The 64571-nt window shown below is 42.7% G+C and overlaps 2 protein-coding genes across 4 annotated transcripts; both read right to left on the bottom strand.

Annotated features, from left to right (window-relative positions):
* Window positions 1–8438: 8438 nt before the first annotated feature.
* LOC311133739 (6-phosphofructo-2-kinase/fructose-2,6-bisphosphatase 4-like) lies at window positions 8439–29735 on the bottom strand. Of its 3 annotated transcripts, none has more exons than XM_084167290.1 (14): window positions 29600–29717; window positions 24733–24849; window positions 24495–24591; window positions 24210–24273; window positions 23924–23998; window positions 14552–14608; window positions 14344–14465; window positions 12417–12624; window positions 12140–12286; window positions 11904–12008; window positions 10968–11097; window positions 10806–10868; window positions 10604–10668; window positions 8439–8506 (listed from the first exon to the last, which is right to left on the bottom strand). In XM_084167290.1, exons 1-14 carry the CDS (start codon window positions 29649–29651, stop codon window positions 8447–8449), a joined length of 1362 nt encoding a protein of 453 aa, XP_084023416.1. In that variant the 5' UTR covers window positions 29652–29717; the 3' UTR covers window positions 8439–8446. The 3 variants fall into 3 exon arrangements, with proteins under 3 accessions (XP_084023416.1, XP_084023415.1, XP_084023414.1); XM_084167289.1 differs by lacking the exon at window positions 8439–8506 and adding an exon at window positions 9132–10025 and having other exon boundaries at window positions 29600–29735; XM_084167288.1 differs by lacking the exons at window positions 8439–8506; window positions 29600–29717 and adding exons at window positions 9132–10025; window positions 25726–25968.
* Window positions 29736–37480: 7745 nt separating this feature from the next.
* On the bottom strand, window positions 37481–54851 carry LOC311133742 (MAP kinase-activated protein kinase 2-like). Its single transcript, XM_084167293.1, has 10 exons — window positions 54114–54851; window positions 44666–44805; window positions 43449–43513; window positions 43231–43310; window positions 42815–42941; window positions 42210–42285; window positions 41745–41869; window positions 39248–39333; window positions 39012–39092; window positions 37481–38543 (listed from the first exon to the last, which is right to left on the bottom strand). The coding sequence occupies exons 1-10, from the start codon at window positions 54405–54407 to the stop codon at window positions 38388–38390; spliced, it is 1230 nt and encodes a 409-aa protein (XP_084023419.1). The 5' UTR covers window positions 54408–54851; the 3' UTR covers window positions 37481–38387.
* Window positions 54852–64571: the final 9720 nt, after the last annotated feature.

Below are 64571 nucleotides of genomic sequence, written 5' to 3'. Positions count from 1 at the left end.
TGTGTTTTCTGGCTCTAGTATGAGTCAGATCTTGCATGCTTCCTGGTAGAGTGTGGGCCTCTAGCTCTGAACTAAAACTGAGACTGTGGTTGGAGTATTTTTGTTGAAAGTGATTTCCCTTCTTTCGTAAGCCTAAAACTGCAAACGCGTGTTGCATTATAGCCAATTCTTGTATTTCAAAGTTTATTTTCATGACACTTTTTATGTTTCATGTTCCAGCATATTCATTCAACACTAGTGATCTTTGGTAATTTGTATGCAATTATGTGCTTGGCTGATTTGGAGAAAATCCACATTTCCAGAAAAAGATACATGTTAATTGTGAGGTCATCTGTAATAGAGGACCTCTGTTATGAATCTGAGGCATCTGTATAAAAATACCACAAAAAATCTTTATTGAAGCTGTAGGAGGAGAATTCTTGGCATTTTGAAAACAATGATCAAACATTTTGATCCTATAGCAGCCTACATAAGCACCAACAATTGGATTTGCCCACATATCCGCACATGCTGATGGTGTAGCCAAACAATAAAAATATACTGAACAAAAATATAAACGCAAGGTGTTGGTCCCATGTTTCATGAGCTGAAATAAAAGATCCCAGAAATGTGTAACCACGCCAGCCCAGGACCTCCACATTCGGCATCTTCACCTGTGGGATCGTATGAGACCAGCCACCTGGACAGCTGATGAAACTGAGGAGTATTTCTGTCTGTAATAAAGCCCTTTTGTGGGGAATTGCCTGGGCCTGGCTCCCCAGTGGGTGGGCCTATGCCCTCCCAGGCTCCTGCCCAGTCATGTTCCATAGATAAGGGCCTAATGAATTTATTACAATTGACTGATTTCCTTATATGAACTGTAACTCAGTAAAATCTTTGAAATTGTTGCATGTTGCATTTATATTTTTCTTCAGTATATGTATAATAATATGATAAATACAGGTAACTTGCCAAAATAAAGGAAACACCAACATAAAGTGTCTTAATAGGGCTTTGGGCCACCATGAGCCAGAACAGCTTCAATGCACCTTAGTATAGATTTTACAAGTGTCTAGAACTCTATTGGAGGGATGTGACACCATTCTCCCACAAGAAATTCCATCATTAGTTTTGTTGTTGATGGTGGTGGTGGAAAACTCTGTCTCAGGCGCCGCTCCAGAATTTCCCATAAGTGTTAAATTGGGTTGAGATCTGGTGACTGAGACGGCAATGGCATATTGTTTACATCGTTTTCATGCTCATCAAACCATTTACTGACCAGTCGTGCTCTGTGGATGGGGGCATTGTCATCCTATGGGGGCATAGCCATGGTAGCCAAAATAATGGCCTGCCCAGTATTTTTAAACATGACCCCAGAGAGGAAGAGGCGAAGCAAGTGGTTTTACTACGCCCAGAATCTGTCCACGAAAAATAAACCAACGAATTTAGGATTTTGGTCAACAAAAAATGTAATCGCTAATTTGCTACGTGAGGCTTATTTGATCGAATACAATTTTTGTAATGGTTAGGTTGTTACAAATGCACTGGCATTTCGGCAACTTAGAAAAAAATGACTTCATATCAGAGTGGTGCCTGCTGTCATAGAGACAGATATAGGACTAATCATGGATATTACCAGTTTTAAGATGGACGTTTCCATTGAGGGCTACCACCATTTTAAAGTAGTCAACTGGGTGGGGATTCCTATGAGTTGGGAGCAATGAGCCAATGGAGAAGAAGAAAATGGAATACTTTAAAATGAAGATAGCCTCATGGCGCTGCCCATGCTGTCACAGACGATGTGATGGCAAAGATACAAAGATTAGTCCTCTATCTAGCTCTATGGCTGTTGTGCACAAGCAATATGCCCTCTCATTGGCTAGAATGGTCTCCCAACTGATCTCGTCTCCTCTCGCATGACTTCCTTCCATCTTTGAGGACATGTATTCCCATTGTTAAAGCGATCAATCGACTATCTTGTCAATATAATAGACAATCTTTGATTACCCTAAGCACGATGGAATGTTAATTGCTTAATTAACTCAGGAACCACACCTGTGTGGAAGCACCTGCTTTCAATATACAGTGGGGAAAACAAGTATTTAGTCAGCCACCAATTGTGCAAGTTCTCCCACTTAAAAAGATGAGAGAGGCCTGTAATTTTCATCATAGGTACACGTCAACTATGACAGACAAATTGAGGAAAAAAAATCCAGAAAATCACATTGTGGGATTTTTAATGAATTTATTTGCAAATGATGGTGGAAAATAAGTATTTGGTCACCTACAAACAAGCAAGATTTCTGGCTCTCACAGACCTGTAACTTCTTCTTTAAGAGGCTCCTCTGTCCTCCACTCGTTACCTGTATTAATGGCACCTGTTTGAACTTGTTATCAGTATAAAAGACACCTGTCCACAACCTCAAACAGTCACACTCCAAACTCCACTATGGCCAAGACCAAAGAGCTGTCAAAGGACACCAGAAACAAAATTGTAGACCTGCACCAGGCTGGGAAGATTGAATCTGCAATAGGTAAGCAGCTTGGTTTGAAGCAATCAACTGTGGGAGCAATTATTAGGAAATGGAAAACATACAAGACCACTGATAATCTCCCTCAATCTGGGGCTACACGCAAGATCTCACCCCGTGGGGTCAAAATGATCACAAGAACGGTGAGCAAAAATCCCTGAACCACACGGGGGGACCTTTTTTATTTTTTTATTTTTTTTAATTTTTATTATTATTTTTATTTTATTTTATTTTTTGGGGGGGGATGGATCAGCTTAATATTGCAGATAGATTGTATCTTCTATCAATGTAATTGTCTGCATCACTTCCAATCCCCCATGTTTTATTTTTATTTTTTATATATATATATATTCCCCTTTATTACTTTTCAACCCCACCATCCTTTCCCTACTTGGAGTAAATTAGTGAACAACAACGCCCAGGCCTCTACTTCCGGTCTATAATTACTATCTACACCTTATGGACAGAGTTAATTTTACAATAATTCTATATCTATATATATATATATATATATATTTATTTATTTTTTTGCTCCTGAACTTCTTCTACTCTAAACCTCTCCAATCATTTTCATGATGTCCATCCGGTTTGCTTCTAAATGCCATATCTTTCTAACTGTGCTCTTTCCCAAAAGCTCCCAACATACAACCTATATACTTATTATGGACACAGTATGCTTACATTATTAGCTATCTTTTTTATTATTTGTTGTTATTTGTTATTAGTCCCATCCTTCAACTCTATTCAATACCTCCCATCTATCTCTTAACACCATCCATATAGGATTTCTATTTGCCATATATATTTCAACCATACTGTGATGTTTTACAAAAGTTCTGAACCTTTCTATTCTCATTGCTTCTACAGATTGTGAATTAAAAATAAACATTTTTGCTAAAAGTATTATTATATTATTGATTGATTGACTATGACTTTTCAGATCACCCAGTAATGCTATCTGTAAGGTTAGTTCCAGGTAAATATTGCAATCCTTTAGCCATTCCTGGACCTGTGTCCAAAAACAAGCTACAAATGGACAGAACCAAAACAAATGATCTAATGATTCTATCTCTTCACAGCAAAATCTGCAGAGCTGGGAAGATTGTATCCCCCATATAAATAACATTCTATTGGTAGCAATAATTTTATATAATAATTTAAATTGAAAGATTCTAATTTTTGAATCCGGTGTCGTTTTGCGTGTCAGTTCATAAACACTATGCCATGGGATCGGTACGTCAAAGATCTCTTCCCAACTATTTTGCAATCTATATGGGACGGCTGTCAATCCTTTGGTCCTTAAGTGAAACTGATATACTTTTTTATTTATCACAGTTTTCCTTAACCAATTATGTTCTTTAATGCAAGGCCGACAGACAAGTTCCTTACTTTCTCCCCCTTCAACTTTCCTCTTCCACTTTTGCGGTAAGGCTGCAATTATTTGGTTGTAATTTTGGGTAGAGCAGACATTTCCATATGTTTTTGTTAGCTGCATGTGCGACATAACTCCACCAGTCCTACCGATGATATCATTTACGAAGATTATACCTTTTTTAAACATTCTGTCAAAAAATAAAGTTTTTTTGTCAATTAGTATATTTGAATTTAACCACAATATTTGTTGCATTATTTGTTCTGTCGTTTCTGGAGGATTAAATTGAAATTGCAACCAACTTTCTATGGCTTGTTTTAGAAATAGTGACATTTGGGAGATTATTTCCTTTTCAAATAACTGAAAGTGAGAGGTTGTAATCTGAATAAAGGGAAAAAGGCCTTTCTTGAACAGTGGGTGAGACAATCTTACTAATTTGCTTGAGAACCAGTTCGGATTTAAGTATAACTTTTGGATGACTGAAGATTTTAGTGATAGGTCTAATGCTTTAATATTTAATAATTTCTGTCCTCCGAATTCATATTCATTATATAAATATGCTCTTTTAATTTTGTCTGGCTTGCCGTTCCAAATAAAATTGAATATTTTTTTCTCATATAATTTAAAAAACTGTTTACTAGGCGTAGGCAAGACCATAAGCAAATAGGTAAACTGGGATAATACTAAAGAGTTAATCAGGGTGATTTTTCCACAAATTGACAGGTATTTTCCTTTCCATGGTAGTAAGATCTTATCTATTTTTGCTAACTTTCTATTAAAATGTATTGAAGTGAGATCATTTATTTCCTTTGGGATATGTATTCCGAGTATATCCACATCACCATCAGACCATTTTATTGGTAAACTACATGGTAATGTAAAAATTGTATTTTTTAGTGATCCAATACGTAATATAGTACATTTGTCACGGGGGGACCTAGTGAATGACCTGCAGAGAGCTGGGACCAAAATATCAAAGCCTACCATCAGTAACACACTACGCCGCCAGGGACTCAAATCCTGCAGTGCCAGACGTGTCCCCCTGCTTAAGCCAGTACATGTCCAGGCCCGTCTGAAGTTTGCTAGAGTGCATTTGGATGATCCAGAAGAGGATTGGGAGAATGTCATATGGTCAGATGAAACCAAAATATAACTTTTTGGTAAAAACTCAACTCGTCGTGTTTGGAGGACAAAGAATGCTGAGTTGCATCCAAAGAACATGATGCCTACATTGAAGCATGGGGGTGGAAACATCATGCTTTGGGGCTGTTTTTCTGCAAAGGGACCAGGACGACTGATCCGTGTAAAGGAAAGAATGAATGGGGCCATGTATCGTGAGATTTTGAGTGAAAACCTCCTTCCATCAGCAAGGGCATTGAAGATGAAACGTGGCTGGGTCTTTCAGCATGACAATGATCCCAAACACACCGCCCGGGCAACGAAGGAGTGGCTTCGTAAGAAGCATTTCAAGGTCCTGGAGTGGCCTAGCCATTCTCCAGATCTCAACCCCATAGAAAATCTTTGGAGGGAGTTGAAAGTCCGTGTTGCCCAGCGACAGCCCCAAAACATCACTGCTCTAGAGGAGATCTGCATGGAGGAATGGGCCAAAATACCAGCAACAGTGTATGAAAACCTTGTGAAGACTTACAGAAAACGTCTGACCTGTGTCATTGCCAACAAAGGGTATATAACAAAGTATTGAGAAACTTTTGTTATTGACCAAATACTTATTTTCCACCATAATTTGCAAATAAATTCATAAATCCTACAATGTGATTTTTCTGGAGAAAAAAAATCTATTTTTGTCTGTCATAGTTGACGTGTACCTATGATGAAAATTACAGGCCTCTCTCATCTTTTTAAGTGGGAGAACTTGCACAATTGGTGGCTGACTAAATACTTTTTTCCCCCACTGTACTTTGTATCCCTCATTTATTAAAGTGTTTACATTATTTTGACAGTTACCTGTAGATTACATTTTTATATAACACATTGACATGAAAAGACAACACAGTGACACTTCTAAGGTTCAAATTAGACAAGTGGTTTCCATTGACCCAGGTTTATTCGACGAAAGCAATGTCACAAAAACAATCTTTGCGACATGTGTAATGGAAACGGCAGATAAAGGAGACATTTTTGAAAGATTAAAAAAAGACTAACTTTCTATATTGCGACAAATGATGGTGGAAAGTGTTTTTCGAATGAATTATGATTGCCGAATAATTTAAAGTACGCAGGGCACTCGATGTCAACACAACTATGAAGCTCCACTCCACATTTAATTCTAAATACCTACTGCCTGCTAAATCCATTTTTCAACTACACTACTGGTCAAAAGTTTTAGAACACCTACTCATTCAAGGGTCTTTCTTTATTTTTACTACTTTCTACATTGTAGAATAATAGTGAAGACATCAAAACTATGTAGTAACCAAAAAAGTGTTAAACAAATCAAAATATATTTTATATTTCAGATTCTTCAAATAGCCACCCTTTGCCTTGATGACAGCTTTGCACACTCTTGCATTCTCTCAACCAGCTTCATGAGGTAGTCACCTAGAATGCATTTCAATTAACAGGTGTGCCTTCTTAAAAGTTAATTTGTGGAATTTCTTTCCTTCTTAATGTGTTTGAGCCAATCAGTTGTGTTGTGACAAGGTGGGTGGGTATACAGAAGATAGCCCTATTTGGTAAAAGACCAAGTCTATATTATGGCAAGAACAGCTCAAATAAGCAAAGAGAAACGACCGTCCAACATTACTTTAAGCAAAAACCATCAAGTGCTATGATGAAACTGATTCTCATGAGGACCGCCACAGGAGTGGAAGACCCAGAGTTACCTCTGCTGCAGAGGATAAGTTCATTAGAGTTACCAGCCTCAGAAATTGCAGCCCAAATAAATGCTTCACAGAGTTCAAGTAATAGACACATCTCAACATCAACTGTTCAGAGGATACTGTGTGAATCAGGCCTTCATGGCCGAATTGCTGCAAAGAAACCACTAATAAAAGGACACCAATAAGAAGAGACTTGCTTGGGTCAAGAAACACGAGCAATGGACATTAGACCGGTGGAAATTTGTAATTTGGTCTGGAGTCCAAATTTGAGATTTTTGGTTACAACCGCCGTGTCTTTGTGAGACGTGGTGTGGGTGAACGGAGGATCTCTGCATGTGTATTTCCCACCGTAAAGCATGGAGGAGGTGGTGTTATGGTGCTTTGCTGGTGACACTGTGATATATTTAGAATTCAAGGCACACTTAACAAGCATGGCTACAACAGAATTCTGCAGCTATACGCCATGCCATATGGTTTGGCCTTAGTGGGACTATCATTTGTTTTTCAACAGGACAATGACCCAACACACCTCCAGGCTGTATAAGGGCTATTTTACCAAGAAGGAGAGTGAAGGGGTGCTGCATCAGATGACCTGGCCTCCACAATCCCCCGACCTCAACCCAATTGAGATGGTTTGGGATGAGTTGGACCGCAGAGTGAAGGAAAAGCAGCCAACAAGTGCTCAGCATATGTGGGAACTCCTTCAAGACTGTTGGAAAAGCATTCCAGGTGAAGCTGTTTGAGAGAATGCCAAGAGTGTGCATAGTTTTTTTTACGGCACAGACCAAGGCGATATGTTGGCACGTGATAATTATTAGAATATGGCAAATATAGGTAAATTCTTGCATTCTATCCATGCTGACTTTTGCGAGCTACCTGAGACATGTAACAGATAGGTGGGAGGGCATACAGGCAGTCGCCAATTTATGATTGTGCAATTTGCCTAATGGGTAATGGAAACACTTCAACCACTGTATTTCTATTCAACACACATGTTTTGTTTTGTTGGTGTGACGTCATTACGTCCGGCTGTTTTTATCGACAAGAATGTTCAACGGAAACACACTATGTAGAAGGCAATTGTCAAATCTATTTTCTATGCACATTTTCTAAATGTTGACAAAATAAATCTCTGGACAAGTTAATGGAAACATAGATACTGAGGGAGTTCATACTTTACAAAAATAAGTTTCAGTCCCTTTCTCTCCTAGACAAGACTGTCAGCTGTACATAAAGCCTTAACACACATAAACCAAACTAGTACCAAGGGACATATGGCTCTTCCTACCATGAGATTAGAGCAGCAATAGGTAATGGGTCCGAGTAATTCCCTGAACGCATACCCCAAAACCCTACTATACAAGCAGAACTGTTAATTGTATTCACATTTCTATTCGGACCTCTAACAATTGGACTGAATGTGCTGTAGACTGAGAATTATACCTATGAAAGACAGCAGTACAGGAAAATGTAAGATGCTTAATGAAAGGCCAAAAGGCTCTGGATCCTTCAGGTCACATTGCTCTGAACACAGACACCAAAAGAAGATGAGGGTGTGCTCAGAGAGGAAGGAGGAGTGGAAAACATCACATCATCCAACAAAGAAGCATCGGTTGAGTGGGTTGTTGAACAGATCATGTCCAGACTAGGGCCACAAGTAACGACACGTAGTGACAAATCTGGGAGACAGAAGGGGCCCAACTTCAACCCGATTGGCTTTGATTTCAGAGGAGAGCTGGGACTGTCTGCAAGGCATCTTCTGTGGTGCGATGAATGTTGACGTTCTGAAAGAGGAACATATACATTTTACATCCCTTCGAAGACAACACCAGGCTGACTAATCAAATCTGTCCATGGTATTTCAAAACAAAGGAGATGTGCATCAAGGCATAGAAGTGCTAGCATTTAATTTTAGTGAGAGGCACCATGTGCTGCTATACACAGTGACGTATACTGGTGTTTATGTTTGTCGCAGAGATATGGTTTAGTTTCATGCAATTTTACTCATTTTGCCATAGGGCGGAAAGAAAAATATGCAGTTTTACAGCAAATGATCCTGCAATTCTACATTTTGATCTGCAGGTCTACAAAATGTCCCATCCCTAATCTAAGAAAAGTAAATTAGTGGAAGGGGGGGGCAAGAAGCATGTTTTGCAGTAGGCTTTGTGGATGAGGATAGTTACTGCTATGGTAATGGTTACGGTCCCGGGCAGAAGGACAAGCACCGAGTCTGATGAATAGGCGTTCGTACTCTACAGGGGAAATTATTTCCAATACAGCCTTTGCATACGAATAAGGTCGAGGAACAAATGCTACTTATTTGCATAGCACAGTATATGAGAGGGTTATCAAGACATTTGTAGAACAAAAACATGACATTTGATGTTTTGATACATAAAATACAGCAGGGCTGGTCAAGTAGATTTTATTAGCAGTCAAACAGTGATGTGGAAATTACTCCCAGTCATATTCCATACTGAGCAGAGACCTTCACATTTTAATAAAACAATGTTGTTTTCCTCTGGGCCTTCTTCATACATGATCATGAATAAACATTTAATTTTAAAAAACACTAAACTGAATTAAAAAATAAATAATTAAAGAAGTACTAAAGAGTTTAAGTCTCAGAGTCCAGGTGCAAAACACAACCTCAAATCAAGTAGACATTTGTGCAACGCAATGAATACTGACAGACACACACTCAACTTTTAAACTAATTAAGACATTGATTCACATTCATATCAACAGCCACACGACTGACAAATAATCTAAATACTGAGCTTCCTGAATAGGCATTGTGGTATTTTATTAGGATCCCCACTCTTCCATGAGACTAAATTAAAAAGATTATCCAAAAATTAAAAGAAACATTTGAAATTAAATGTGCTCTGGTTCATCGCTTCACATTTGGAAGTACAACATTGATTTGCAAAACCATTATGCGCATGTCAATTTGGAGAGAAAAATATAATTTCAATAAACAGACCAAAAAAAAGGACACCAGACCCTTATAGTAAGGATATTCACAAATCAACTGGATTCCAGTTAATTATCATTACTTTAATTGAATACTTCAACTCAATCTGAGTAGAACAATTAGAGTGACTTTGATGTCAGGAAGTAAAGAGGGTATGAGTAATTGAGGACTAACTGCTTGATTGGAGGAGGAAATAAGGAGGCAGGGCCAGAGGGAGGAGTGGAAAGAAGGGAGTGTGTGGGAGAGAGTGAGTGAGGGACACTATTTCACTGATGAGCTGGTACTGTTAGCAAAGCTTCCTCTGCCATCCGTGACACCTCTACGTTCTGTTCAGCAATGAAACAAAAGGTTGGGGTCAAACATCAGGGGAACAAAATAGATGGAATGGGTTGATGGGTGGGAAAGACAGGATGTGATAAAGATATACAGTACATTATTTAATTACCCAAGTTGATTCTCAAAGTTACACTCCCAAAATTCTTCTCTACGTCTACGATAAAGAAATGGCATGAGCATGATTCCTAATGACAGATCTCACCTGATGACATCATAAATCATGGCGTTCTATCCCACAATCCTCTAACAGGTATATTCAGGTAGAGGGTGTGAAAAGGCGATGGACAAAGGTCACAACATGAGTCACTATCACCATCTTTAGTACTGATATCAGTGAACAGAACACGTATCTACAATAGAAAATCCACTCTAAGCCCTACTATTAAACACTTCTGATTGTGAAGCCACGGCAACCGGGACTGTTGAAAAGCACTACAGCTGCATTCAAATGCTCCTCAACAACAGGTTACAGAGTTGAGTGTCATCTGTCAAGCATAACACATACTCCAACTTATCCACCAAATTAGTGTGTGTGTGTGTGTGAGAGAGTGTATGTAGATATACCAACCTCTGGTTTGTCTCTGTGAGTGTTCACTGCATCCACATTTAGGTAGATTGACTCCACCTTACAGCCTGAAGACAGAGCCCAGAAAGGTGAATTTTTTGCATTATAAACCACTAAATCCAATAGTAAAATATTTATGTTATTTCACAATTTACATTGACGCAGGTGCAGACAGGACTGGGTAGCAGTGGAAGGCCAGTCTTACCATAAGCAACTGGTGTGAGCTTCAGCACAGTGTGCAGTGGGCACTTCAGGTAGGGCAGCTCCTCTGAGAAACAACACACACAACCAATAAATCTATTACAAAAGATCTACAAACAACACATTCCGTCCATCACTCTTATCCAGGAGAGACAATCAGACTGACCTGCTGTCTTATCAAGGAAGTAGGCCAGCAGGCAGCGCATGACAGCCTGATGACAGATGACCAGGACATTCTCCTGCCTCTCCAGCTCCATGATGACCGGCTCTAACCTCTGCACCAGGTCCTCATAGGACTGAGGGGACAGGGCAACTGTCAGATATACTCACAGACACACAGATAGACAGGCAGACAAACAAAAGACACTCGCCCAAAAGGGCAGGGTCACAATAGGGTCTCACACAAAAACTTCAAGTAAGGGCAATAACAGGGCACAGACAAATCCTACAACATGAGAAATTATCTTCAGTAATGGGGTCTACAGTAGAAAGAACAAGGTAGAACACCTAATCCTAATGTAGGGCCACATGACGTTAAGCCATTAGTACTGCAGTAAAGTGTCTTAGACAACAATGCCCTCTCCCACCACTGTGAGTGGGATAGACCGCCTCGCTAATCACCACCATCTCGCTAAGTGGCAGTAATGGGCATTAATGGGATGGACTAAATGTGAGGACACACCACTGCATGTTCATGCCCACTGAAAAACAGCCTGGACCCAGAGTCTGGAGCAGACAGACAGACAGGGAGAGGAAGGGGGCTTTATTTACTACAGCCTGGGGCTTAGCTGAAGCTGTCTGAGAGGCAGCTTTTCCAGGCTGGGCTCATTAGCAAGGTGTACGTGGCTATTAGCCACCTGGATGTGGTTTAATGTCCCAGTGCCAAAAGAAACAACATTTTGACCCCATGAGCAAAACATTCACTTAGTTTCTCACCTATTTTGATGCAAATTCCCATTGTGAAGAACTACAGCGGAGTAGAAGCAAGTTCTCACACACATTTCTTGGCACACATAAAACCAGTATCCAGGTTGGCAGAGCCCTTTCATAATACATACATGTGATTAAATGAGGCATTAGAGAATGCTCTCCTCTCACTCACCTCTCCCTTCGGGTAACGGTAGCGGTATTTGTCCTGGTCCCTCATTGCAAACTCCAGAGGGTAGTGCTGCTGGATCTCCTCATACATCATCTCCTCACACACACCCTGAGAATAGCACAGAACACACCACTTCAGATATACAAAATGCATGGTGTATTTGAGTATCACAGACATACACACTTTTTAGAGTCACACAGGTCGCATTTTTGAGTCGAGTAGGCGAGTCGAGTCCTCACCGCGTCTATCTCGTTGAGAGCCTTCCACTGCTCGTAGGGCACAGCCAAAGCCTCAGCTGTCTGGATGGTCCTCTTCATCTGGCTGGTCCACACCTTCAGATCACTGATCTCCTGAGACTGGATGAACTGGCTCAGATACTTGGCAAACTGCACAAGGAACAATCAACACAAAAGAGAGAAGAAAAAAAAAGAACTTATGAAACTTATTCAATATTGAAGAAATGAAAAGTTGAACATGTAAGGTAGAGATAGTCTAAGGATAGAGAGTTAGCCGTACCTCCTTGCCCCTGGGTGAGAGCCCAGAGTCTCCTCCAATGGAGCCCTTGACGTTGAGGTCACTCTCGCCATGGCGACACAGGTAGATGGAGCGTGGCGTGATGTGGATGTTCATGAGGTAGTAGACGATGCGGCTCTGGATGTGGTCCTGGACGTGGTTCACCAGGTACCTCCGGCCCACATCCATGATCTTAATGTAGGACAGATGCCTGGGAGAGTGTGGGAGGGACATGTCAGAGCTTTAGGAATTCCTTACTATATAAGAGAGAGAACACCTCATAGAAACAACATGCACTGAAACCAGCTTTAAAATTATTCACAGATTAAAGGAAAAGCAACATGTCATTGACTGTTGTAATGGGACATTATTTGATTCATTATTTTCCTGCATTTGATTTACTGTGGATATGGATTGATATGTCTGCTAAATGACAAATGTAAATGTAATAAACATGATTGTATATGCAGGAAGACACAGGCAGATGATTTACCTTGTGGGAAGGGAAACAGGAGTTAACCATGTTTAAGTACCATATTTACTTAAAGTTACAATATGTAACTTCTTGGGCGACCTGACCAAATTCACATAGAAATATAGTTATAGATCTGTCATTCAGATTAAGACCAAGTCTAAGAAGCAGTAGAAGCGGTTCTATGTGTACCAATCCTATGCTTCCTGTTCTTACGTTTCTTTTTTGCGTCTTTTACTTTCTGTTTTGTACACCAGCTTCAAACAGCTGAAAATGCAATTTTTTGGTTATGCAAAATATATTTCACAGCAGTTTAGATGGTACAATGATTCTCTACACTATACTTGCTTATTTTGTCACAAACTGAAATTAGACGAACTATTCGAATTTTAGTAACCGGGAAATGCCAGAGTGATTTCTGCATAGTGCATCTAAGTATACTGAACAAAAATATAAAAACGCAACATGTAAAGTCTTGGTCCCATTTTTCATGAGCTGAAATAAAAGATCCCAGAACACTGCTATACGCACAAAACAACATGATCATTAGACAGGTTGACCTGTGTTGGGGACAATAAAAGGCCACTCTAAAATGTGCAGATTTGTCACACAACGCTAAAGATTTCTCAAGTTTTGAGAGAGCGTGCAATTGGCATGCTGACTGCAGGAATGCCCAACAGAGCTGTTGCCAGAGAATTGAATGTTGATTTCTCTACCATATTAGAGAATTTGGCAGTACGTCCAACCGGCCTCACAACTGCAGAACACTTGTAACCACGCCAGCCCAGGACTTCCACATCAGACTTCTTCACCTGCAGGATTGTCTGGGGGGGGGAGGACTATTTCTGTCTGTAATAAAGCCCTTTTTTCGGGAACAACTCATTCTGATTAGCTGGGCCTGACTCCCCAGTGGGTGGGCCTTTGCCCTTCCAGGCCCACTAATGGCTGCCCCCCTGCCCAGTCATGTGAAATCCATAGGTTAGGGTCTAATGTATTTATTTCCTTCTATGAACTGTAACTAAGTAAAATCTTTGAAATTGTTGCATGTTGCGTTTATATTTTAGTTCAGTATAGTTGTCACTTGTTAGTCTATTGTTAACAAAGTACTGATGTTCTTACTTTTGACCCGTTAACTGCCAGTATAAAATATCTGCCAGTCTTAAAGACTGAATTCGAGGACACAGTCATAATGCATCTGTGACACTGTGATTCTGTCGCAGCTTATGTTGTGACTTCCTTCGGTGCTGTGTGATTAATATGCAAGGGTCTTCTCATAGAATTCTTGTAATAAACCAGATTAATTTTGATTGGACTTAACAACTGCTCTCCTTTTTCTTCACCTGGAAATTCCCATTACAACTGTAAAAGCTACCACTGGAATAGAACAGGTCTACAAAATGCTAATCAAATAGTAGGAGACAACTCTTTGTTCCTCAGTGAGTGAGATAAGCTGCTCACCTGTCCAGAACCTCATCCAAGGTCTCATAGGAGTTCTCATAACACTTGATTCTCTTCTTGAAGTCCTCCATAGCCTCCTCTGTGTTGCAGTTGGTGTAGTCAGGGCTGCTCAGCTTCACTTGCTGAGCAGAGAAAGAGACAGGGGAGATATAAGACTAATTGGCTCTCTCCAAAGAGTTAGCGACAGGAACTGTGGAAGAGCACTCACCACAATGTTCTCTGCAATGACTTCAGGGTCTTCACAAACAGACTCTACAAAGAACACCTAGGAGAAAAGGGAAGACTGTAAACCCCCAGGATAGACAAGACATCCAAGTCCCAGTTTTCATCTATATTTTTCGTGGCTGCCTCCACAAACCAATGCTGGCACTAAGACCGCACTCAACGAGCTGTATAGAGCCAAAGAAAGAAAACTCACATCCAGAGGTGGTGCGCCTAGTTGCCGGTGATTTTAATGCAGGGAAACTGAAATCGTCACCTTTGCAACTAGAGGCAAAAAAACCCTTTAGATCACCTTTACTCCACACATTCAAAGCTCTCCCTCGCCCTCCATTTGGCAAATCTGACCATAACTCTATCCTCCTGATTCCTGCTTACAAGCAAAAACTCAAAACAGGAAGTACCAGTGACGCACTCAATACAGAATTGGTCCGATGAAGCGGATCCTAAGCTACAGGACTGTTTCACTAGCACAGACTGGAATATGTTCCAGGATTAATCAGATAACATTGAGGAGTTTACCACATCAGTCACCGGCTTCATTAATAAGTTAATCGACGACGTCATCCCCCCCAGTGACCGTACATACATACATATCCCAACCAGAAGCTATGGATTACAGGCAACATCCGCACGGAGCTAAAGAGCTGCCGCTTTCAAGGAGTGGGACAATCCGGACGCTTGTAAGAAATCCCGCCATGACGAGCCACTTAACAGTCAAAATGTCAACACAGGACTAAGATCGAATTCTACTACGCTGGCTCTGAGGCTCGTCGAAACCCAGCCGCGAGCTGCCCAGTGACACAAGCCTACCAGACGAGCTAAATTCCTTCTATGCTTGCATCGAGGCAAGCAACATTGAAACATGCATGAGAGCACCAGCTGTTTCAGACGACTGTGTGATCTCGCGCTCCATAGTCAATGAGAGTAAGAGCTTTAAGCAGGTTAACATTCAAAAGGCTGCGGGCCAGACGGATTACCAGGACGCTTACTCAGAGCATGCACTGACCAGCTGGCAAGTGTCTTCACTGACATTATTTAACCTCTCCATGACCTAGTCTGTAATACCTACATTTCATGTAGACCAACATACTCGCTGTGCCCAAGAACACCAAGGTAACCTGTCTAAATGACTATCACCCCGTAGCACTCACATCTGTAGCCATTAAATGCTTTGAAAGGCTGGTCATAGCTCACATCAACACCATCATCCCAGACACCCCGGACCAACTCCAATTTGCATACCGCCCCAACAGATCCACAGATGATGCAATCTCTATTGCACTCCACACTGCCCTCTCCCACCTGGACAAAAGGAACACCTACGCGTTAATGCTATTCATTGACTATAGCTCAGCGTTCAAAACCATAGTGCCCTCCAAGCTCATCACTAAGCTTAGGACCAGGACCCTGGGACTGAACACCTCCCTCTGCAACTGGATCCTGGACTTACATTTACATCATTGGTGCATTCAACTTATGATAGCCAGTGGGACAACCACCTTTTTTTTTTTTACTGGCGTCGTGGGGGAGCTTGTTCCACCATTGGGGTGGCAGAGCAGCAAATAGCTTTGACTGGGCTGAGCGGGAACTGTACTTCCGTAGAGGTAGGGGGGCTAGCAGGCCAGAGGTGGATGAACGTAGTGCCCTCGTTTGGGTGTAGGGTCTGATCAAAGCCTGAAGGTAAGGAGGTGCCGTTCCCCTCACAGCTCCGTAGGCAAGCACCATGGTCTTGTAGTAGATGCAAGCCTCAACTGGAAGCCAGTGGAATGTGCGGAGGAGCGGGGTGACATGAGAGAACTTGGGAAGGTTGAACACCAGACGGGCTGCGGCGTTCTGGATAAGTGTAGGGGTTTAATGGCACAGGCAGGGAGCCCAGCCAACAGCGAGTTGCAGTAATCCAGACGGGAGATGACAAGTGCCTGGATTAGGACCTGTGCGGCTTTCTGTGTAAGGTAGGGTCGTACTCTGCGAATGTTGTAGACCATGAACCTGCAGGATCGGGTCATCACTTTGATGTTAGTGGAGAACGACAGGGTGTTGTCTAGGGTTCTTCGCACTCTGGGAGGAGGACACGATGGAGTTGTCAACCGTGATGGCGAGATCATGGAGCGGGCAGTCCTTCCCCGGGAGGAAGAGCAGCTCCGTCTTGCCGAGGTTCAGCTTGAGGTGGTGATCCGACATCCACACTGATATGTCTGCCAGACATGCAGAGATGCGATTCGCCACCTGGTTATCAGAAGGGGGAAAGGAGAAAATTAATTGTGTGTCGTCTGCGTAGCAATGATAGGAGAGACCATGTGAGGATATGACAGAGCCAAGTGACTTGGTGTATAGAGAGAATAGGAGAGGGCCTAGAACTGAGCCCTGGTGGACACCAGTGGTGAGAGCATGTGGTGCGGAGACAGATTCTCGCCACACCACCTGGTAGGAGCGACCTGTCAGGTAGGTCGCAATCCAAGAGTGAGCCGCGCCGGAGATGCCCAACTCAGAGAGGGTGGAGAGGAGGATCTGATGGTTCACAGTATCCAAGGCAGCAGACAGGTCTAGAAGGACAAGAGCAGAGGAGAGAGAGTTAGCTTTAGCAGTGCGGAGAGCCTCCGTGACATCGAGAAGAGCAGTCTCAGTTGAATGACCAGTCTTGAAACCTGACTGGTTTGGATCAAGAAGGTAATTCTGAGAGAGATAGCAGGAGAGTTGGCTAGAGACGGCACGCTCAAGAGTTGGAGAGAAAAGAAAGAAGGGATATTGGTCTGTAGTTGTTGTCATCGGAGGGATCGAGTGTAGGTTTTTTGAGGAGGGGTGCAACTCTCGCTCTCTTGAAGACGGAAGGGACATAGCCAGCGGTCAAGGATGAGTTGATGAGCAAGGTGAGGTAAGGGAGAAGGTCTCCGGAAATGGTCTGGAGAAGAGAGGAGGGGATAGGGTCAAGCGGGCAGGTTGTTGGGCGGCCGGCCGTCTCAAGTCGTAAGAGTCCATCTGGAGAGAGAGGGGAGAAAGAAGTCAAAGCATAGGGTAGGGCAGTGTGAGCAGGACCAGTGGTGTCATTTGACTTAATAAATGAGGATCGGATGTCGTCAACCTTCTTTTCAAAATGGTTGACGAAGTCATCCACAGAGAGGGAGGAGGAGGAGGATTCAGCAGGGAGGAGAAGGTGGCAAAGAGCTTCCTAGGGTTAGAGGCAGAGGCTTGACATTTAGAGTGGTGGAAAGTGGCTTTAGCAGCAGGAAGAGAATGTAGAGAGGAGGGAGTGAAAAGATGACAGGTCCGCAGGGAGTCTAGTTTTCCTCCATTTCCGCTCGGCTGCCCGGAGCCCTGTTCTGTGACCTCGCAATGAGTCGTCAAGCCACGGAGCAGGAGGGGAGGACCGAGCCGGCCGGGAGGATAGGGGACAGAGAGTCAAAAGATGCAGAAAGGGAGGAGAGGAGGCAGAATCAGGAGATCGGAGGGAGAAGGATTTAGCAGAGGGAACAGATGATAGGATGGAAGAGAGAGAGAGCGAAGGTTGCGACGGCACATTACCATCTGAGTAGGGGCAGAGTGAGTAGTGTTGGATGAGAGCGAGAGAGAAAAGGATACAAAGTAGTGGTCGGACACTTGGAGGGAAGTTAGTGAGATTAGTAGAAGAACAGCATCTAGTAAAGATGAGGTCAAGCGTATTGCCTGCCTTGTGAGTAGGGGGACGGGACGGTGAGAGGGTGAGGTCAAAAGAGGAAAGGAGTGGAAAGAAGGAGGCAGAGAGAGATGAGTCAAAGGTAGACGTAGGGAGGTTGAAGTCACCCAGAACTGTGAGGGGTGAGCCATCCTCAGGAAAGGAATTTATCAAGGCGTCAAGCTCATTGATGAACTCTCCAAGGGAACCTGGAGGGCGTTAAATGATAAGGATGTTAAGCTTGAATGGGCTAGTGACTGTGACAGCATGGAACTCAAATGAGGAGATAGACAGATGGGTCAGGGGGAAAAGAGAGAATGTCCACTTGGGAGAGATGAGGATTCCTGTGCCACCGCCGCGCTGACCAGATGCTCTCGGGGTATGCGAGAACACATGATCAGACGAGGAAAGAGCAGTGTTTTCTGTGGCTTCCTGATGGGCTGCGCCCAGGTGGTGAGGGTTGGAAACACAACATCCACCACGCTGACCCTCAACACGGGGGCCCCTCAGGTGTGCGTGCTCCTGTACTCCCTGTTCACCCACAACTGCATGGCCGTGCACGACTCCAACACCATCATTAAGTTTCCTGACAACACAGTGGTTTGCCTGACCACAGACGACGATGAGACAGCCTATAGGGAGGAGGTCAGTGACCTGGAAGTGTGGTGCCAAGACAACCACCTCTCCCTCAACGTCAGCAAGACAAAGGAGCTGATCAGGAACTACAGGCAACGGAGGGCCGGGCACGCCCCCATTGACGGGGCTGTAGTGGAGCGGGTTGAGAGCTTCAAGATCCTGTGTCCACATCACTATGGAATTGTCATGGTCCACACACACCAACAATGTCGAAGAAGGCACAACAATGCCTCTTCCCTCTCAGGGGGTTGAAAATATTTGGCATGGGCACCCAGATCCTCAAAAAGGTTCTACAGCTGCACCATTGAGAGCATCTTGACTGTCTGCATCACTGCTTGGTATGGCAACTGCTTGTCACACGACCGCAAGGCGATACAAAGGATAGTGCATACGGCCCAGTACATCACTGGGGCCGAACTCCCTGCCATCCAGGACTTCTATACCAGGCGGTGTCAGAAGAAGGCCCTAAAAATTGTCAAAGACTCCAGCCATCCAAGTCATAGACTGTTCGCTCTGCTACTGCACGGCAAGCGGTACTGATGCAGCACGTCTGGAACCAACAGGACCCTGAACAGCTTTTATCCCGAAGCCATGACACTGCTAAATAGTGAGTTAAATAGTTAACCAATACCTATCTCTTGACTCATCACATACGCTGCTGCTACCGTTTATTATCTATCCTTTTGCCTAGTCACTTTATCCCTACCTATATGTACAGTGGGAAGAACAAGTATTTGATACACTGTCGATTTTGCAGGTTTTCCTACTTACAAAGCATGTAGAGGTCTATAATTTGTATCATAGGTACACTTCAACTGTGAGAGACGGAATCTAAAACAAAAATCCAGAAAATCACATTGTATGATTTTTAAGTAATTAATTTGCATTTTATTGCATGACATAAGTGTTTGATCACCTACCAACCAGTAAGAATTCCAGCTCTCACAGACCTGTTAGTTTTTCTTTAAGAAGCTCTCCTGTTCTCCACTCATTACCTGTATTAACTGCACCTGTTTGAACTCGTTACCTGTATAAAAGACACCTGTCCACACACTCAATCAAACAGACTCCAACCTCTCCACAATGGCCAAGACCAGAGAGCTGTGTAAGGACATCAGGGATAAAATTGTAGACCTGCACAAGGCTGGGATGGGCTACAGGACAATAGGCAAGCAGCTTGGTGAGAAGGCAACAACTGTTTGTGCAATTATTAGAAATGGAAGAAGTTCAAGATGACGGTCAATCACCCTCGGTCTGGGGCCCCATGCAAGATCTCACCTCGTGGGGCATCAGTGATCATGAGGAAGGTGAGGGATCAGCCCAGAACTACACGACAGGACCTGGTCAATGACCTGAAGAGAGCTGGGACCACAGTCTCAAAGAAAACCATTAGTAACTCACTACGCCGTCATGGATTAAAATCCTGCAGTGCACGCATGGTCCCCCTGCTCAAGCCAGCACATGTCCAGGCCCATCTGAAGTTTGCCAATGACCATATGGATGATCCAGAGGAGGAATGGGAGAAGGTCATGTGGTCTGATGAGACAAAAATTGAGCTTTTTGGTCTAAACTCCACTCGCCGTGTTTGGAGGAAGAAGAAGGATGAGTACAACCCCAAGAACACTATCCCAACCGTGAAGCATGGAGGTGGAAACATCATTCTTTGGGGATGCTTTTCTGCAAAGGGGACAGGACGACTGCACCGTATTGAGGGGAGGATGGATGGGGCCATGTATTGCGAGATCTTGGCCAACAACCTCCTTCCCTCAGTAAGAGCATTGAAGATGGGTCGTGGCTGGGTCTTCCAGCATGACAACGACCCGAAACACACAGCCAGGGCAACTAAGGAGTGGCTCCGTAAGAAGCATCTCAAGGTCCTGGAGTGGCCTAGCCAGTCTCCAGACCTGAACCCAATAGAAAATCTTTGGAGGGAGCTGAAAGTCTATTGCCCAGCGACAGCCCCGAAACCTGAAGGATCTGGAGAAGGTCTGTATGGAGGAGTGGGCCAAAATCCCTGCTGCAGTGTGTGCAAACCTGGTCAAGACCTACAGGAAACATATGATCTCTGTAATTGCAAACAAAGGTTTCTGTACCAAATATGAAGTTCTGCTTTTCTGATGTATCAAATACTTATGTCATGCAATAAAATGCAAATTCATTACTTAAAAATCATACAATGTGATTTTCTGGAGTTTTGTTTTAGATTCCATCTCTCACAGTTTAAGTGTACCTATGATAAAATTACAGACCTCTACATGCTTTGTAAGTAGGAAAACCTGCAAAATCAGCAGTGTATCAAATACTTGTTCTCCCCACTGTACATATCTACCTCGTACCCCTGCACATCGACTCAGTACTGGTACCCTGTGTATATAGCCAAGCTTTCCTTACTCATTGTGTATATATTATTCTATTCTTTCTCTCTGCATTGTTGGGAAGCGCCCGTAAGTCAGCATTTCACTGTTAGTCTACACCTGTTGTTTACAAAGCATGTGACAAATAAAATGGTTATTTGATGTCGATGGGTGGGGTGTTCACCAACAAAACCTATGCATGCGCAACCACGAGGCTAAAAACAAACGGGGTTTGCTTACAATCAAAGGACTATTGCCAACAGTGACCGACCGGCTCGATCTTATGTAGCAAACTTTGAAAGTGTTTTCTTTTTACGTTGGATAAAAGTAGAGACTCAAGAGCTAGAAAATGGTATATCATACACTACAGTTGAGGAACAAATGGAAAATAATTCTTCTTTGAAAGTTGATCAACTTGTAACCCCACTTTTGAGAAAATGGCCCTTGAATGTTTTGGCACACCTACTGGAGAGCTCTTCTTTGTCTACACCAATTCAGCATCGTTCTCACCCTCTTAAGCCCCCACCCATCTCTTTAAGGATTCACATGTAAGGCCATGTGCTACAAAGAGTGAGTACAGTAGTGTACTAAACAACCAAAGATTAAGACTAAAGGCTGGTTTATACTACGTCTATCGACATGTCTGTAGATAGCTGTCGCAGTGACATCATGAACATTCTATTGTCGTTATGAAAAAGTAAAAACACAAAAAAACGATAGGCTGCATGACATCAGCAGCCTGGTGGTCCGAAATAGCATAACTGGTGTATTTTAACAACAATAAACCCATCTGTTTAAAAATGAATTTAGTATATGTCAATCTAGCAAACCAGGCAACTAAAAATCAACTTTCTAAACAACGTTTTGGTTAGTTTCTAGCTTGTTAGCTAGCTAACATTATACATAAAAATAAAAAAATAAAATTGGCATTAGAAACGATTACAAACACATACTGAGCAGCTCATGTTATAGACAGAAGCGGACTATATGGCAGACCAATCCGAACTCATCTCTCGGCATGTCCAGCCCATCCATTATCTCAGCCAATCATGGCTAGCGGGAAGGTTCCTGTCTTTTTCCATGGCTAAACCAACTATGTTCGTAAATTGCATTTTAGTCATTTAGCAGACGCTCTTATCCAGAGCGACTTACAGTTATTTTACATTTACATTTTAGTCATTTAGCAGACGCTCTTATCCAGAGCGACTTACAGGAGCAATTAGGGTTAAGTGCCTTGCTTAAGGGCACATCGACAGATTTTTCACCTAGTCGGCTCGGGGATTAGAACCAGCGACCTTTCGGTTACTGGCACAACGCTCTTACCCACTAAGCTACCTGCCGCCCTGTTATAGTGAGGACATTTTCATACTGGCCCCCCGTGGGAATCAAACCCACAACCCTGGCGTTGCAAGCGCCATGCTCTACCAACTGAGCTACACGGGACCAAATTAAAATGTTATTCGTATTTACAGATGGCATACAAGTTTGTTATTAAGGTAAATGAAAGTTCACGTTCTCCAAAAAATGCATTTTGATATAAAAAAAAATTTATGTTTACGTTCAAATGCCTATCCTGTGAAGTAGTGATGCGCGACATACGCCTAGTTTCCTGAAACGAGCTACAGTGCCTTCAGAAAGTAGTCACACACCTTGACTTTTTCCACATTTTGTTGTGTTACAAAGCGGGATTAAAGTGGATTTAAAAAGATGCAATACACAGGAATCACTGCAATTTCCTGGTTGCTAAAAATTATAATAGTTCGCCTAATTTCAGTTTGTGACAAAACAAGCAAGTATAGTGTAGAGAATCATTGTACCATCTAAGCCGCTGTGAAATATATTTTCAATAACCCAAAATATTGTATTTTGAGCTGTTTGAAGCTGGTGTACAAAACCGAAAGTAAAAGACGTAAAAAACGAAACTTAAGAACAGGAAGCATAGGATTGTGCAGATAGCACAGATCTACCGCTTCTTAGACTTGCTTTCAATGAGAATGACAGATCTATAACTCACATTTCTATTTGGTCAGTTAGCCCAAAGTTACACATTGTAGCTTTGTCATTTTTGTCAACGATCTAGACAAAATACTCTACCAAAAATAAAAAGCAATTTTTTTACATGAAAAATAAAACACTAATATATCTTGATTAGATAAGTATTCAACCCACTGAGTCAATACATGTTAGAATAACCTTTGGCAGTGATTACAGCTGTGAGTCTTTTGGGGTAAAGTCTAAGAGCTTTCCACACCTGGATTGTGCAATATTTGCCCATTATTCTTTTCAAAATTCTTCAAGCTCTGTCAAATTGGTTGTTGATCATTGCTAGACAACCCTTTTCAAGTCTTGCCATATATTTTCAAGCAGATTTAAGACAAAACTTTAACTTGGCCACTCAAGAACATTCACCGTCTTATTGGTAAGCAACTCCAGTGTAGATTTGGCCTTCTGTTTTAGGTTATCGTCCCGCTGAAAGGTGAATTCATCTCCCAGTCAAAACAAGAGATGGTATCAAGAACAAAATACAACTAGCTGAAATAAGCCATCTACGATTCACCACACAGCAGCTTCTAGTCATTGTTGCTAACCATCTGACCGATCAGAATGAAAACACAGCCTTTTACCTCTGAGTTACGCCCACATTTTTGTTGTGACATTGTCAACCCACCCGTCTATACACAAGCATGGTCATCGCCACCACTGAAGATGCCAACATTACCTTGAAGCCATTCTGCTCAGCAAACGCAGTGATTGTCTCTCTCCTCTCTCTAGTGGTGTTAGTGGCATCAAACACCTGGAGAAAGAACAGAACACACACACACCATCACTCACAGTTCACACAGACTGAGAATGCCAGAACCTGCACTGTAACCCATATTCAAATACGCAGTGCGATATCAAAGCACTTCATGATGGGATAATCTCATTCCAATGTTAATGTGCACAAAATCTGGCCACATTGGAGCTTTTCAAATTTGATATTTTTCTTCAAAAAGTGTACGCACAGCAACTTGGCCTCCATCAGCGAGGTACTGTCTAACATCATTCAGTGCTGCTGACGCACACTGCCTGCAAAGGACAGTGGGGAAACTGAGTCAGAGGCAGCAGTGACAAGAGCCACTAATGGGTTAGCAGAGACAAAGAAATGTAGTTTGCTTACTCACAACTGGTTAAAAACAGGCACATAACAATATAATATTATGATATTGTTAGGCAATTTGGGGGATTCAAGGATGAGGATCTGATCAGTGTTTTCATAGCAGAGGATCAAAGCACTAAATGTTTCTTACCGTCTGATCTTCAGGCCCTCCTCATTGTCTGGACGGAAAAACTCAAAGGACTTGTAGATCTTCACACACTCACGCCGGTACTGCCCAACATTGAATTCTAAATGGGGGAAAGAGAGAGTTGCATGCTTTACTTATCTAGATAATATTATTGACTGTTCAGGGGCATTCTTACAATGAGTGTGTGAGTGGATTGGATTACGGAAATGTCATTTCAGGTATAAGGGCTGAAAGTTGGTACCTCTGGTGGGCACACCGATCCAGTTGAGATAGCGGGTGAGCTTCTTGGAGATATAGGTCTTCCCTCTGGCTGGGAGGCCCACAGTCACTATCAGGGTGGGGCAGTTGGTCATACATACTGCACATGGAAGAGAGGAGAGGGGATGGGAGAGACTAGTTAAATTATTCTACGGTTATTACAATTATTCTACTTGGACAGAGACTGGCATTGAAACATAAGCATGAACAAACAGTGCAGGCTAATGTTTCAGGCTGTATATAACAATTAATTGTGTATTACAGCCTGATTAATCCGACTACAAGTGACCTAGTTTGCCACTAATGACAGAAATCTCCTACTTCGATGAGTTTAAAACGACTGGAAACTTGGCCATCTTTCTAGAACTTCGACTTTCCGACCAGAAGATAGAAGATCACTTATCTTTCTAGAACCCCTCCCTCCCTCCCTCCCTCCCTCCCTCCCTCCCTCCCTCCCTCCCTCCCTCCCTCCCTCCCTCCCTCCCTCCCTCCCTCCCTCCCTCCCTCCCTCCCTCCCTCCCTCCCTCCTCTTTTATAGCTCTATGGTCCATGGGGCTGTCAGAACAGAGTCAGTAGGGTCAAGGACCTTAACCTAATTCACCTAACCTGTTACGTCAATGATCCTAACTTGCTGTGTAAATTATTCTAACCTGCTACGAAAAGTAAAATGACGTTAATTTTACAAAAACTGAATCCCTTCTAGCCATGACCAGCCAGTAGGCTAGTTAATCAGATGCAGGCATCAAAGATCATCAATAATTGATTGCCAAGACTGACGGTCACGCCATAAATAAATTCTCCACATCTTTCAGAAAGCACGGAAGTTGATTATGACACAATTACATAAGAAGATTTAACTAGCAATTAATAAAATGCAATTTCACAACATACACTGTCCATCAAATATTATAACGCTCTTGCGTAGCGCGAGTCAACCGGCTTGCTGTCTAACCGCGTCGGAAATCGTTATACGCACCCTTTCTCTGACAAATGTGTTTATCAGGAAGGCCATTTTTACAAGGCAACGGCATCCATATTTTCTTGAGCGGGTTTTGAGTTAGTTCCCGCGGCGTTGCAGAGTTTGATTGTCGTGTTTCCATTCCCACTTCCATTGAGGACATGGTGGCCTCCTCTTCTGATGGAGCGTTTCAGGAGATCTGTCTCGCATTAGTGCTGTATGGTGGTGGTTGTCATAATTGACCGAGGAACCATCAGAAGTATGTGCCTACCATAATCTCTCGAAAATACGCGCATATATTTTCTCGGAAATAATGAAGTGACGCTGTTGCAGTAAGCATCTGAGTTGCCATTTACAAATACTGCAATTACAATTTCCTACTTCCAAGTTTATACTGGGATTAATGGCGCACTACTCGACGTCATTATTCTCCTATGCATTGATGGTATTATTGTATCAAGCTACAAGCAAGGACAATGAATAAATCATTGAGCATGTAAAAACAACGTATCCGTGTAGGCCTATGTGATATATATATATATATATATATATATATATATATATATATATATATAGATATATATACACACACACACATTTTTTAAAATACATTCTGAGAAACTGATATTCTGTTTACCGTAATAACTACATAATGCGACCTCAAATACCCCAACCCTCTCCTCCGGGACCACCAGACGTTTCACATTGACTACGTTTACATGCACACCAATATCCCGTTATCATTCAGACTACTCAAGTCTTCCGTTTTTGAGTTGACGCATAAACATCATATCCCGTTTAGAATTACCCCTTAATTGTCATCAACCCCTTGACTAATTGAATCAGGTGTGCCAGTTTAGCACTAAAACAAAAATGTGAAACGAGGAGAGAGGTTGAATCAGGTGTGTAGTGCTAAGGCAAAAACAAAATTGTGCACCCCTTTGGGTTCCCAAGACCAGGATTAAGAAACCAAATCCACAGATCCATGGATTCTATTTCTGTGGTCTATTTCTATGAGATAGACTGTAGGCTGCTACAGACATGTAATGAAAGGTGGAGGTGCAACCAAGATATACAAGGACATCTTAGCACTCAAAAATACATAGATATTAGGGTGTAAAACAAATATGGGGGCACTATGTTGCTCAGAATAGATATAAAAACACTTATAGATTTTTTCCACAACACTTAAAATCACAAATGGTGAGACAATTAATTAGCTGATGGGTAAATGCCAAATTCATTGTAATGCTTGCATGACCTCAGGATACCAACAGGTTCAGTGTTTGTGAAGAACTTTGATCTGAGTCCCAAACAAAAGGGTGCACCCAAAGATTAGTATACCCTTTCATCTGTGGCACACCTCTCCAATACCAGTAGTGTTTTCCATGTTCATAAGATGGCAGCATTGGGCTAGTTAGGCTTAAGGCTTTGAAGTTTTAATAGTACATTAAACTGGACGGTGGATCAGAAGACTTGGTGATAATAATACACAATAACAAATGCATGCACAATGTTCAGAAGTGGACACATAGTGGATAAACCTCATAGTGATTATAATTGGCACCTGAGGGTCATAACAGTAACAGGAATATGATAGAGGTAGGCAGTGCCACAACAACAAACCGCAAGATCAAGCAACTTCTCTAAAAGTTCATACTTCTTCAATTTCATGTTGCTTTTCCATTTAAACCTGCTAATTTGTTGCATTTTCTGACTGTCTCATTCTCTGGTATTGCAATGACCTTGTCTTGAGCTATGGTAACCATGTTTACAAATGCCATTGCAACCCCTTGGAAGAACACCTGTGTTGGTAAAAAAAATGCGTAACTGACCACTGAGTTAATAGTGTTGGAGCGATGGCTGCTGTAAACATATGAGTTACTGTGATACAAGCCACATCGAATTTGGCTATAAATAACAATTTACATTAGCTAATTATATATTGACAATGTATTAACCATTTCTAAGTCTTTATGTAGAGAAATCTGTATTGCGAGCAAAGCAAGTTGTTGCTCCTTTTAGGTGAACACATTCACTCAAATGTTTTCACTGGAATAAGAGATGGAGAGAGTGTTTATTTAAGCATTACAGGCCTCTTCTCTCAAATGCCCTGCCTGACTGGCTGTGATAGGTACAGTGTAAGTTTATAATACATGCCTTCTGATTATGCAATAGACCAAGGTTTGTGGGAAGGAAGAGGAAGCGTCATATTTCCAAAGAATGTCTTTGAGTCATAATAAACAAACTTGCCATGTCAAAGCATGAGACAGGGAACTACTCAGACTGTCCACTATGACAACAAATAAATGCACATTAAATGCTGTAGAAGTTTTTCATGGCCTTCCTATGGATACTGCATGTGCCTTACACACACTAAATGGAGCTCTGCTAACCTTGCTGAGCATATGACTTTCAGACCTGCCCCTGACAGACTTTTGCCATTTTTGAATGATTGTGTGTGAATGCTGTAGTTGTATTTCAATTCTCTAACCCGTCCAACCTGATATAAATCTTATTTGTCAGCATCAATCTGCTTTAGAGCAGGTTTTGACTTCCAACAGTAAGCTTTAGCCACTATGTAAATTCCCTGGTTTCTCAACCTGCCAGGTAGGCTTCCTGGCAAGCCCACCTGTCATTCAGTCATAGTCAAAACATTGGCATAGCAGTGCCCTATGAGAAATTGAGGCAGTGAAAACACAATTCATACAAAGTTGACAGTCTTGTATTTGGTGCAGTTGTAACACCACAGTGAGGCAGTTTTCCAGGATATCTGTGAGGATATATTGCAAGGATGTTCTACACTACATTAGATCATGAACAGAAAGTTGGTCTAGCACAGCCCTTCCCATGTCGCAGCTGTGATACACACTGAGTATACCAAACATTAGGAACACCTTCCTAATATTGAGTTGCACCCCATGAAAAACCCAGTAGCGTTGCAGTTCTTGACACAAACCGGTGCGCCTGGCACCTACCCCGTTTAAAGGCACTTACATATTTTGTCTTGCCCATTCAGCCTCTGAATAACACACATACACAATTCATGTCTTAATTGCCTCAAGGCTTAAAAATCCTTCTTTAACCTGTCTCCTCTCCTTCATCTACACAGATTGAAGTGGAATTAACAGGTGACATCAATAAGGGATCATAGCTTTCACCTACTCAGTCAATGTCATGGAAAGAGCAGGTGTCCTTAATGTTTTGTACACTCAGTGTAGAAGCCACATGACGTAATAACATGTGGAAACTCACTTGCCTACAAATGCCAATGGTTATCAGTATCCTAGCATGTCTACCGTTGCCATATAATATATTGATCATAGCCGTTCCTCAAAATTCAGTTTACATGAGTTTTCATGAAACAGAGTCCATAGAGTCTGTGGTGAAAATGTATAAATTATTTTGCATAAATTCAGCAGTCATTTCAAATCGGCCACAAGAACCTAATGCATGATATTACATTATACCCTTCCTCAGGGAACCACCAGTAGCCTAATCCTGTTAGCCCCAGATAGGCTATAGAAATGAATTGTCAAGCTTTGACCACATATTGCAAGCTACATTTACACTGTATCCTATGAACCTACTGCTTTTTGTGTTGAATGAATGGACTTGTAGGCTACGACTCTGTTGTAGGTCAGCTTCGAATTAAATAGCTGTTTATGGGCAATAAATAACATGTTTGTCAGTGTGGTAATCTCTCATGGATGTCAGTCTTCAAAACAGATACATTGTATCGTCAAAGCAACAGACCGCCTGTGACATTAGCACTTGTTTACGTCTTCCGCAGAGCCGATACTTGTTATCGGTTGGCTATTCACAGCCCGGCTTTAGTCGAATGGATGCATTCGTATTTTTAACCTTAATATCTAAAGTCCAAATTCCTTACCCGTCCGATCCAGATTATGCGTGCTTTTAAAACGACTGCAGCCTCTCATCATCCGTGTTTAGTTCTGATGTAGCCAACGTTGAAGCTCAGAGGTTGGTTGTGGTGTGTGTGCGTCTGATGAGAGCGGGGCAATCACACTGAATGAAACGTGCTACAGCCAGTTAAGGTCTTGAGCTGTGTGTTGAAATTGCTGAGATCCGTGTTGACAATGCATGCACACACCCACTTCGGTAAATTGCTCCAGAGTGATTGCGATTCCTTTGTAAGAGGCTCAGGCTGACTATTCCGTTTCTCAAGAAAGATAACATTTACATTACATTTACGTCATTTAGCAGACGCTCTTATCCAGAGCGACTTACAAATATAACCTTATAACCCCCCCCCCCTTATTTTTCTCTTTGTTTTCATAATTTTAAAAAAAATCTTTTTTAAATTTATTATTATTAAAAAATTTTAGGGGGGGGGGGTTGGGGTAAGGGGGGGGGTAGAAGGATTACTTTATCCTATCCCAGGTATTCCTTAAAGAGGTGGGGTTTCAAATGTCTCCGGAAGGTGGTGAGTGACTCCGCTGTCCTGGCGTCGTGAGGGAGCTTGTTCCACCATTGGGGTGCCAGAGCAGCGAACAGTTTTGACTGGGCTGAGATAACTAACATGTTGTGATATTTAACTTATTTTCACTATTGTGTTTCAGTTTAGGCCAAGATTTCAAATGACATCACAGACAGTCAGGTATGAGTCTAGGACAGGTCACTGATGCTGTGTAGCCTATTCAACATACACTATATGACCAAAAGTATGTAGACACCTACTCGTCGAACATCTCATTCCAAAATCATGGGCATTAATATGGAGTTTGTCCCCCCTTTGCTGCTATAACAGCCTCCACTCTTCTGGGAAGGCTTTCCACTAGATGTTGGAACAGTGTTGTGGGGACTTGCTTCCATTCAGCCACAAGAGCATTAGTGAGGTTGGGCACTGATGTTGGGTGATTAGGCTTTCCAATTCATCCCAAAGGTGTTCGATGGGGTTGAGGTCAGGGATCCGTGCAAGCCAGTCAAGTTCTTCCACACTTATCTCATCAAAACATTTCTGTATGGACCTAGCTTTGTGCACGGGGGTATTGTCATGCTGAAACAGGAAAGGGCCATCCCCAAACTGTTGCCACATAGTTGGAAGCACAGAATTGTCTAGTATGCTGTAGCGTTAAGATTTCCATTCACTGGAACTAAGGGGCCTACCCCGATCCAGTAGGCACTATGCATTGGGGCAGGTAGCGTTCTCCTGGCAACCGCCAAACCCAGATTCATCCTCCGGACTGCCAGATGGTGAAGCGTGATTCATAACTCCAGAGAACGCGTTTCCACAACTCCAGAGTCCAAAGGCGGCGAGCTTTACACCATTCCAGCCGACGCTTGGCATTGCACATGGTGATCTTAGGCTTGTGTGCAGCTGCTCGGCCATGGAAACCCATTTCATGAAGTGCCCAATGAACAGTTATTGTGCTGACATTGCTTTCAGGGGCAGTTTGTAACTCGGTAGTGAGTGTAGCAACCGAGGACAGACAATTTTTACATGCTACACAATTCAGCACTTGGCGGTCCCGTTCTGTGAGCTTGTGTGGCCTACCACTTCACGGCTGAGCTGTTGTTGCTCCTAGACGTTTCCACTTCACAATAACAGCACTTACAGTTGACCGGGGCAGCGCTAGCAGGGCAGAAATTTGAAGAACTGACTTGTTGGAAAGGTGGCATCCTATGACGGTGCTACGTTGAAAGTCACTGAGCTCTTCAGTAAGGCCATTCTACTGCCAATGTTGTCTATGGAGATTGCATGGCTGTGTGCTCGATTTTAAACACCTGTCAGCAACGGGTGTGGCTAAAATAGCCAAACCCACTAATTTGAAGGGGTGTTCACATACTTTTGTATATATAGTGTACATGTTGCAGGCTATATATAGACTGAGATGTAGGCTGGGAGATTTTGTTTACCATAGCGGGAATCTGAATAAAAATATTTTCTGTGCAATAAAACTGAAAGTTTAACTGCTGTAAACCTAATCTGAACTGCTTTGTGATTTACATGGCCTATTGATTTAGTAACGACCCTAAGTGAGGTGTATGGGTTAAGTGGACACACACACACACACACACACACACACACACACACACACACACACACACACACACACACACACACACACACACACACACACACACACACTGCAGAATGTGACCCATCTATGTGGACTGAAGGCTATTTCAGTTGCTCTAATGATACCCTTATAAGCACTGCCTTGATAATGGCACTAATTGTCAAGCACAGGATGTTGTGTCTTGTCCCTACTCAACAATAATATCGGAGTAAATGCATTGTGACAAATGAAGAGAATGGATGAGGGAAAGATAAAGACAGTTGAAGGAAAAAGAGAGTTGGGGAGGAAGATGTGATGAGAGAGAGTAAGAGAAAAGATAGACAGATTGAGAGAGAGCAAGAGAGAGCGAGAGACAGAATTGCTGGTGCTGTATGTGCAGCCTGGACTCAGGGGTAGACGTAAGATAGTAAATGTAAATGTGTACCACTCCAATTAGTATCATATGTTACGTTTCGTATGGTATGTATTAATTTGTGGATGTCCCTTACCCATTTCGTATGATATGTTATGAATTACAATTCGGATGATATGTTACGAATTTGAAAAACATATGATATGTTACGAATTCCAATTTGTTGTGGCTAACGTTAGCTAGGTGGCTAACGCCAACGTTAGCTAGATGATTAACATTAGCTAGGCTAGGGGTTAAGGTTAGGGTTAAGGTTAAGATTAAGATTAGGGTTTGGAGTTAGGTCAAAGGGTTAGGGTTAGCTAACATGCTAAGTAGTTGCAAAGTAGCTAAAACATAGTAAGTACTTGCAAAGTTGTTAATTAGCTAAAATGCTAAAGCTAGATGTATGCGTTATACGCGCACCAACCTTTGCGTTGCTAGACGTTCACATTGTACATCCACCTACCCACCCTAATTACATTTTTGCCTTCTGTCTACGCTTGTGAGGAACAAGTTTTGGTTTATTTAATCCATTTACAGAGTTGTCTTTTGTTTGTAGCGCTCGAGTCAATGTTGATTAAGGACGCGCGTCTGATTATGCATAGAAGTAGGCCTAGGATACCTGGCCTGCGTGCAAATGTAGACCTATAAATGTGCCCATTTGGGGATCTGATAGTATTTCTGATTGTCTTAACTCACCACCACAGTTGAGCATCTCAAAGTTATTTTTTCTTCACCTCAAACAGCAAGTAAACAAAGTCTGTTTTTACATCAATTGAGAATGACAATAGTTGCTCAACGTAGCCTATTTGAAAAATCTGGTCAAAAGAACAGTCAACTCTTGGTCGACCAAGATTTTGTTTAGTTGGGGACAACCCTAGTCTCATGTAACCATACCAAACGTAACATACCATACTATTTTGAGTGCCACGGATTTATGTTTACTATTTTACGCCTAGTCTATGGCTGGTATGTGAGCACAAGATAGAGGGGTGGATAAATTAGGGGATCATCATAATGGCAGAGAGGAAAAGAAAGCTAGAGCAAAAGCCCGATAGGAAGAGATAGAGCAAGTTAGAAGAGGAAAGAACAACAGAGAGAGAGAGAGAGAGAGAGAGAGAGAGAGAGAGAGAGAGAGAGAGAGAGAGAGAGAGAGAGAGAGAGAGAGAGAGAGAGAGAGAGAGAGAGAGAGAGAGAGAGAGAGAGAGAGAGAGAGAGAGAGAGAGAGAAATCAAGATCACTGTGCATGAGAATGGCTTGACTCCTGTCCCTCACCACATTCCTTCCTAAAGGCCATAGTGATAAGCATCCCTTTTTCCCCCCTCAGTCCCCCTCTTAAGTTATTCTGGTCACACACATGCTGTTAAGGAGTTGATAGTGCATCTGTCTTCAGTCCAGTGCGAGTCATCATGCCAAACACCATCTTTTACCCACAACAGTTTTGAAAGAGAATGTCCCAGGTTTCATCATCCATTGTGACAGAGTACATTTGCAGTTTTGATTATGAAATACCTTCTTGTCACACCTGAGGAAGAAATTACTCTCAGAAAGGAAAAATACAGCTTCTCTCTTTTTTAAATCTTTTTTTTAATGTATTTTAGTTTCATCCAACAAAATGTAAAGGGTAAAACACAAGCTTTGTAGTAGGGCTAAATGAAGTGGCATACTATCTGTGAACTGTCACTCAAAACCTTCCTTTTATGCCCTAATTCCTCTGGTGTAGAAAGTCATATCTGAGAATCTGTTTGTGAAAATATCCATGAGAACCATACAACAGCTGTGAGGTCATGATCTGTTTGAGCCACATATAAGCATGGCCAATATCTATTTTGTAAAGCCCAAGACTATTTTAAACTCTAACCTCCCAATCCCATTCCCCAAATATCAGAGGTGCTTTATTGTGGTATATTCTAAACATACAAGGATGACCGTCCAGAGAAGAACTCTGAGAGTCAAATGGCTGTGTTCCAAATAACAGCTCCACAGCTCCCATTTATAACTACCTTGCAAAGCTTCATTAAAAATCTCTGTTCACAAGGAACAGTCAATAATGTTGTTGGTATGATTATTACTCTGGTTTTACAGTTTGGAGACCAATTAAGGCCAATGTCTTATTTCTTGGTTGACAGGTACACCAAGTAGCCTATAATCTCTCCATAACCTAAAAATAGACTTTTGATAAAATCTGTAGACAGTCCCAAGCCCCTTTCAGCGACCTTATATGGATGAAACATAAAAAATATATAGAGTAGAGAGGCACCAAAGGCTTTAGGCTCTACTGAAGTTGTCCTAAACCCACTAAACCCAAACAAAAACAAAGAAGCCATTTCTCAAGGCTGACACAAGTCAGCTTTCCACATCACAACCTTGAGCCACCATCCGGTTACATAAGGCTGCCTTGATCTCACAACCAGGACAGTGACTGTTGTTCTACAGTATCTATCAGGGTAATATTACCCAGAGATTACCCTGGTCTGCGTGAAGGACCTTGATAAAAACAGACATTGTAGTGCAAGCAAGCCTGTAGAAGTACCCGTTTTAAACTATAATTCCCAGCCAGCATTTAATGACATCCAGTTAGTTGGGAAGAAGACTCCTTTGAGGAAACTTGTCAGACGATTTGAGTTGCCTGTGTTGAGTTTGAGGCCTGTGAAACAATTCTGTGTTAGTGAGACTGCCATGACCCTGAGTTTGTGTCATCTATTTAGGCATAAGTAATTGACAGGACAAACTGTTTCAAAGGTTGTTTTCATCCCTGAAAAAAGGACCAAGACGTTGTAATAAAACAGCACAGATAACCTATGGGTCATTTCCACCTGAGACTTACCCCACACCAGTGTGTTGTCAGTGTTTATGGTAATTTAAGCTCTAGTGTTCTTTTTAGGGAACTGTGTTTCCATCAGGAGTGTGACACTAAAGATTTGGGGCAAGCAGAATCAACGTCTGCGTCATCAAGACAGTTGCTTAGTAAGCAGGTGTTAACCATGGAAGGTGTTAACCCATTTTCTCAGTTAGCCATTTATGTAAATGCTAGCTGAAAAGTACCAGTGGCCTGGCCTTGGCCCCAAGTCAGAGCAGGTCCACTGAAGCCATGGCCCAGTGAGACACTGGAGCCAGGCCTTTGAAGGAAAACACCGGGGTAAGTCTCAGGTAGAAATTCACCACCAGAGTGTGCTGGTTTCAGACAGTCCATGGTTGGTCTGTCTAGTTTCCTCATCATCATTTCCATCATGCACGAAAATGTTAAGAAGGTGTATGATCTGTGATATGTGCTCCTCTAGAGTGTGCTCAATAGTGCATGGGTAAGAGAAAGAACCTGAAATGGAAAGGCAATCCAGCACAGCTCGCCATAACCAATGTTCCCTCTAAACTGCACGCAGTAGCCCCGAGACTGCCGCGCAACTCCCCAAGGACTGCCGTGCAGAATAAATATCAGCCCACTGGGAGAAGCACGAGATTGAACTTCGCACTTTCTAGAGCAGTGGTCACCAACCGGTCGATCTCCAAGGCATTCCTAGTCAATCACCAAACATTTCTGTAAAAAAACCCAACGATAAAGGCTTGTGTTCCTATTTGTTTTATTTGTCTCTGGCTGTTGGCGGTAGGTGCACCCGATTCAGCTGCCCTGCACGGCGGGTAGGCGAACTGTTGCCATTTTGAACTATTTCATTTGTCTGAAAGTACAAACTCTGCCTTCCCGGCAGGCCTGGAGAGCAAATCAAGTGCACTATAGGCCTACCGCTGGCCAATCAGATGGCTTAGATTACTGTGTCTGCAGTAATGTAGCAGGCATAAAAGAAAGCTACAGCAAAGTTGATACTGTGAAATGTCAAAACTTTCAAAACCATGACTAGAGAGAGACTGTCAACGAATACAGCAAAGAGCTGCTGTTTTTATGTGTGAGTTCATGTTTAAGTTCTTACTCAGCACGGTCAACACTGTATTCAACACTTTTGTAAGCCATAACATGTGCGTTCTTCCAATTTCCACTGAGCGCTACAACAAGCACTGCAGCAGTAATGATTGAGTAGGAAAGTGTATCGATAGGCTTGCTTTATTATTATTAGCGGCTTGGTTTTTTTAAATATCAAGGAATATTTCACTTTCTCTGTTCATAGGAGGAACAACATGAATTTGTGCATGAGGCAGAAATAATGATGTGCGACTCGAATTTTCGCCATCAGCTGGAAGACGGTGTCCCTTTTTGGTCAGTGTCAGTGGAGGAAAGGGAGAGCAGAGGGATGTTGAGAGGCGGACCCTCAGTCTGCTGCTCTCTCCCTCCGCTGAGACTGACCATCAGATGCAGGCACCATCAGCCCAGTAAAATAAAAATAAAAAGCTAATTATAGAAATGTATGCTCACTCAGCTGTGCCTCACAAGTAATACAACAACGGATCTATTACCGGTGTGATCATATAGCCTACCTCAAATTTTGAAATATAATTTAAAGAAATGTCCCGAACAACAATGCATTTGCAGCGCAATTCAAGAAAATCCAATATGCGATGATAATGTATTGGGCCTATAGCTTACTGCACAAACCTCATTGCTACAGTCATGTTTTTAATTGGTTAAAGTTGCATAGGCTTACATATTTTTAAGTAATGTAAAAAAAAAAAATCTGAGCGGTAGATCTCTGCTTGCATTTAGACTCAGAAAGTAATCTTGACTCAGAAAAGGTTGGTGACCACTGTTCTAGAGTTTTCCCTGTTAACACTATCAAAGTTGTGCCTTTACTGTGGCAATTGTGATCGAATCAACGCAATATTAGCCACTTTCATTGCAACATATCGAAACAAAATGAACTATGCAAGACATTTTCTTGTACGCAGAATGCATTGGAGTAGGATTCTATTGCATTGACATGTACCACTCAACCCTTGCTCTACACAGACCGGTGCAGGATAACCAATCAGAGCTGCAGTAGGCCTATATGCAAATAGACCAATGGCACAAATTCATATGAATCTGTGCCATTTACTTTGAACTGGACTGTGTTTACAGCATGAGCGGTCGTGAGTAGATGCGCTTGTTTTGAGATCAAAGCGAGAGCTGCATGTAGCCACGTGTGCACATTTTGTTAATATCCTTTGCTAGTTAGTGAGTTATTAGCCCAGTTATAGATACCTTGTAGTAAGCAATAGGGGAGTGATTGCTTCCTACAAGAGCACAAAATGTGTACATTTCTAGACATCTTTGAAAAGCGAGTCAGGTAAAGAGCTTTTGTTTTGTCTTAAAGGGACAGTGTTGTATTTTGAGACAGGCTTGAATAAGCTAAGTAGCCAATAGGCAGAGGGTAGCATAATTTGTCTGATTCTCTGTAATAATAGTATGGGAATAATAATACATTTTATTTTGTAAAGTGGTTTCTTGCATCAAACAACACAACAACATTTTCCGTCACCTCCTTGTCTGAAGGACAAGTGGATAAACAGGTTATTGTCAAGCCCTGCATGTTTTTTTCAAAAGTCTCATGGAATGTATGCTTACATTGAACACCACATATTGGCTGCTACTGCAGGCTGAATGATAGAACAGCGATTTCCATGTTAAAATGTTATGGGATGCATTTTCTCCATTGTTTTTGATGGTAGGCCACTCTGGTAGGCCTACATTATGATCTTATAGCCACAGTAGCCTACTTGGCCACTGTTTAAAACGGTAACTTAAAGCGGGTACAGCCTCAGTGTACACAGTAAACGCGCGCTGGAAGTTGCACAGAATTTGCGTTCAGTAGACCTGAAATTTGCTCAGTTCCGAAAAAAATGAGAGGGAACATTGGTCATAACACACATAAACACACAGGCACACACACAACAAACATACCTTAACATATAAAGAGCAGATCCTGAACGATCTTTCAAAATAACACATCCACACTAACACACAATGACATTAAAAACTGATGGAAGGCCTACAGTATGAAGGCCTGCTGATCTTGCCTGAAAAGAGATTCAGACATTGTCATCACTTCATGTGTCCTTCAGTTCGACTGATTGCTGAGCATCTCCAAATCCCATTTCCCTGCTGTTCCCTAACAGTACCCCCTCCCTCCTCTATGCCTCCCCTATTCTCCCTCTGCTGATTTAAGTATGAACACACTCCCCCTGATAAATCTCTTCTGCATGTTTCTGCCCAGACCTCCCACAGCCTTTTTCCTCCCAGCTGTTCCAGGTGTGTCCTCTGGGCTTCCCTTCCTCTTTTTCTGCTGTTCCGGCTGTGGCTTCCCTCCCACCTCAGTCTTTCACTGGCTGTTGCAGACGGTACCTCCCAATTTTCCCCCGGCAGTGGCCTTCTTGCGTCTCTTGTTGAGCAGTGGGTTGCTGGAGGTGTCCAGGTCTTTGAGCTTCACCTGGTCGTAGTCCACACGCATGGTGGCCAGAGCACTGGTCATCTCCTCCTGTAGCACACAGAGGGTTATGGAGAAAAGGAGGGTGGGAAATAGAGAAGAGAGAGAGAAGAAGAATCAAAGTGAGGGAGGGTTTATTTCATGATAGATAGAATAAGATAGATAGACAGAAGATAAAGCTCTGCTCTGAATATAGCCGACAGCGTAATAAAGATGAGAGGAGGGAATAAGCCCTCTGTTTCTTAAGATGGCCTCAGACTGTGATGTCTGCCTTGTGGAAGATCAACCACTCCAGAGTCATCTCCAAGGGTTGGGAGCAATTCCATTTCAATATTTTCACACCACAAAAGGACTGAAATTCCACTCACATTTGGAGATATCTACATTGGAAACCATGTGTAATTTTCATTGTATCAACTGTATTTAAAATATTGTCTGGATGTAAACTCAATGCATTCTATGATGATCCTGGGAAGTTCCTGGATGACCAGAGGGTGTCAGTGTTGGTCTGATTCTGACCTTCACGTCGTCCCACATCTCTCTGTCCTCAGTCAAGACCCGTGAGGTGTGGAGCGGTGTGGAGGGAACAACCATGGACTGCTGCAATGACAAAACACAGACACAATTATATAGTATGCATGCACTGTATATGCATGCATGCATACACACACACACACACACACACACACACACACACACACACACACACAAACACACAAACACACAAACACACGCACACACACACACACACTCACATTGATCCAGGGGTGGTTCATAAACTGTGAGATGGTCATTCTGTCGTTGGGGTCTGTCATCAGCAGCTGATGGATCAACTGTTTGGCTGAGGGAAACCAATAAGAGGATAGAGGTCAAACACACACACACACACACACACACACACACACACACACACACACACACACACACACACACACACACACACACACACACACACACACACACACACACACACACACACACACACACACACACACACACCAGGCCCCAGCCAAGGCTTCTGTTTAGGAATAAGGCACCAGTGACAACATTGGAGGAATACATTGCTATACTAACAAAAAACAAAAGCCAGGGCTAATAGTCTAGTGCAGGGATCATCAACTAGATTCAGCCGCAGACCGATTTGTTTCTTGAGCGGATGGTCGGGGGGCTGGAACATACAGTTTTTTACAATCACTTTGGCACTAATTTCAGAACCTTGACGTAATTTTTCAAAACTCTAGACACAAAACTCAAAACGGTCATCACTTGTAACACAGGCTGTCCAATGTTCAAAACATTGCATTGTGCATTCATATCTTTAAAGAAATCTTGCACTTGCACAATCATTGGTTCAAAAAACAAATTTATTGTGAAATACCAATGAAACGTTAATTTAGATCACCCACACACAAGCAACCGATAGTTTCACTGTGTCATTGTTCGTACAATCATTAGATATTGTAGTACAAAATAGGTGATACATGTTTCATTATGGTACTACATGTAAATACATCCCTGTAAAAGTACTGCTGTAGTAGAGAGAATACTACAGACACAGTGGAATCATTGAACACAATCTGAAATATGTTGATGAAAAAACGATACAGTACTGTAAAACATCAAATGCAGTGTTCCTCAACTTGCTTGCTCGTACTGTAAAAAGCAAAACATAGGAGTGATTACTGTACTTCTACATTTTCATAAACTCTGTCTTGTGGATTTGGCCACAGGTTCTCATCTACATCACAATGGATGTTTTCATTAGCCAAACATCTTGGAAAAAACCTTCGGGCATGGCGAATCCAGGCCTGACACTGGTCTGCCGTGATGTCATTGCATGTGTCATCCATGGCCTGGAGAAAAGTGACTTGTTCATGAGGGCGCCTATCATAAACCTTCCATCTCCATGTGGAGAAAAATTCCTCAATCGGGTTAAGGAAAGGAGAGTATGGGGGTAAATACAGGGTGGTAAATTGTGCATGGGCCTGAAACCATGCTTGCTCGGATTTCATTGGACACTCTTTGCTGTTGCTGCCGCTGTCTTGGTCCGTGGCCTTGTCCTCTACCACGTTCCCCCACACCTCTCAAACGAGGCCCACGAACACCTCTCAGAAGGGGTGCTTGTCCCCTGCCATTCCTTTGACCAACACGTCTTCCTCGTCTTCCTCCCACCACTGCATGACCTCTATTGTGACCTGGATCACCTGCCGGCTCCATGTTACAGTACGTATCGCTATATTGTTGCAAGTGGATCCCAATCAATTCTTTATATGCGTGTTCCATAATGTGAACTCAATCATCAGTAACAAGTTGGCAGAATTGGACAAGCAATTACAAGGGCCTTCATCCATACAGTGCAGTACTGTCAATACTGTAAATAGTCTGAAAAGGTGGTACATGGGACCATAGAAACGGTGTCTGATAAAGAATGATGATAGATATAATATTACATCCATAGATGATGTAGTCTAATTGGTTCATGCTCCACGCTAATTGGTGACAATGAATCTTGTTATCTTGAAACTTTCATGATCTAAACATGGAATATTGTTTGTCTGTTTCCATACAACTATGTATTAAGAGTAATGCAACAGTTACTTGTCATTTTGAGCAGTTGTATCAATTGATAGTTGGATAATTGTAATGAAATGAATAGACACTCATCTGAAATGTAATGTGTGAATTGCCTTTTGAAATAGTAGTACTTTGATGTTAAGTTGTGTCATATTGAACAGGTGATTTTTGTTAAATGAACAAATGATCTTAGTTTTATGTGTATTGTATCCAAGCAATTGAAAAAAGTGTTAGAGTTTTGAAAAATGTGCATTTTGATCATTGATTGTGAGTTTTGTGTCTAGAGTTTTGAAAAATGACGTCAAGGTTCTGAAATTAGTGCCAAAGTGATTGTAAAAAACTGTAATAAATAATTATTTGTAAACTGCAAATTGACCGCAAGAAGCCCAAACAGATATAATATTTGACGAAAACATAATAATTTATAACCTTGCTTACATTTGTATACAACCACGTGTCTTTCTATTATGTGTGGGAATACTTGGGAACAGATTTCCAAAATGTAAATAACTTGGAGCTGATTTCCTGGTGTTTTTACCGTCTTTTATGTCCAACAAAGAAAAAGCAAAAAAATTAAAATTTTTTGCTCATAAAACTTGGGGGGCCAAATAAAACCACCCACGGGCTGCCAGTTGGGGAACCCTTGTCTAGTGGAAAGGTGACACGACCCAGTCTCACCTTCCTCTGACACCTCAGCCCACTCAGGTTTGGGGAACTCGTACTGGCCCATCCTGATCCTCCGCTTCATCCCGGGAGAGATGGCCTGGCCCGTGTTAGAGTAGAACGGCGGGAACCCACACAGCCTACACAGGAGACAATTGCGTAGAGGTTGATAGTTATTAGGTTGCACTGACTTTCAAACAATTATATAGTATGTATGCACTGTGGGGCGGCGCGCAATTGGCCCAGCGTCGTCCAGGGTAGGGGAGGGAATGGCCGGCAGGGATGTAGCTCAGTTGATAGAGCATGGCGTTTGCAACGCCAGGGTTGTGGGTTCGATTCCCACAGGGGGTATGAAAAAATAAAATAAAAAGTATAATAATAATGTGACTAACTGTGAGTCGCTCTGGATAAGAGCGTCTGCTAAATGACTAAAATGTAATGTAAATGTAATATGCATACACACACACACACTGTACTCACAGGATGTACATGATGACGCCCAGAGACCACATGTCACATGACTTGTCATATTTCTCCGGGCCCAAAACCTCAGGAGCTTATAAACAGGAACACAGACAGATGGAAAATACAATTACTTGTCCAATATATGCAGAATATAGTGACATAAATCTGATTGTTACACATATTCCTACAGTAGTTTAGTATTGTAACCCAACTCGCACATAACGTTCTGAGAACCATATGTTTCTTAGAGCTTGGTGAAAGCGTGGTTTTCCTATGGTTACTTTGCATACACACTTCCCACAATGTTCTGGGAATGGTGCAGGACAGTTGCTTGGCTTTGGAAATGTTCTCAGCACATTTAAGGAACTTGACAAAATAGAAGTAACGTTCCCAGGAAAACTTTCAGGGAACCATAGTAAAACGTTCTCAGAAGTTCCGTGCAACCTAAAAATTAACATTGCCAGAACAGGCAAAATGTTCACTTCTGTTTTCAGAACTTTAAAATAACTGTATGTTTTACGGTCAGAAAACGTATAGCTTCGTTCCCAGAACCAATGGGAAACCAAAAATGTACGTTCCCACAACTTCCAAGGAACCAAATGTGCTAGCTGGGAACTTACCCACATAGTAAGGGGTGTAGCAGGGGGTCTGCAGGAGGTTGTGTAGCGTGGTCTCTTTAGCGAAGCCAAAGTCTGTCAGTTTGAGAGTACCGTTGCTCTTCTGATGAGTGTACAGCAGGTTCTCAGGCTGAGGGAGAGGAAGTGAAAGGTATCTGTCACTGTATGCATAGTATTACTAAATGTATGGCAACTCTGTCATTATCTGCTGCTCTTATCTTGATCTGTGTGTCAGTGTCACATTGCACATGTGGTCCTCTGTAGCTCAGCTGGTAGAGCACGGCGCTTGTAACGCCAAGGTAGTGGGTTCGAACCCCGGGACCACCCATACACAAAAAATAAATAATGTATGCACGCATGACTGTAAGTCGCTTTGGATAAAAGCGTCTGCTAAATGGCATATTATTATTATTGCTCACCTTGATGTCTCTGTGTGCGATGTTCATGTTGTGGAGAAACTCGATGGCTGTGCCAATATCCCGCATGATTTCTGAGCCCTCTAGAGGAGAGCAGAGATACACAGTCTCAGGACAACACTGTATGTAACATTACACATATACAGCATAGTATGTCCATTCCCAGAAACATGTAGACTCAATCCTTTTTCCTTGGCCCCCTCCCCTCTGAGCCCCTTCACCTCTCTCAGTGAAAGCCTGGTCCCCTCTGGCCTGGATCCGGCTGAACAGTTCTCCCCCTTGCATACTGGAACCAGAGAAACACATACATTGAGGTAATATTGAGATGCTGTTATGGAGTTATCATTCTAAACATAACACTGCCTATAACTCTCCTACATTAGAAATGTTTCAAAAAGATAAACTCTGCTACTTGAATAAAAAGCTCTAAAATAATAGTGAAAACAGGAACCATTTAGGAGCACTCTTGATGAGGATGATGTTAGTGGGATAACGTTAGACTGGGAACAGAACAGTCTGCTATGCACAAGCACTTCATCTGCCCCTCTGTCTTTCCATTCTGTCATTATACACATGCTGACATTCAAAAAATCCATACAGACTGTGACTCCTCGATCCTCCTCAATGATCTTTGTCTTTAGAAAAACACGATGAATCACTTTCTGTTATGTGGAAAGAATTGTTTATATGCTATTTTGAGTGTGCGTGTGTGTATGCATGGGAGAGATAGAAAGAGTGAGCGAGAGAAGGAGGAAGTGAGTAGGAGAGAGCGATCCAAGTCAAACTCAGTTACAGACTATTCTCCTTCATTAAGCTAGCTGAGTTTAGCTGAGCTGCTATCCTCCTCTGACCGTCTCTGAGACAGGAAAGAGCTGATCATAAAGAGAGATTACTTTACAGGGAGTACCACACGTCACATACACCTCCAGCTCTGAACCATAACAATCCCTGTCTATGACTGACCAGTACACTATACTCCCATGTCTTTAGAAATGCACCTCAAGGGAAATCATTGTCAGTATCTAAAAATTCCACATACACACTTGAGTTAATGCATTATCTCACTGCTCCAAACATGTGTTATTTCCTTAAAAGTTGAGTGGTCTATTGACCAGACTATGAGAGAATACTACAGTATATCAAGAGAGTCGGGTGTCATCTCTGAATACTGAGGAGAACCTGTGGTAATCTGTGAGGCACAGGTGGAGCCCCAGCCGTGGCCCAGGCCTGCCCACATACTTGGCCTGCATAGACATACCAAGGCCAAGTGACTGACCTTTCCATCAAGGCTAATGGTATCAGAGAGAAGCTATGAGGGATTGGCACTATGTCAATAGTTTATGGCTAGTGGCTGAGGACAGAGAGATGGGACTTGTATTCCCACATTGCAGAGGATTCTGGGTAAGGTAGTCAAAGAGCTGACAGGACAGGATCCTACCATTCCATGATGATGAGCAGGCACTTCTTCCCATGATGTATGTTCTCGTACAGACTGAGAATACCAACGATGTAAGGCCCCCCCGACACCCGCCAGTGTAGCTCAACCTCCCGCCTCGCCTTGGGACTGTCATAGAGGATCTGGGAAAGAGAGAGAAACAGGGAGAGGTGTAATGTGTTGGAGTGTGGGGAAGGGCAGAGAGTGAGATTGAATTACTTGGAATTCCAACCAGGCACTCGTTCTGTCCTGAAGGGAATTGATCAATCATGACAAAAGAGGCTGGTTGGCCACGCAGCCGAACCTGTCCATTTACATGTAAAAGTGTTAATCATGATGACACTTAACAAGTCCCCTGATCTGCTTGACCTGTCCGTAACAGGACTTCAATGTTATCTTTTCCCTCTTCCAGTTCCCTACCACACATGTTAGGGGGCCTGTTAAGTCATTGCACTCACACACCCTGACCTGAAATGGACATCACACATGCATAGACACAGACACAGATGCACACACGTGCATGCATGCATGCATACACACACACACACACACACACACACACACACACACACACACACACACACACACACACACACACACACACACACACACACACACACACACACACACACACACACAGTAGACGGCTGGCAGGCCTTGACATAGCACCCGTCTTCCATCAGAGGATATTTTTGGGTGCTGACAGTGACAGAGTGGGCTCCTGCCGGATACCATGCCAGCCCAGTCACAGAGCTGCAGCTGAGAACAGAACAGAACACAGACAGTCTGGAAACCACTCATCCTTTACCACAACCTTACACACTCTTTAACACACCTTTTACAGCTTCAATTATATGATAACGTGGATGGTGAGAAATGTGGAAGCTACTGTACATACATTTCTCTTGCACTTTTGGAGATGGAGTTTCATCTAGGAAGTTGTGGTTTTAGAACGACTGGCAATAAACAGACTTTTATGGTCTCATTCAATAATAGAAGTAATAACTGGAAAACCTGACACCCTCACTTAACAATGAATGAGATAGTTTCTTGAACATAGGGAAAGTATGCAAAAGTTAGGATTTGGCCCTAAGAGACTAGCTCTCATCGTATCCTCATTGATTCATCCATCCAAACTGAATGGCTTATGAGTGGCCAAGGCACATGTTGTTAAGAGCAGCTAATAAAAGACACAGGTCAAACTTCAACCAGAACAATCATCAACCCTTTTTTAAGATATACAATGTTACTATAGGAACTAGGTTTCATATCAACTTCACACAACATAATGAGGGATTCTTCATCTTTGGGTATTTATATTGTGAATGAGTGTGTTTTTATGTGTGTGTTTATCATGCACATGTGCTTAGTTGTGATTTCTTTAGCATTATAGTGATAGTCTTTCTCTGAAGAGGAAGTCCTTCCCCTTTTGCTGGGAGTGTGTTGAAAGTGGCCTCTTTAACTGATGTCTGTTTAAACTTAACCTCACAACCCACAGTACCCAGGGTAACTATAAAAGAGTGGACCTCATTTCGGCCCTGTATCTGGAGAGCATGTGAGAGAGAGTCTTGGCTACTTTATTGTGTTTTATGGGTTCTCATATGAAGATACAGATAGCTTAGGGCCTTGTGCGCTACATTTCCTGTATAGTGGATAAGAGCGTCTGCTAAATGATTTAAATGTAAATGTAATGTAGGCAAGACTGGAAATGTTGGAAAACTTTAGGACAGGCCCTATGTTCCTCCAGGAACAAAGGGGATTAATGGTGCTACACATGGGATTTGTATGATTTTTTGTATTGTAATTTCAGAAAATGTCCATAATATATCTGCAGTAATAGTGGAATGATGTGTGATTGGCTGTGATATTCACCTATTGATTTCTCCCACCGGGCCGGCTTCTGTTGTCAAAATGGGGAAGCGGTTTGTGGCTGTGTTATCTAGTGGAAACCGGAGCAAGCGGCCAATGTAGAAATCTCTCTGTCATTTCCTGCTTGCTAAAATTCTACACTGTTCACTCAATTTCAGTGCTGAATAGTGTAGGGAATCATTGTTACATCTAAATCGCTGTGAAATATATTTTCAATACCCAAAAATATACTTTTTACAGCTATTTGAAGCTTGTGGACCAAAACCGAAAGTCAGTGGTGGAAAAAGTACCCAATCATACTTGAGTAAAAGTAAAGATACTCTACCTTAATAGAAAATGACTCAAGTAAAAGTGAAGTCTGAATATGCTAAATATATATACTAAATATACTAAGTATCAAAAGTAAAAGTATAAATCATTTCAAATTCCTTATATTAAGCAAACCAAATGGCACCATTTTCTTGTTTTTATTTATTTATGGATAGCCAGGGGCACACTCCAACACATAATTTACAAATGAGGCATTTGTGTTTAGTGAGTCCACCAGATCAGAGGCAGTAGGGATGACCAGTGATGTTCTATTGATAAGTGTGTGAATTTGACAATTTTCCTGTCCTGATAAGCATTCAAAATGTAACGAGTACTTTTGGGTGTCAGGGAAAATGTATGGAGTAAAAAGTAAATTATTTTCTTTAGGAATGTAGTGAAGTAAAAGTAAAAGTTGACAAAAATATAAGTAGTGAAGTAAAGTACTGATACCCCCCCAAAAACTACTTAAGTACTTTAAAGTATTTTTACTTAAGTACTTTACAGCACTGCCGAAAGTAAAAGGCTCAAGCGTGAGTCTCCGCCATGTTATGGGGAAATGTGATGTGGTGGAGGTGGGAGACTTGCTTTGAATGCAGCCTAGTGCTGCTGCAATCCATCTAGCTTCCTCATAGGGGAGAAATTCTGAGAAATTCTATGTACGCAAACACAGACAAATGGATGCAGAAACACACCTACGGACACACACACACACACACACACACACACACACACACACACACGCACGCATGCACGGACACACACACACACACACACACACACACACACATTCTCATGACCGACTTTCCTGGGGCTGGAGCCAGAGCTCAGGTTAGTAGGTTAACTCTGCTACACACTACATGTTTAGCCATTTAGCAGACACTCTAATACTTTGAATGCAGCCTAGTGCTGTTGCAATCCATCTAGCTTCCACATAGGGGGAAAATTCAGAGAAATTCTATGTGCGCACACACACACAGACATAGAAACACACCCACCCACCCACCCACACACACACCCACACACACACACACACACACACACACACACACACACACACACACACACACAAAGCTGAGTGAGTTAATCCTCAGACGGACTCATTTCTAATGTGAGTTGACAGACACTATGGGGGCTAAGAGCACACCTGTCCCTGATTCCTCTCTAAACCAATCAACAGTCTCCCACCACTTCCTCGAAACAATCAGATCCTTCTCCACTGAGGCCCCGGGAGTGAGTCAGGTTTAATCTGTTTAAATAGCTCAGCCCCTCCTAACATAGCATTGTGTCCTGCTATCCACAGAGGAAATCTAATATTTTCCTTCATAGACCTCCATAGACCTTCTCACGCACACTGGCACATGCAGCATCAATAGTTTCACACACTGCTGCAAATGAGGAAGTTTAGAGACTGTTCAAGGTTGAGGGCAGTCTGGATATTGATGTGTGTGTCTCAGTAACAGAGCTTGTTACCCTACCTTTCCCTTTATAATTCTTTCCAGCCAATAAAGCAGAGGTCATAAAAGTGAAAGAGTAAATAAAGCAGAGAGATAGGTGTGAGACTGCAGGATTTATACTGCTGTAGTAAGTAGTTAGGGAAGAACAGATGAAACTCCAGTAATTAAAAATAACATAAACTAACACGTATCCTGAAGGTGTGCTGGAGAGAATGTTAAGAGGAAGAGCTACTGCTGATATTAGATTAGGAGCCTTATATGATACTCAAGAGATACCAGGATTCCACTAGAAGCCAAATGTATAGTAATTACATATAGGCTACACAGGTAGGCATTGTACTAATATAGTAATACCACTTTGTGGTATGTAGCCAGGTATAATCCTGAAATATACATTCACCTGAACAGAACATGTTTCTACTATAATGCTTATCATCACACCATCCATCTCTGACTAACAGTTTTTATACTCATAACCGACTTTCCTGGGGCTGGGGCCAGAGTTCAGGTTAGTAGGTTAACTCTGCTACACACTACATTTTTAGCCATTTAGCAGCCACTCTGATCCAGAGCAACTAGGGTTAAGTGCCTTGCTCAAGGGCACATTGACAGATTTTTCACCTAGTCGGCACGGGGATTCGAACCAGCGACTTTTCGGTTACTGGTCCAACACTCTTAACCGCTAGGCTACCTGCCTCTAGGCTAACTGCAACTACAGTCTCTCAAATCACTTTCATGTGAAACAAAACCATAGTCATTTAAGTGGGCCTCAACGGAAGCACAGATGGACCACAACCCTGCCAACCCAGCCAAGAAGTTGTATAAGCCCTGCCAATAAGTATAAGCCCTGCCAATGGTTTATAATATAATAACAACAACCACAAACATAAACAGAAGCTGAGGAAGCTGAAGAGTGAGCTAAAACCACATAGATGCAAATCCCTAAAAGGAGATTAATCAAAAAACAATTTGAAAGAAGAAGAGCTTGGCTATGAAGAGAGTGCAGTAAAAGTTTGGCTGGAGAAAACTGGAGTTCCAGAATGGAACATTCCCCTGCCAAATAAAGGTTCTAATGGAACATACAGTGAATGGAATCTCGGGAGTTCATTCATGGAACAACAATGGGTCTTTTTAGGCTAGACACAGACTTTTAGAGCTGGCAGCCAGGCAAGTCTAAGACGAGAGAACCCTGATCGCTGTAACTGAATTAGATTAAAAGGATGGCTTCCCTTCAGGTTTAGTAGAGTGGATTAAACCTATACCCATCCATTACACTTAGCACTCAAGAGTGGACTTAATTAAAACGTGACTGAGCTGGACAGCCCTTCATCCCCATGACTCGTTTCTGTCTATGCCTGTTTGTATTGTGGTTAAAAATATAGGGGAAATTGAGTCGTAAATTACCAGGAGTGTCAATGTGATACTTTATGCACAAGGCTCACCCAGGCTTATACAAACAGAGGCTGGCTTCTGTACAATCACAAAAACATAAACGCAAACTCACAAACACCACCACACCCCTGCCAGAATATTTTCCAATCCACATTTCACACTTTGTGTTTTATTTGGCATACAGTGGGTGGTGTCCATTCCCTGCAGTCAATATTGAAATGCTTTCCATTACTCTCACTCTCCAAGCTCTTAAATTGGATCTGAGTGAGAGCCCATGTAGGGCAGCTTTGCCCTGTGGATCCATGGGTAGTTCCTGGTCACCGTGACCAGAGAGGAAGAGGCGAAGTCTGCACAGATTAAGCAGACTTGGTCTGCTTAACGATTATAGTGTTAAGCAGACCAAGTAAGGAGTTTTTGTATGGGGGGCAATGAGAGAGTGTCGAATTTGGTCAAGATAAAAAGTGAATTGCTATTTTGATAGGTGAGGCTTATTTGAACAAATAGAAGTTTCATAATAATTAGGTTTTTTACAAGTGTATTGATATGTTTTCTACGAAATATCAATGGCTAGCTAGAACTTTCCCACCTGATCTCGCCTCCTCCCGCCTATCTTTCGCCTTTGCGGACATGTATTTCCATTGTTAGAGTGGTCAGTCAACCATCTTGTGAATATAATAGATCATCTTTGCTGTGACCTGCTCCGGGTCCTCTCTGACCGTGGGAGTTATGATCAGGCACCTGGTGAGACACCCAGCTATGATTGCAATTAAAATGCTTAACACAGCTTCTTATGAGCAATAGGCAACTATACCAGACAATGTAAGTCAGCAGGCCAACATTCAGTCCTGACTGATTGCACTCTGCTGTATGTTGTCTCAAACACTGGAAATAACCTCTAATAATAATAATAATAGTTTATTTTATATATTTTTTTAGGGGATAGATCAGCTTTAATACTGCAGATAGATTGTGGCTTCCATCAATGAAATTGTCTGCATCACTTCCAATCCCCCATATCTTTTTTTGTAAATATATATATAAAATATATAAATAAAAAATATATATTTTCCTTTATTATTTTCCCCTAACCCTGCCACCCCCCCTCTAATTGGAGTAAACTAATGGACAACAACACTTAGACTTCTACTTCCGGCTTATTCATACTATATCCATTTTACGGACACAGTATATTTTACAATAGTTATCTTTTGTTTGTTTTTAGTCTCATCCTTCAGCTACCCTCAACCCCTTCCATCTATCTCTGAACACCATCCAGTTTTGATTTCTATTTGCCATATATTTTTCAACTTATGTTTCACAAATGTTCTGAATCTTTCTATTCTCATAGTTTCTACACATTGTAAATTAAAGATACACATTTTTGCTAAGAGTATTATTACATTATTGATAGATTGACTATGACTTTTCAAATCACCCAGCAGTGCTATTTGCAGAGTTAGCTCCAGGTAAATGTTGCAATTCTTCAGCCATTCCTGAACCTGCAACCAAAAACAAGCTACATATGGACAATAACAAAACAAATTATCTAATGATTCTGTCTCTTCGCAGCAAAATCTGCAGAGCTGGGATGGTTGTATCCCCCATATATATAACATTCTATTGGTTGCAAGAATTTTGTATAATAATTTAAATTGAAAAACTCTAGATTGACAAGATTGATTTGAATTCAGGACAATTCCGGACACATAATACTATTTTTTCTGCCATCCCCTGTAAAATGACCTGCTCTCTTCCCTTCTCCTATCTCTCTCTTCTCCGATTCTGTACTGTATCCAATCTTTTTATCCTGACCCCCGCCCCCCTCTTGTCCTTTGTGTGTGACTCTATGCTCCTGGTTTGGGGATTCTGATCCGTCTGGATTACTGTAGGCCAGCCATATTCAAAAGGAGCACCGCGGGTCAGATCTGGACCAAGAACAGGGTTAATACGGACCACGGGTCCCGACTATTAAAATAATATAGGTATTTATTTATTATGAATTCAGTCGAGATTCAACTCCTGGTATCATATGAACACACATAAAAGAGAAAAGAGCTTTAAAACTGCTACATTTTCCCTTCGTTACATGGCAAAAGTGTAGAATTGCAAAAACATTTTATCTGCCAACAAGATGGTTGTGAACAATTTGGGTTTGCAAGGGTTGCGCAGTTGGGCGTTTGTTACTACGCCGATAAATAACAATATCCATCTAGACCTTTGCCACCTAGGAAATTGTGTGACCAGACCTTCTGAAATAGTATTTGAGTACCCCTGCTGTAGGCAGTAAATCTCTGCCTCTGTAACCCTGTACTGACAGGTGACAGCTTTCCATTGCTTGGCCAGAACAACATGAGTTTGTGTGGTGTGTGATGAGAAAACTTATGCTTTAGCTCAGTAGGCTAACAGTGTCTTGCTTCATGCCAATGTTGTTGCCGCTCAACCAGAATAGTAACATGCAAAGCATACACGTGCAGGGGTTGGAGCCGGTTCAGCGAACAGAACCAAAACCTGAAAATAATGAACATTTTCAAGGAACAGAACCAAAACCGAGAACAAAAGGGATCTATACAGTTCTGGAACAGAACCATTATTTTAAAAGCACGGGAACTGGTTAATAACATTATTTTACGTTCTGGGCATTGTTTTCCAGTCCCACAAAAAACGAAAAACAAAGCACCTATGCAAAGCCCTCACTGTCACTCAAAAACGTATTCCAGTGTCTGCCTGCCTGCCAGCTGAAAATCTTTACCAGTGTGTGTGTAGGCTGCCTGCCACTCTCCCTCCCTCCGAAGCATGAATAGTCTGCTGTAGCTACTGATGTCCAACGTTAGTTAAACCAACTCTTTGAAGTTCAAAGACATTCAAAGTTCTTTCATAGAAGCTGCTCCTCCGTAGGTATAATTCTGTGGGCCTAATTCAGATAATGCATGTCATAACAACAAGATGTCCAGCGCTTCATTACCAGCACTATCCTCGTCCAATGGCCGATGAGCACCGATACGTTTTATCTATAATTTATCTTCATTATTTCTCTTCATATGACAAGGATTAAAGAGGATTTGCCAGTAGATTGTCGAGTTGATTCGTGATGATGACTGCTAGCTAAAATTTTGAAAGTATGATGTTGACATGATCAGTCCAATCAAAGCTACTGTAGATATAATGTGATTTGACGTCATTTTATCTGTGGCCAATGACCTTGAGCCTTCTTGGATGGGCACTTCTAATGTAACTCTATGGCAGCACCCAAGGGGCTTGAATTTTCGAGCTCTACCCTTAGATTTGGAAGTGACATGAGTGACAGAACCCTGAGCCAATCACGGCGCAACTAGAGAACATTACCAACCCCTACGCTCCGTATTTTCCGCTGGCTGCCCCACCACCACAGAAAGCACTGAGCTAGGCTAAAACACCTGCATTTTGGAGCTGCCTTACTCAAGAAAGCAAAAAAGTGGCTTTATTAAATATATATTTTTAAAAATGTTTTAACATTGTTTGCAAACTGATATGTGACACGTATTAATGCCAAAGGACATGTTTTTTGTTGTTTTTTTGGCTAAAAATGTGGGGCTCAAAACAGGTGGGGCTCTGCTACAGTCGGAAACCCGCAATTGGGCAGCCCATGCACAAATATCAAACAGCTGATTGTTGAGTTGTGGCTGTCAATGTGGCTGTCAATGAACAGTAGGCAGTAGCTAAAAGGCCTTTCACAATATAAATACAAAGATGAGTGAGTGCCACTGGAAAGTTGGTGGGCTATAATTCCAACTCATAGTGTATCCACTATGAGTTGTTTCCTCCGTCCTCCCTCAGCCCCTGGTGTTCAGGGCTGAGCCCTGAATGTTATGAAACTTTGGTGATGCCCCTGCCAGTCAGCACACACACACACACATAGAAGATGTATTACACACACTTGGATACCAGTACACTACAGACACTAGTTGCCCATGTTTATTACTGTGTTATTACACCACCATGGCTTTCCTTGCTTTTCCCCAATATAATACTTATTTACAATGTCATGCTAGTACTTGGCACATGGTGAATGAGTTAGTATACTGTTAGAAAAAAGGGTTCCAAAAAGGTTTTTCAGCTGTCCCCATAGGAGCACCTGTTTTGGTTCCAGTTAGAACCGTGTTGGGTTCCATGTAGAACACAAAAAGGGTTCTACCTGGAACCAAAAACGGTTCTTCAAAGGGTTCTCCTATGTAGACAATCAAATAACCCTTTTATGTTCTAGATAGCATCTGTATAGGCAGAGAGAAATCTGATAAGAAACTCAGGTCAAAGTTCCTAAGTTGAACATTAGTTTTTCTAGTTGATTTGATCTTCACTGGGGAAAATGCAAAATCTCAATACGACCAAATGGCATCAGGACTCAAACTCCGAGTGAGCAACAGCCTATTTCCATAGGTAGGTGATGTTACCTTCAGTGCGCACTTCTCCCCCGTCTTCTTATTGGTGCATTCCAGAACCTTCCCATTGATCCCAAACCCAAGGACCTGACTAGATATCTTATAATCGTCTGTCACCGCGTTACGCTTTATCTCCAATTTGGGGTAAACGGACATGGGGAAGTGCGTGGAATCCGTATCCTGTGCCGTCGACACTGCGCTGTCAGTTGGGGCTGGCTGGGTTGGAGGTTCTGATGGGAAGTCTGGTTCTGGCTCAGCCTTCGGCGGTTCCGAAGGTTTCTCCTTACCAATACCATTTTGTAGCATGGTCACACAGATGTCGTGTCTCTGTGAGTGGTCCCCCAGGATAAAAGAACGGACCTCAATAGGCTAATATGATTCGCAAGTGAAATGACGCGCTTGTCCGTAATTTACGCCAAGCAGAAATGACTCCCAGACACCGCAAAGGGCGCGCATTCGGTAGTCACTTTCGCTTGGCCAGTTCCTGTGTGCCTTGGGATGTTTAAAACACTTGAAAAGACAATAGCCTACGAAACAATAGTCCCACTATTAAAAAAGTTTTATACTAAAAGTTTTCTAAAATTGAAAAATAAAATAGAAAAAAACTTTACAGGAGGCCTATATACTACAGTAGCCTACTGACATTCTTCAACCAATTATTCAATTCAAGTTCAATTCAATAATCCTGTATATCCACGGGTTTTAAAAAAATATCACAATAAACATGTCCACATCTGAGTAGGCTATAGTAGAAAATAGGGATTTCTTGTCTGATGACTTCGGTTAAACTGGCCTCGTCACTTTCCAACGTCCTTCCGTTACATTCACATGGGCTACTGACTGGGGAGGTTGCGTAAGCATTACCCTCTACTTAAATCATATTTCTCTACCGGCTGTCTCTTAAAGGAGCGGTACAGTTGGCAAATAATTAGTAGTCAGGGTAGGGTTGAGTTGAATGGAATCAAATAAAAATGTTTCCCCTGAAGACTAACTACAAGTAGGCTAGTTTCTATGCAATAAATTCTATACTCAGATGTCAGATTACTGTATATATTGGATTAGGTGTTTAAAATGACTGCCAGTGTTAGCTAAGCAGGTGATGCCACCTGCTTCAGTTTTCAAGGATATCCATCCCTCTCTCCTTACACCCACCCCTCTATATACACTACATGACCAAAAGTATGTGGACATCACTTAAAAATAGTGGATTTGGCTATTTCAGCCACACCCATTGCTGGTAGGTGTATAAAATCGAGCACACAGCCACGCAATCTCCATAGACAAACATTGGCAGTAGAATGGCCTTACTGAAGAGCTCAGTGACATTCAACGTGGCACCGTCATAGGATGCCACCTTTCCAACAAGTCAGTTCGCCAAATTTCTGCCCTGCTAGAGCTGTACCGGTCAACTGTAAGTGCTGTTATTGTGAAGTTGAAATGTCTAGGAGCAACAACGGCTCAACCATGAAGTGGTAGGCCACACAAGCTCACAGAACGGAACCGCCGAGTGCTGAAGCGCGTAGCACGTAAAAATCGTCTGTCCTCGGTTGCAACACTCACTACCGAGTTCCAAACCGCCTCTGGAAGCAACGTCAGCACAATAACTGTTTGTCGGGAGCTTCAGGAAATGGGTTTCCATGGCCGAACCAGCCACACACAAGCCTAAGATCACCATGCGCAATGTCAAGCGTTGGCTGGAGTGGTGTAAAGCTCGCCACCATTGGACTCTGGAGCAGTGGAAACGGGTTATTTGGAGTGATGAATCACGCTTCACCATCTGGCAGTCCAATGGATGAATCTGGGTTTGGCGGATGCCAAGAGAAAGATACCTGCATAGTGCCAACTGTAACGTTTGGTGGAGGAGGAATAATGGTCTGGGGCTGTTTTTCATGTTTCGGGCTTGGCCCCTTAGTTCTAGTGAAGGGAAATCTTAATGCTACAGCATACGATGACATTCTAGATGATTCTGTGCTTCCAACTTTGTGGCAACAGTTTGGGGAAGGCCCTTTCCTGTTTCAGCATGACAATGCCCCTTTGCACAAAGCAAGGTCCATACAGAAATGGTTTGTCGAGATCGGTGTGGAAGAACGTGACTGGTCAGCACAAAGCACTGACCTCAACCTCATCGAACACCTTTGGGATGAATTGGAACGCCGACTGAAAGCCAGGCCAAATCGGCCAACATCAGTGCCCGACCTCACTTATGCTCTTGTGGCTGAATGGAAGCTAGTCCCCGTAGCAATGTTCCAACATCTAGTGGAAAGCCTTCCCAGAAGAATGGAGGCTGTTATAGCAGCAAAGGGGGGACCAACTCCATATTAATGCCCATGAATTTGGAATGAGATGTTCGACGAGCAGGTGTCCACCTACATTTGGTCATGTAGTGTATGTGTTCTTGTGAGTACCTTGGCCTGCCATATGTCAGGTACTTTGTTGATGAACAGGCTGTTGGCCATAAGCTCCAGTTCTGATGACCTCACCACTAAGCACTTTAGGGCCTTCACTATATCACTGAGGCTCTGGGATATGACCGCTAACAACCGGTTATACCTGAGAGAGAAGGGTGGGTGGATGGGGGATTAGAAAGAGATAGAGAATATGGGGCAGAAGGTAGCCTAACGGTTATATCTTTGAGCCAGTAACCGAAAGGTCGCTCGTTTGAATACCCGAGCCGACAAGGTGACAAATCTGTCAATGTGCCCTTGAGCAAGGCACTTAACCTTCCAGGGGCGCCGTACTAACCCCAATTTCTTCCAGGGGTGCCGTACTACTATGGCTGACCCTGTGAAACAACACATTTCACTACACCTATCAGGTGTATGTGACAATAATTAAGAAGATATAGTATAACTATAGAAGAGCTCTCTGATATGGAGGATTGGGATGGTAACTGGAATTGGCTTGAGGTTAATGGTGGGAGAAGAAGATATGGCACTGACAGGATGTTAGGGACTTCAGCAGTGATTTGGGTACTTAGTCATCACATCCTGAACACTGATAGGGGACATAGAGACAAACAAGACGCATTACCAGCCCAGCCTTAAGTCATTCAAATTTACAACACACAATAACTCAATACAAGATACCATTCTGCTCAAGATACCATTCTGTTGACATGCTAACATAGCTTAACTAATCAGTTCTGTACAAGGTCACGCCCCCCCCTGACCTTGTACAGAACTGATTAGTTAAGCTATGTTAGCATGTCAACAGAATGGTATCTTGAGCATTTCCTATGAGCTTTTGTTAACAAGAAGAATGTAACCAATGTTCTCTGTTAAGCTTAAACTCAAATCTGTTGATCTTTGCAAAGTCTAACATCTAAAACAGTAAGAGTTATATAAGCAACAAATATAAGTAAGACAAGTTCAAAACCGGTTTCTTGCTGGTGTAGAGTTTCAGCGAGAGAGGACAAAGGAGAGGACACACACACAGACACACAACAGAAATAAGGACTCTGAACCATACAAAAAATGCATACTCTTGCTAGCGGTATTTGTTTCAGCTGATAGTTCAAATATATGTAATAAGAATGACATTTCAATGACAATAGGAACCAATTTGGAATATGTGCAGTGTGTGTCAGACAGAGGACAAGGACGTGTAAAGCGTTACAGGGAGAGAAGAGAGATAAGTTACAGGACTGCAGACAGGAGAGAAGTGTATGAATAGTGGAGTGGAGAATAGCTAGCACAAAAGGACCAGAGATAAAAGGGTAGGACATGAGAGGAGACAAAAGAGAAAGAAGGAGAGGGGAGATGAAAAGAGAAATACCAAAGGAAGAGAAAGGGAGAGAGAGAGAGAGTGTCTTCCCCACCTTGTAGGGGACGTCCTGGTACTCCTCCAGGAACATCTTGAGCTGGCTGATACAGATGCACAGGTCACCGTCAATTAACTCATATGGGATGTTCAACCCCAGTGGGCCGAACTTCCTGCGCTCAATGGTATTCCCGTGGAACAGGCGGAGACAGGAGCAGGGACTTAAGCTCTGCAGCCTGGAAAGGAAAGAAGAGGAGGAGCAGGGGACAGTGTTAGGTGAGGGGTCTGTATATGTTGTTTTCCACTTGAATTACACAATACAGTCACAGTATGGTATGGAAGTCGGAGGAGCCAGACCCTGGTGCAGGTAGTGATGAAGTCATCATTCAGGCTCAGGGAAGTCTTCAACAGGTTAGCCTTGATGCCTCTGGGAGGCTCTATGGTCATCTTATAGCCATTCTGGAGGATAGACACTGGGAACTTGCTGCTGGGCATGCTGGTGAGCCACAGACGGAAATCCCGGTGTACCTGAAGAGGGGTGAATAGGGGTGTTGGCAGGTTTAAGAGTGACAAAGGTTTCTACATCTCGCTTCACTGAGTGTACAAAACCTTATGAGCACCTGTTCTTTCCATGAGATACAGTGCCTTCGGAAAGTATTCAGACCCCTTGACTTTTTCCACATTTTGTTACGTTACAGCCTTATTCTAAAATTGATGAAATAAAAAATGTTACTCAGCAATTCTAAAATTGATGAAATAAAAAATGTTACACACAATAACCCATAATGACAAAGCAAAAAAAGGTTTTTAGAAATCTTTGCACATTTATAAAAATAAAAAAAACAGAAATACCTTATTTACATAAGTATTACATGAGGACTCTTCCTAGAGCTGGCCGCATGGCCAAACTGAGCAATCGGGCGAGAAGGGCCTTGGTCAGGGAGGTGACCAAGAACCCAATGGTCACTCTGACAGAGCTCCAGAGTTCCTCTGTGGATATGGGAGAACCTTCCAGAAGGACAACCATCTCTGCAGCACTCCACCAATCAGGCCTTTATGGTAGAGGGGCCAGACGGAAGCCACTCCTCAGTAAAAGACACTTGACAGCCCGCTTGGAGTTTGCCAAAAGGCACCTAAAGACTCTAAGACCATGAGAAACAAGATTGGCCTGAATGCCAAGTGTCACATCTGGAGGAAACCTGGCACCATCCCTACAGTGAAGCATGGTGGTGGCAGCATCATGCTGTGGGGATGTTTTTCAGCGGCAGGGACTGGGAGACTAGTCAGGATCGAGGGAAAGATTAACGGAGCAAAGTACAGAGAGATCCTTGATGAAAATCTGCTCCAGAGTGCTCAGGACCTCAGACTGGGGCGAAGGTTCACCTTCCAACAGGACAACGACCCTAAGCACACAGCCAAGACAACGCAGGAGTGGCTTCGGGACAAGTCTCTGAATGTCCTTGAGTGGCCCAGCCAGAGCCCGGACTTAAACCTGATCGAACATCTCTGGAGAGACCTGAAAATAGCTGTGCAGCAACGCTCCCCATCCAACCTGACAGAGCTTGAGAGGATCTGCAGAGAAGAATGGGAGAAACTCCCCAAATACAGGTGTGCCAAACTTGTAGCGTCATACCCAAGAAGACTTGAGGTTGTAATTGCTGCCAAAGGTGCTTCAACAAAGTACTGAGTAAAAGGTCTGAATACTTATGTAAATGTGATATTTCAGTTTATTATTTTATTTTTATAAATTTGCAAACATTTCTAAAAACCTGTTTTTGCTTTGTCATTATGGGGTATTGTGTATAGATTGATGAGGGGGGAAAACAATGTAATACATTTTAGAACAAGGCTGTAACGTAACAAAATGTGGAAAAAGTCAAGGGGTCTAAATACTTTCCTAATGCACTGTAGACAGACCAGGTGAATCCAAGTGAAAGCTATGATCCCTTATTGATGTCAATTGTTAAATCCACTTCAATCAGTGTAGATGAAGGGGAGGAGACAGTTTAAAGAAGGATTTTTAAGCCTTGAGACAATTGAGACATGGATTGTGTATGTGTGCCATTCAGAGGGTGAATGGGCAAGACAAAAGATTTAAGTGCCTTTGAACGGGGTATGGTAGTAGGTGCCAGGAGCACCGGTTTGTGTCAAGAACCGCAACGCTGCTGGGTTTTTCACGCTCAACAGTTTCCTGTGTGTTTTAAGAATGGTCCACCACCCAAAGGACATCCAGCCAACTTGACACAACTGTGGGAAGCATTGGAGTCAACATGGGCCAGCATCCCTGTGGAATGCTTTCGACACCTTGTAGAATCCATGCTCAACGATTTGAGGCTGTTCTGAGTGCAAAAAGGGGGTGGGGGGTGAAACTCAACATTAGGAAGGTGTTCTTTATGTTTTGTACACTCAGTTAACAGTACCAGTCAAACGTTTTATTGTACAATGTAGAAAATAGTAAAAATAAAGAAAAACTCTTGAATGAGTAGGTGTGTCCAAACTTTTGACTGTTTTCAGCTTTGTGTGTGTGTGTGTGTGTTCTTCTAGGTGAGCCCACCTTATCTGGGTCAATGTTGTCAATTCGTTTCTCCACAGAGGGCATCCAGCTGGGTGCTAGGTGGCAATTCTGGAAGAAGACCCACTTGCCCCTCTCCATGGCACTGTGTATCATGGCCTCAGCCCAGGGACCATGACACACAACCACAACACACAGGACCAGTTACACAGCGGTCTCAGATGATACCAACATGGACAGGTAAAACTGTAGAGATCACCAGGCTTAGGTTCAAACCTCATGACTTTGAGCCTGGGCCTAGCTCTTTCTCAGTTATTTCTCAGACTGGCTTGCACGCTTAGTGATGGTGAATGTAGCATTTCTTTAGTAGGGGATACAGGAAACAGAGTAGTCCTCTGGCTAGAAATAGACTGGTAATTAGCACTGAGGTGGGGAGACTAAGCTATTCTTAGCATGACAAATGAGAGTGATCTCATTGGGAGGACTGATTTACAGTGGGCTGTCCCTTGGGTGTGAATAGTGAGTTTTCCCAGGCATTCCCCAGGCCCTGCTAACCTGCCCCTGGCACAGGGAGATGGCACTAATCTTGGAGAACTTCATGACATCAGCTAATTGAAGAGGTCAGCGGCTGGGTCAGTACCAGGGGAGAGGCAGAAGATAAGGAGCGTGGAGGGGGACAACTCCTTAAATACCACAGACAGATCTGAAGCCTGAGGGAGAGATGGAAGGAAGGAGAAAGGGATGGAAGGAGGGAGGGAGGTAGGGAGGTAGGGAGGAAGGAGAGAGGTACAGTACAGAAGGGTGTTTGAGAAACATCAAATAAACAATGAGGTGAGCTACATTGGGAAAAAATCTGATGAGCTCTACAGTGATTGTAAATATTTAAACCAAATGGCTTTAGAATAAACCTGGTAGCAAAGTGTTTACACTGCGATGGATACAGGCCGAACCAAAATTAAACCATAGATGGCATTGACAATAGCAGTGAGGAAAATGCAACTTCGATGTCTTCACTGTCCAAAAAGGCAAATGTGAAACAGTGCTGGTACAGCACCTGTGGCTCCATGAAGCGCTGACACAGCTGAGCAGACACAAAGTCCTGCAGGCTGTGAGTCAAGTGATCAGCCCGCAGGCAGCGCAGGATCAACACACACACACACACACACACACACACACACACACACACACACACACACACACACACACACACACACAGACACACAGACACACAGACAGACAGACACACACACACACACACACACACACACACACACACACACACACACACACACACACACACACACACACACACACACACACACACACACACACACACCAGTCAGCTATGTGCATCATCTATTGACACACAACAAACTAACATGTGTTGTCTAGGGTTGTCACGGTACTCAGAAGTATCGTGGCAAGGAAACAAAACATGTAGTGGACAAAGTTTCCAGAGAAAACAGTCCTTATCTTGGGAACAGTCTTATAATGTCACTAAGAGTCACATTTGTTTATTTTCCATAAAGCAAGTTCTAAGAGGACCATAAAGTTTAGTCTGCTTGGTGTTTTCTTTTTTGCCATGGAAAATCGGGTATTGCAATACTGGTATCGTGACAACCCTAATTGTGTCTATGATAAATGTGTGTTTGTGTGTGTATATGGCACACCTCTGTGAATCTGTAAGGAATTGTGTGTGGTGTGTGTTTGGGGAAAGACCTGTTTGGCTGGCTGCTGTCAAAGCCCCTTGAAACCCAGCAAGTGTTTGGGGAAGGTCTCTGCCAGGCTGTTGAAGGTGGGCAAAGCGCTGAGGCCCAGGATGTCCTGCCAGGCACGCTCAGACAGCCAGCTCACTGCAGGGTTGGCCAGCTGCTGCTAGGGCGCGCCCCCTGCCAGCGCGTACTGCCACTCATACTGGCAGGGGGGACACAGACAGAGTATGAGCACAGATACACTGTAAACACAACAATACAGACCAAACACCACCAGTTCCTCCTCCTACCATATCGATCTTGTTCTTGTTCATCATGATACGAGCGCACAGCAGGAAGGCGAACATGAGCGGCGCACTTCGATGTACAGGCTGAAGGTGAAGAACTCACTGTTGATGATCCTCTACTCCACCGTGTCCGGGAGGGACACACAGGGCCAACACAATGCAAACAGGAGCAGGTTATTAAGAGTTTATTAGGGGGTTGGATATATTCATGTTAAATGTGGTGCATAACAATGATATATGCTATAAAAAAGTGTTTGGCCAAGATTTTGACAATGCTGTGGTGTTAATATTTTATCATTCAATTGTGAAAGGGTTGTCATAACATGTGTACAAATATGTGTCTGCATTTATGTGGGTGTGTGAGCTCTCTTTACCTGACATCTCGAAGTTGGCAATGAACGACATGAAGATGCCCAGGAACCACTCCAGGGGGTACTGGTAAATGGGGTCCACGTTGGACAGGTCCAACACGCAGAAGAAAAGGATCTGAGTACGCACGGCCACGGGGACATACTCCAGACGTGTGGCATCAATGTCACGCTCTGTCTCCTCAGCACTATCACTTTGGCCTGACAATGACATCAGCCTGTGTGTGACTGTCATATTGCCTCATCAATGACTCAACAGTTGATTCAACAGTAACAGTATCAGTATCTTCTTCGCAAAGGGACAGAGTTAAAATACATTTAGGAATAACATGTAAAAGCCTATTTTTGGGAAATCCAAAGGGATCAAGTTGAAGTGTGGTGGTCACACTGCTCCCTGAGTCTGAGGACTTGACCTTGGAGGCTCCCAGCACCCGTATGAGTTCATTATCGTCCACAGGGTTTCCCTCTGTGGAGCTGAGGCAGAAAAGGATCTGGTCTTCTGTCTCCTTCAGCTCCTAGGAGCACTACCCACTATCAGCTGGTTCTTAGCCTCCTCAGGCCTCTCCTCAGCCACCACCCGACCCAGCAGCTGGTCCTCCAGACCACTGCACGCACACATTTAGTTTTTTTCCTCTGCAAACTTGGGGGGCCAAATAAAATCACCCATTTACCTAACCTTTATTTAACTAGGCAAGTCAGTTAAGAACAAATTCTTACTTACAATGATGGCCTACCCCGGCCAAACCCTCCCATAAACCGGAAGACGCTGGGCCGATTGTGCGCCGCCCTATGGGACTCCCGATCACGGCCGGTTGTGATACAGCCCGGGATCGAACCCGGGTCTGTACTGACACTTCTAGCACTGCGATGCAGTGCCTTAGACCGCTGTGCCACTCGGTCCCCTATTGGGGAACCGTGACATTCATATGCTGCTCTTATTCAACAAACACAGCCTGATGGTCAGTCTGCTTTAGAAAAAGATAGCTAAACAGTCTCTACCATGAAAGAAAGGCCGTAAGATATAAGTATATGATAAGAAAATGAGGGATATCCCTCACAGTTTGAGTCGGAGGCCAGGGGTAGACACGAGCAAGGCTTTGTGCATTGAGAGACGAGGTGGCGCTCCTCATTGGCATACAGTTTACAGACAGATGGTAGAGCAGCAGGGCCTCTGTGTTCTCTCTGCAGCGCTGAGCAAGAGTGAGACTTTGTGTATGTTGTATGCTGGTCAACAACATACTGCATTGACACACTAGAAGTAAACATGATTAATTGCCTTTAGTTCTCTGTCCTCCATTAAGGACTGGTTTTCCCTTGGCATCCCTCACTCTGCCATTCCTGTTGGCCTTCTGGACCAGACAAAAACCTTTCTCCTGGTTGTAGTCAAGAACCCCAACAAACTGTCAGCTGTACTCCAGGGTGGGGCTTTTGGGTCCTCTACAGAACCAGAGAGGACGAGAGAAAAGCTCATCACTAAGCTGTCTCAAACTATTTTATATTTTCTGAAGAATTATATGGTACACTGTTCAATACAACAGACACAACCTGTAGGTTACCATCATTTCTATTTGGGACATCCCTCTGTAAACAACCATTTCAAATTAAGAGCTATTCTCAAAGCACCGACCTGGTGGTATCTTGTCAGTGGTGGCCAGCAGAGCTTTGGCAGTTGCGGGTTTGCGATCAGTTAATCCTTTCTCATAGCCCAGGGCAAGCCGGTCTTGAGGAGTGTGACAGTCAAACTCCTCATTGTAAAACAGCTGGGGGAGAAAACCAAGAAATAAGAGTGTGTCAAAAAAGGACCACATTGTAATAGTGTTTTATTAGAAGAA

The sequence above is a fragment of the Coregonus lavaretus genome, assembly GCF_964263955.1.
Source record: "Coregonus lavaretus genome assembly, chromosome: 8".
Taxonomy (NCBI): domain Eukaryota; kingdom Metazoa; phylum Chordata; class Actinopteri; order Salmoniformes; family Salmonidae; genus Coregonus; species Coregonus lavaretus.
Note: the sequence above shows the minus strand (reverse complement) of the source record. Positions and strands in the feature narration are given on the sequence as shown.

Excerpts from the sequence above, each read along its gene's own strand:
- LOC311133739 (XM_084167288.1), bottom strand. The coding sequence starts at position 25,870 with ATGTCCTCAATGGAAGTGGGAATGGAAACACGACAATCAAACTCTGCA. Across the intron at positions 14,609-23,923 it reads CTGAGCAGAATGGCTTCAAG|GTGTTCTTTGTAGAGTCTGT; the intron begins GTAATGTTGGCA and ends CTTTTCTCCTAG. Across the intron at positions 12,625-14,343 it reads TTGGATGAGGTTCTGGACAG|GCATCTGTCCTACATTAAGA; the intron begins GTGAGCAGCTTA and ends ACACTCTCCCAG.
- LOC311133742 (XM_084167293.1), bottom strand. The coding sequence starts at position 54,407 with ATGCTACAAAATGGTATTGGTAAGGAGAAACCTTCGGAACCGCCGAAG. Across the intron at positions 43,514-44,665 it reads CTGCTCATCATCATGGAATG|TATGCAAGGGGGAGAACTGT; the intron begins GTAGGATCCTGT and ends CTCTGGTTCCAG. Across the intron at positions 38,544-39,011 it reads AGATGTGGGACGACGTGAAG|GAGGAGATGACCAGTGCTCT; the intron begins GTCAGAATCAGA and ends TGTGTGCTACAG.